This window comes from Ailuropoda melanoleuca, chromosome 4 (genome assembly GCF_002007445.2).
Source record: "Ailuropoda melanoleuca isolate Jingjing chromosome 4, ASM200744v2, whole genome shotgun sequence".
Taxonomy (NCBI): domain Eukaryota; kingdom Metazoa; phylum Chordata; class Mammalia; order Carnivora; family Ursidae; genus Ailuropoda; species Ailuropoda melanoleuca.
The window spans coordinates 12,846,617-12,913,158 of record NC_048221.1 but is presented as its reverse complement, the minus strand read 5'-3'; the positions used below and the strand labels follow the sequence as shown (position 1 = coordinate 12,913,158).

Genomic DNA, 66,542 nt, shown 5'->3' with positions numbered 1-66,542 from the left:
ATTTGCGTTCAGCTACAACGTCGGAGTTGAGTTGTCTGAATGGAGACCACAGGGCCCATAATACTGAAAACATTTGCTCTCTGGCTCTACAGAAAAAGTTTGCCAACCTCTGACCAAGACAAAACTGTCTTTGCTGGGGGGACTTGTCAGTAATCAGTTGATTTTCACCACTATTTCTGGTTCTCCTCCATCCAGGTACCAGAGAGGAGTGTACCTCCTGAATCAGGCAGAGTCATGTGACCTGCTTTGGTCCACGAAATGAGAGACGTGGGATGTCACTTCCTGGTGGTTGAGCCCTCAGGAATCCGTGCCTGATTCATCAGGTTCCTTTCTCGCCTCGCCACCTGATGTTCTAGGTGGTAGGAGTCCTGTAATGCTGGGCTGAGTGAGGGCGTTGAGAAACACAGCAACATCAGAAATCTGAAGGGCAGGGAAAGGTCCACCAAGTATTAAGGGCAAAAGGCCAGGCCCCTCCTCCCACCCAGTTTATTAAAATAAAAATACAAAGTGGAGTTCTTTCTAGGAATGTGAGGATAGATCAGTGTTAGAAAACCTACTAATAGGGGCGCCTGGGTGGCACAGCAGTTAAGCGGCTACCTTAGTCTCAGGACGTGATCCTGGCGTTATGGGATCGAGTCCCACATCAGGCTCCTCCGCTATGAGCCTGCTTCTTCCTCTCCCACTCCCCCTGCTTGTGTTCCCTCTCTCGCTGGCTGTCTCTATCTCTGTCAAATAAATAAAATCTTTAAAAAAAAAAAAAAAAGAAAACCTACTAATAGCATTAAAAAAAAGAGAGAGAGAGATAAACTTATCCTCCAGTGTTTCTTAACTTTATTTTGAGGCTCCTTTATTAGATGCAAAGAAGTTTAGACTCTATCTATTCTTGATGAATTAAAAGCTCTAATTTGAGGGGTGCCTGGGTGGCTCAATCAGTTAAGTGGCTGCTTTCGGCTCTGGTCACCATCTCAGGGTCGTGGGACTGAGCCCCATATGGGGCTCCATGTTCAGTGGGGAGTCTGCTTCTCCCTCTGCCCTTCCCCTCCCCCTTGCTCATGCTCTCTCAAATAAATAAAACCTTAAAAAAAAGCTCTAATTTAATATTCTTTATTTCCAAAAATATACAAATATATAACTTTATTAATGTGAGTATATCAGCTTTCTTTCTTTAGTATTTGTCAGGTTTATTTTTTCTCATCCTTTAAAGTTTTCAACATCTAAGCATAAATATTTAGATATTTCTTGTTGATAGCTCAAAAACTTGAATTAAAAAAAGGTAACAGTCTTTTGTCCTTTAACTTGACCATTTACACTTATTGTAATTGCTGGCAAATTATATGTATTTCCGTGATCTTATTTTGGGCTACTTGAACCTCCTCTGCTATGGAAGAATTATTTTGGATTATTTCTTTTCCATTCCAATTTTTGCCCCCTACTATTTGGGAGTCATAGACTACTTTTATTCTCCTAGTATTTACAGTAACTACTAATATTTTCTACTGCACTCAGCCAAGTAATATGTCCCACTTCCCTCAAACAATAGAGGGATACCTCAGAGATACTGTGGGTTCAGTTCGAGACCATGACCACAATAAAGCAAATATTCCAATAAGGCCAATCCAACGAACTGTGTGGTCTCCTAGTGCCTGTAAAAGTTGTATTTGTAGCATACTGTAGTCCATTAAGTGTGCAATAGCATTATGTCTAGAAAACGCACATACCTTAATTAAAAATCTTTTTTTTTTAAGATTTTATTTATTTATTTGACAGAGATAGAGACAGCCAGCGAGAGAGGGAACACAAGCAGGGGGAGTGGGAGAGGAAGAAGCAGGCTCATAGCAGAAGAGCCTGATGTGGGGCTCGATCCCATAACGCCGGGATCACGCCCTGAGCCGAAGGCAGACGCTCAACCGCTGTGCCACCCAGGCGCCCCTTAATTAAAAATCTTTTATCACTAAAAAATGCTAAACATCATTTGAGCTTTCAGAGTTGTAACCACTGATCACAGATCACCATAACAAATATAGTAAGAGTTTGAAATATTGCTGAGAATTACCAAAATGTGACAAAGAGACACAAAGTGAGCAGATGCTGTTGGAAAAAATGGCACTGACGGACTTGCTCAATGCAGAGCTGGCTTCAGTTTGTAAAAACACAGGAAAATGAGGCATGCCTATATGACAATTTTAAAACCTTACTCCATTCAACTATTTTTTGCCATTGTTGCCTAATTTAATTGAGACTTTAACCCTACACATTGGACATTACGTTCTTGCTTATGAAGGTGATGTTCCTTCAGTTGCATTTCCCACCTTTCTGCTCACTCTCTCCTCCTGCACGTCAGCCCTCTCCTACCTGGTTCGTTTTCTGTGTAAAACAGTCCCCTTAGCGTTTTGTTCAGTGAGGGCTTCATTCCTCTATCCTTCTCAAAAATATTTCTGTTGGGTGAGCATCTCTAGGCTGCTGCTTTCTCTCAGAGCCTAGGAGGTGCCTCCCCCCCCCCAGGTCCTGAGTTCCAGGCTGTGGGACTGAGAAGTTGGATCTCCATCCTCATTCTCACTTTCCTTGCTGACTGTGGTTTCTGAGACTTGAATCAGCTGTTTTTGTATACACCTTCCTTGGGATGTGGTTGGCTTTCTGAGTCCTGGTGAACTGGTGTTTCTCATCAGTTCTGGAAAGTTCTCCGCCTTCATCCTCTTCAGAGTTTGCCTCTGCTCTCTCTCCCTCTCTTAACTTCCCTTCTCTTCCCATGTTTGGGAAATTCACTATACTCCATCTTCTAGCTCACCTGTTTTCTCTTCGGCTAGCTCAGATCCACAGTTAGCCGTGTCCAGTGTCCAAAATCTCCACCATTTACTAATTTATCTTTGTTCTATTTGGCTTTTCTACAAATGCCTTGCTTTGTTCACACTTCAGGATTAAACACACCAATTCTGGGTCTGATGATGCAGACACTGGAGGTCTCTGCTGCCTTTATGTACCCTGGCTCCCACCCACAAGGACAAATCGTGAGCTGTGATACTGGCTCACACACAGTTCCTGGGATGCGACTGGGCGAGTTCTTCAAGGCTGGGGTTGAAGGCTCATCCAGCAAACCTCCAGGGTCATCACCACCCTGGACAGCTTTAAACCATTTTGTCCACTGGAGGCCTCTGGCCACCCAAGTAATGCTGGAGTTGCAGACTCAAGCAAGGTCACCATTCACCAGACAAGATTCAACCCCTTCTTCTTCCCAACAGCCAGGCTAGAGATAACCAAGTTTCCTCTCCATTCCTGGGAAAATCTTGATTTTGACTTCACCCTTTGAGGTCTTAACAGACCCACCATATTGAAGGCCCCTGAAAACAAGACCAAACCCGCCTTGTCTAACACAAAAGCTGCTTCCTTCCTGGGGCTCCTGCCTATGCTGACATTCTGGCCTCTGACTGCTCCTTTTATCCTCTGGTTGCTCCCAGACATAGTCATCAAGATTTAACTCATTTTTACCCGGCAACTTTCATCGTTTTTCTTGGAGAATGAGTTTGAGAATCTAATCTACTATCTGGTCAAAAGCAGAGGTTTATACCATTTTTTTTTTAAGATTTTATTTTTTTTTAAGTCATCTCCACACCCAAAGTGGGGCTCAAACTCACCACCGAGATCAAGAGCCACACACTCTGGGGCACCTGGGTGGCACAGCGGTTAAGTGTCTGCCTTCAGCTCAGGGCGTGATCCCAGCAATCTGGGATCGAGCCCCACATCAGGCTCTTCCGCTATGAGCCTGCTTCTTCCTCTCCCACTCCCCCTGCTTGTGTTCCCTCTCTCACCGGCTGTCTCTCTCTCTGTCGAATAAATAANAAAAATTTTAAAAAAAAAAAAAAAAAAAAAAAAAAAAGAGCCACACACTCTACCGACTGAGCCAGCCAGGCGCCCCTGTAACATTTCTTAGAGCATGTGTTTGGGCCCCCTCCGTGGAGCTTCTAGAACTCGAAGAGGAATGAGCATGTGAAAACAGCTGGGAATTTATGAAGGGAAAAAATAAAATTAAGGAGAAAGAAACTGCCGAGGAGCAATCAGGACACACGGGACTACACCAATGAAGTAGCCAGGAGAGGACCAGAAAAGCCAGTGATGGATTAGAGCAGATGCAGAAGCAGACGCCAACGCGCCAGGGTCTTGTTCAGGGAGGGGGGAGCGTTTCAAATCTGTACTCAGCCTGGAGACGATCGGCTGGCCCTTGGGGCCGGGGCGACCCCTCCATCTCTCTTCAGCCCTAAGTCCTAGATGGATAAAAATAAAAGTTAAAATTATAAGCAGAGAGAAAAAACAACCATGGGAGGATCTGTGCCAGCTGCAAGAAAGGCCTCTCAAAGCACAAAAGACAGACAGCTAAAAACCGTGGTTTGAAAACCGTAAAAATAAGATGTTTACAGAAAATGTGATTATGAAATGGAGAGGTCAATCTGGTAAAAGAGCTTACCACAAAAAGCTTAATGGTTAAGACGGTAAATTTTGTTAAGTTTTTTAGCACAATTAAAAATCTTAAAAAGTAAATTTTTTTTTTTTTTTTAAGATTTTGTTTATTTGGGACGCCTGGGTGGCTCAGCTGTTAAGCGTCTGCCTTCAGCTCAGGTCATGATCCCGGGATCCAGGGATCGAGCCCCACAACGGGCTCCCAGTTCCGCGGGAAGCCTGCTTCTCCCTTTCCCACTCCCCTTGCTTGTGTTTCCTCTCTCACTGTCTCTCTCTGTCAAATAAATAAATAAAATCTTTTAAAAAAAGATTTTATGGGGCGCCTGGGTGGCACAGCGGTTAAGCGTCTGCCTTCGGCTCAGGGCGTGATCCTGGCGTTATGGGATCGAGCCCCACATCAGGCTCCTCCACTAGGAGCCTGCTTCTTCCTCTCCCATTCCCCCTGCTTGTGTTCCCTCTCTCGCTGGCTGTCTGTCTCTGTCAAATAAATAAATAAAATCTTTAAAAAAAATAGATTTTGTCAGAGAGAGGGAGAGAGAGAGCACAAGCAGGGGGAGCAGCAGGCAGGGGGGGAGGGAGAAGCAGGCTCCCCACTGGGAGCCTGATGTGGGGGATTTGATCCTAGGACCCCTGGATCATGACCGGAGCCAAAAACCACCCAGACGTCCCTAAAAAGTGTATTTAAAAAGCAAATTATGATGTATAATGAGAAAAAGATACACATGTACTGAAACAGTCGAAGCAGCCAATTACAGATAAACACATTTTAGAAAACCTCCCTAGTAATTAAAAAAAAAAAAAAATTAAACGAGAATGGGAGGTGGCACCAAATGTCACTTGACATTTGGCCAAACTGAAAATTCGGGCCATGTGGCCTCACATATACACGCTGACCCACCCTGAGACCCGGGGCTGAGAAGCCCACCCTTACCTGGCAACAGGAAAAAGCGGGCAAGGGGCCACAGCCTGCATGCCCAGCAGCAGAAGTGACGGGGCCAGCTGTCCCGTCGCCACACACCCGGCCCAGCATGAGACCAGCACTCCCCTTCCCTGTGAGGGGTGGGAGGCGGATGCAGTGACAACCAAGTGGGCTCAGGGTCGCAGATCCAGGTCTCAGATGCTGAGCTGCTCCCCCTTTCCCGGGGCCAGTGCGCACTGAGCTGGGGCTCTGCATCACCAACAGCGCCCCGGTGGGTCCCGTCTCTGCGGGCTCTGGGTCGGGGTATCCTGATGTCTGTCTGCACTTCCCGACGGCCCGGCTCCGTCAAACCCCAACATCCCACATGAGGACAGCCGGACACCAGTTCGGAGGCTCCCACAGGAAGCAGTCAGTCCCCCACGCCAACCCTTTGTAGCCATTGCCCCACCTGCTGCCACGCTGACAGCTCTGGACTGAATTGTGTGCCCCCTGGGGTGTTTTCTTTTTCTTCTGGTAATACAAGTGTCTGGCTTAAGCTTTGATGGCTCAGGCGTCCGCTTCAAAGGTGGCTATCTGGAATAAACCTATTTGCCAGCCATGTGGCTAGATAAAGGGCCAGGCCGCTCCCACAGTGAGGCTTCCTTGTTTGAGACGTCTTGGTTTTCTTTTTTTTTTTTTTTTAAAGATTTTATTTATTTATTCGACAGAGATAGAGACAGCCGGCGAGAGAGGGAACACAAGCAGGGGGAGTGGGAGAGGAAGAAGCAGGCTCACAGCAGAGGAACCTGATGTGGGACTCGATCCCATAATGCCGGGATCACGCCCTGAGCCGAAGGCAGACGCTTAACCGCCGTGCCACCCAGGCGCCCCTGAGACGTCTTGGTTTTCTTTTTCTTTTTTAAATATTTTATTATTTACTTGACAGAGAGAAGCAGACTCCCTGCTGAGCCGGGAGCTGGACTCGACTCGGGGCTCGATCCCAGGACCCCGGGCTCATGACCTGAGCTGAAAGCAGACACTTCACTGACTGAGCCACCCGGGCTCCCCTTGGTTGGTTTTGAGAACTGGCCTTTGGGGCCACTTGTTTTTTCCCTTCTGGTGCTCTAAATTCCCTCTCCCATGTTTTAGGTTTACCAATGAGCCATGAGCCCTGGGACCCCAGGCTCCCATCCTGTACCCCCATAAAAGCAGAGGCCCAGCCAGTGAACACGAGGCTCCGTCTCCGCTCCCCCTCCCCCTCACTCCGTGGCCTTGGGGGTGCTGTGCAATCTCCAGGTCTTGTAAGTAAGAAACCTTTATTTTTTTCCGTTTCCAGATCGGTGTTGCTGAAGGGTGTCTTACAGTCAGAGCAACCACAAGGGCCAGTCCACCCAGACGCCGGATACGGATAGGCTGAGACCTAACCAGTACAACTCCCCCCCCGCCGCAATTCCTATGTTTAAGCCCGACTCCCCATCGGGATGGTGTCTGAGGACATGGGGGCTCTGGGAGATAATCAGGAAGTGGAAGGGGGGTTTGCAATGGGATTCATGCTCTCCTAAGAAGGGGGTGTGAGAGACCGTGCCGCCATGCCCCCTCCCTCTACATGTGAGTGCTGGGCCAGAAGGCAGCCATGTGCCAGCCAGGAAGCGTCCTCACCAAACTCCGACCGCGCCGGCACCCTGACTTCCAGCCTCCAGAGCTGTGAGACAGGAGTGAGTCCGCGGCAGGAGAGCCTTCACAGCCACACGCGTGGTTCACCACCACGTCCAGGGAAGGGAGCCGGGTGGCAAACAGCTCCTCTGGGGCCAACGTCACAAAGCACCACAAACAACAGCTCAATCTACGCACTTCCGGAGGCAGAACTTGGAAATCAAGGTGCCAGCAGGGTTGGTTCCTTCAGAAGGCTCTAGGTGAGGATCACTCCTCACCATTCCCAGCTTCTGGAGGCTTCTGTGTTCCTTGGCTTGCGGCCCCATTGCTCCAATCCCTGTGTCCATCTCCACGAGGCCTTCCTCTGTCAGTGTCACCTCTTTTGTCTTTTATCAGGACACCTGTCATTGGATTTAGGGCCCATCCAGATAATCCCAAGATCCTTCACCTCATTCCATCTCTCTATTCGGTCACACTCAGACATCAGGTGACAGGACAGATGTGCGCTTTCCAGGTCGCCATCTACGCCAGCGCGTGGTACCTTCTCTAACGTTATGTCTAAGTATCCCTAAGTGTGCAGACAGCAGGGAAGGGGGTCCTTCAGGAATTGATGTTTTGTAACCTCTGGGTTTCCAATTCTTCTTTAAGACCTGTCGCATGAGGGTCTCCTGCCGTGGGCATCAATTATCTCTAGAAATGGAGAGGAACCTGTTTTCCAGCTTTGGAGCCCAGAGCCTGGTGTTCAATCTCACCTGGGCCACGGACTGGTGTGTGTGGTGCGGGTCCAGCAGCCGCCCAGGGTTACCAGCTTCCCCACTGGTAAAATCAGCCCCTCGCAGTCAGCAGCACATGCCAGCCGCTGGTGCTCTGCACCAGACAGGCACGCCCTCCCCTGGGGGCTCCTGGGGATCCCCCCCCCGAAACTGGGGGCCAGCACAGTGACGATGACGGCCCTGGACGCTGCCAAGTCTCCTGTCAGCAGAAGGAACGGAGGCCACAGCCGAGTGGGGTACCTGGTTTATTTCTGATGCAGGGGAATCTCAGGCAGCGGCAGACTCCGGGCTGGGGGCGGGCGGCGGCCCAGAACTAGAACTCCACCTTGCAGGCGGGGAAGGCCTCGTCCTGCATGGACACGGTGCTGTTGCTGCCCAGCACCGTGATGCCCAGCGCCTGGTGTTGCGCGTGCGTCTCCTCGTACCACTCGTGCATGGCCACCGAATCGAAGGTGGGGATCAGGGTCACCTGCGGGTGGGACAGAAGGCCTGAGTGTGGGGGGGGGGGGCCGCCCTCTGCCCTCCTGGCCCAGCCCCCTGCTCCACTCCTGGCATCTCAGGCTCTTCTCCTCTGACCATGGTTGATCTGCTTCCCTTCGCCCTCTCCTGGCTGTCTGTAGCTGGCGGCCAGCCCATCCCTGAAGTCCCTTCTCCTCCCCACAGCACCCAGGGGAAGGGAGCCTCTCACAACACAGGAGACCGGGCCTCCCTCCGGCTCCTTGCTTGCACACGCCAGGCTTGCTCTGCCACCACCCTGCGCCCGGGACCCTCCCTGCCGGCTCTCTACAAGCCAGTTCTCTCTACAGGCCGCGGGAGAGCAGGGGCCGCAGGTGTTCCGCGCGAGGCTGGGTGCCGGCCCGCTCACATGCTGCACGGATGGCCAGGGACCTGGAAGCGCCTGCTTCTACCCAAACTTGCCTCGCACTCCAAGGATCTGCTTTGAGGCTTCCTCTGGGGACGACCCCAGCCCCAGGCTCAATTCTCCACTGCGTCAGCTGCACAGACACCTCACCTCTTCCTCCCGGCCAATCACACCAGTCCCGCCCAGCACCCGCACCCCGGCTGCTACAGACAGACGAAGTGGATGCAAGAGGAACACAGTCCTGAGAGCTGGTGGGACCTCTGTGCTTGCCTTTGTTTCCGTGGCCTTGGGGACACAGCTTAGTCTCTCTGAGCCCCACTCCCTCTGTGGGTGGGTGAGGGTCACACAGACCTCAAAAGACGACGTTCAACAGGAAGCCATCACGAGGTGTGGACCCAACCTCGTGCCAAGACTGTCTGGGGCCCTGGGGTGGTCACGCACCTGGAGGTCACGGTCCCACTGCTGCTTGCCAGCCAGCAGTGCATCCAGGACAGCCCGCATGCCCTCTTCCTTGCGCTGGTCCTGGCCACTGATGACATAGCAGAGTGCACGCACCCGCCGGAAGAACTCCTCGTCCACCAGCCGGGCGCTGCTCCCACTGGGCAGGTAGGCCAGGTCGAGGTAGACAGGGGAGCCGGGAGGGGCTGCTGACCCACCTGGGCGGCTTCCAGCTGACCCTGTGGGCAAGAAGGACGGCGTCAGTCCTGAGCTCCTGGGACCAGGAAGGGGCTAAGACCCAGGGCCTGGGAAGGGGCTCCCAGCTCTGCCTACACCTCTCCAAGTGGTTCCCTCCTCAGGAGAAGGCCTGATCTCACTATCTTATAGTTGACAAGCTCTCCCTGGCACGGAGAGTTACTCAGTGAACTCTGCAGATACCCCTGGTCATATCCTTGGAGGCCTGGACCCTCCCTGGCTAGCCCCTGGATGCAGACATACCCAGGGCCAGAGGTAAGGAGGATAGGAAGGGGCAATCAGGGAGGGCTTCCTGGAAGAGGTTTCAGAGCTTCAGCTCCCAAAGCAACCGGTACCTAGAACAATCTGAGGTTTCTGCAGCATCCGTCTGTTCAACTACTCAAGGGGCATTTATCGAGCCCTCCTGGGCATCAGGCACTGCAGACACAGCAGTAAGCAAGAGACACAAAAATCCTTGCCGCCAAGGGCACTGGGGAGATAGAATGGGCGTGGGAGGGACGGAATTGCAAGAGGGAGACCGAGGATGTGGCACGGCTCTCAGAGCTTCATGCATGGCCTTGAACCCAGAGCCTATGCAAAGGGCGATGAGGCCACCAGTCCCAGCTGTGTCTCATGATCAAATGACTGAGGACATACCAGGATCTTAGGCCCAGGAAACTGGCCAGATACCTGATATCCTATGATCATAAACACTGCCCAGCTCAGGGTGTGGGTCCAGAGGGCTGCCGGGGCATTTGTAGAATGAATGAATCCCCCAGCCTTGGGCAAGTGGCATCCCTCACTCATAGCTGGGAACAGCGGTGGTGAGGATCTTAAGACTCAGGAAGAGAAAGCCACCGTGGCTACGGAAGGTGCGAGGGAGACAGGAACTGAGGAGGTGGAACAGCGAAGGGAAGATGAGGGGAGCGTGGGCAGAAGCCGCAGGGCAGGAGGACAGGGGTAGAGCTGGGACCAGCAGCACGGCCTGCTTTCATAAATGCAGTTTTACCAGAATGCTCATCTGGTTACGTCCCAGGCTGCTGTTCTGCCACAGCGCAGAGTTGAGTCGTTGGGACAGAGGCCACCGGGCCTGCAAAACTGAACACGTTTACCTTTTGGCCCTTTTGAGACATAGTGCGCTGACACCAGCACGGACGGTCAGTGTGTCTGAGGCAGTAGGAGAAGGGGACCCCAAGTGGCCAAATGCCCCGGTAGACAGGGCCTCAGATGACTCCAGGTGCCAGCCCTGCCCCACAGGCCTGGGTAGCCACCTGCCACTGTGCTGGGGACCCCTGACCTGCCAAAGCTCACAGGGGCCCACCAGGTGCCTCCCTTGGGGTGTGCCCAAGAAGGACAAGGAGTGGCAGCTCAGGTGGGCACTGAGGCTAGGAACCAATGACAGGCCACCGGGCGCAAGAAGCCAGAGCCACGGTCAGCTTCCAGAGGGCAGGGGCACCCAGGCGCCTGGAACAGGTGGGCAAGCCCTCAGGGACTTGAGCTCAAGTTATGATCACAGCCAACCATCACTGCGGCTCTCCCACCAGCCCCCTGCACTGCCCTCCGCGGTGTCACCACCCACTGAACGTGGCAGGTACGAGCTGAGACGAGCTGGGGTGCTAAACACATGCCAGGCATCCAGGACTTTTTTTTTTTTTTTTTTAAGATTTATTTATTTATTTGAGAGAGAGAAAGAAAGAGAGCACAAGCACGAGCAGGGGGAACAGCAGCAGAGGGAGAAGCAGACTCCCTCCTGAGCAAAGAGCCTGATGTGGGACTCGATCCCAGGACCCCGGGATCATGACCTGAGCCGCAGGCAGGCCCTTCACCAACTGAGCCACCCAGGCGTCCCCGGGCATCCAGGACTTAGTGTGGCAACGAGAAGCGGAACTAGCAAGTAATTTTTCATATCGATGACACGTTCGCACATTCTGAGAGCGCAGCACGCAGGACAGAGTGAACTCAGCAGGATTCGGGGATGACGGCGCAGCAGGAAGCACTGGGAACCTGCCTTCTGACCCAGACGCCGGGACAGTCCTGCTGGCAGCCCCTCCCTGACTTATGGGAGACTGAGAGAACTGGGAACATGTCCTCTCCTTTTCTCCCTCCTGCCTCCCTTCATTTTTTGCTTTTTCCCCATTTGGGAGCCAGACATGCAAGGACTGGGCCGTTCAAAAACCACCGCACTGAATCACTGTATCATACACGTGAAACTCGTGTAACACTGTATGTTAACTACACGGGAATTAGAATAAAAAACTTCATGGAAAAAAAGAAAAGCCACTGCGTGTATTCAGGAGACTTAGGGTAGTCACCACACACACGGGAGAAAGGCACAGGCTCAGAGAGGACTTGAGAAGACCCTCAGTTTCCCCCTTGGATTGACCCCCAGCACGGAAGCAGCACATGGCAAAACCAGAGAAGCCACACAAACCCGCCCCGGGGAAGGGGGAGATCTGGATCTCCGGCGATAACACATGATCAAATTCCAATGTCCAGTTTTCAACAACAGCAAAAATCACAAGACATACAAGGAAACAGGACAAGTAGAGCCTATTCAAAGGAAAAAAAAGGAAAAATCAACAGAAACCAGAAAGGCCCGACGGTGGGCTTACTGGACAAAAACTTTAAAACGATGGTCTTAAAGATGCTCACAGAAAGAAAGGAAGATGTTCAAGAGAACGCTGCATGAACAAAACGGAAACATCACTAAAAATAGAGAAAACATAGAAATAAACCCAAAAGAAATTCTGTAGCTGGGGCGCCTGGGTGGCTCAGTCAGTTAAGCATGATCTTGGGGTCCTGGGATCAAGTCCCACATCGGGCTCCCTGCTCAGAGGGGAGTCTGCTTCTCCCTCTGCCTGCCGCTCCCCCTGCTTCTGCTCTCTCTCTCTCACTCATCTCAAATAAATAAATAAAATCTTAAACTGAAATGAAAAATTCACCACAGGAATTCAGTTCATGATTTGAACACTGATTTTTGGTGACAGGACAATGGCAATTATCAAGTCTGAGGAACACGGAGAGGTAAGACTGAAGAAAGTGAGCAGCGGCTTAAGGGACTTACAGGGCACCATCAAAAGGGCCAACAAACATGTCAAGTCCCAGGAGAGGAAAGGGAAGAATGACTATTTGAAGAAATAACGGCCCCAAACTTTCTATATTTGATGAAAAGTGTTAATATGAACGTCCAAAGAGCTCAACAAATTCCAAGTAGGATGACCTGAAAGAATCCACTGTGAGACCCACTATAATCCGACTGCTGAAAGACAAAGAATCTTTGACAGAAAGCAGAGATAAAGGGGAAGTTTATACCTATGTTTATATATATATTTTTAAAGATTTTATTTATTTATTTGACGGAGAGACGTGAGAGAGAGGGAACACAAACAGGAAGAGTGGGAGAGGGAGAAGCAGGCTTCCCGCTGAGCAAGGAGCCCGATACAGGACTCGATCCCAGGACCCTGGGACTATGACCCAAGCCGAAGGTGGACACTTAACGACCGAGCCACCCAGGCGCCCCTATAAATGTTTATATTTAAAAAGAACATCTCAAAGTGACAACCTTTCAACCCAAGGAACTAGAAAAAAAACAAAAGGAAATCCAAAGCTAGCAGAGAAAAGGAAATAATAAAGATAAGAGCAGAGATTTTAAAAACTGAGACTAGAAAAATACAAAAGATAATCAACAAAACTGCAAGTTGGTTCTTCAAAGAGATTAACAAACTTGACAGCCCTTTAGCTAGACTAAGAAAAAAGAGGAAAGACTCAAATTACTAAGACCAGAAGTAGGAGTGGGGACAGTACTACCGACTCTACAGACAGAAAAAGCATTACGAGAGCATGGTGAACAGCTGTACAACCACCATACTGGATGACCTAGAAAAAATATACAAATTCCTAGAAACACAAAACCTACCAAGACCAAATCGCAAAGAGACAGAAAAGCTGAACAGATTCATTATGAGTAAGGAGCCTGAATCAGTAATTAAAACCCTCCCAGACTTCACGAAGTTTCCACCAAACATTTAAAGAAGAACTAACATCGATCCTTCTCAAACTTTTCCGAAACCACTGAAGAGCAGGGAACACATCCTAACTCATCCACGAGGCCAGTGATACCAAGGTCAGAGAAAGACATTATGAAGAAAACTACAGACTAATATCCCTTATGAACCTTGATGCAGAAATCTTCCACAAATACTAGGAAGCCAGATTCAGCAGCATATTTAAAAGATAGACACTGTGATCAAGTGGGATTTATCCCTGGGATGTATAGTTCTACATACAAAAAAAAAAAAAAAATCAATATAGGCCCACGTTGGGTGTAGAGATTACTTAAAAATAAAAAAATTTTTTTTAAAAGATTTTATTTATTTGAGAGTGAGCAAGAATGAGAGAGCCCAGCATGGGGTGGGGGGGGAACAGCAGAGGGACAGGGAGAAGCAGGCTCCCCACTGAGCAGGAAGCCTGACGTGGGGCTTGATCCCAGGACTCCAAGATCATGACCTGAGCCAAAGGCAGACACTTAACTGACTGAGCCACCCAGGTGCTCTTTAAAAATAAAATCTTAAAAAAAAGAGAAATCAATACAATACACATTAACAGAACAAAGGATTAAAAAAACCCAATCGTTTCAATTGTTGAAGAAAAGACATTAAACAAAATTCAACACTCTTTCATGATAAAAACCCTCAACAAATTAGGAATAGCAGGAAACTACCTCAACATAACACAAGCCATACACCAGAAACCAAAAAAGCCATAGCTCACATCACACTTGATGGTGAAAGACTATAAGCTTTCTTCCTAAGAGCAGAGATAAGGCAAGAATGTTGGCTTTTGCCACTTCTAGTCAACACAGTACTGGAAGTGCTAGCCAGGGCAATCAGGCAAGAAAAAGAAAAGGTATCAGATTGGAAAAGAAAAAACTAAAATTATCTTTGATCACAGAGGATATACTCTTATGTGCAGGCAACTCAAAATTATGGGTGCACGTGCGTGCACACACACACACCATCTGCTAGAATAAACAAATCCAGCCAAGTAGCTGGATACGAAATGAACATGCACAAATCAGTTATGCTCCTATATGCTAAAAGTGAACAACTTGAAAAGGAACTTAAAAAACAATTCTATTTACAATAGCAACAAAAAAGAATAAAATACTTAGAAATTAACCAAGAAAATAAAATATACGGAAACTACAAAACACTTCTGAAAGAAATGAAAAAAGACACAGAAATTCACAGAAAGACATTCCATATTTGCGGACTGGAGGACTTAACTATTCAGTGAGCTGTCGGCACTACCTGAAGTGACCTACAGATTCAATGCTGTCCCGGTCAAAGTGTCAGGGATGGCTTTTTACAGACACAGAAAAATCTATCCTAAAATTCATATGGAATCTCAAGGGATTCTGGAAGGCAAGACAATATTGAAGAACAAAGTTGGGAGGACTCACACTTCCTGATTCATAAACTCACAACAAAGGGATACTAATCAAGACAATGTGGTATTGACAGAAAGACAGATACATAACAAGCCGAGGGAACAGAAAGCCCAGAAATAAAACTTCACATGTATGGTGAAATGATGTTTGACAAGGATGCCAAGACTGGTGCTAGGAAAACTGACATCCACATGCAAAGGAATGAAGTTGAACCCTTATTTAGCACCACAGGCAAAATTTAACTCAATTCATCAAGGAGCGAAATTTAAGAGCTAAAACCACCAGACTCTTAGAACAAAGCAAAAGCTTCACAACATTGGGTTGGCAATGATTTTTTGGATAGGACACCAAAAGCACAGGGGAAAAAAAAAAAGGCAAACTGGACTTTGTGATAATTACAACTTTTGCGCAAAGAACACCATTAAAAAAATAAAAAGGCCACACACAAGATGGGAGAAAATATTCACAAATCATGTATCTCATAAAGGATTACTATCCAGAATAGATACAGAACTCTCATAACCCAACGACAAAAAGACAACCGGATTCAAAAAGGGGTAGAACACCTGAAGAGATGTTTCTCCAAAAAAGATATATATAAATGGCCAACAGTACATGAAAAGATGCTATCACTAATTCGGGAAATGCAAATCAAAACCACCATGAGATACCGCCTCAGACCCATCACGTGGCCACTATCAAAAAAAATCAGAAAACAGTGCTGGCGAGGATGTGGAGAAATTGGAACATTTTTGCATTGTCGGTGGGAGTATAAAATGGTGCAGCTGCTGGGGAAAATGGTATAGCGGTTCCTCGAAAAAAATCCAAAATAGAATTGCCATATGATCCAGCAATCCTTTTTCTGGGAATATACCCAAAAGAGTTGAAAGCAAGATCTCCAAAAGATATTTGCCCAACCGTGTTCATAGCAACGCAACTCAACGGTCGTCAAAAGGTGGATACAGCTCAAGCGTCCATCAGCAGGTGAACGGATAAACAAAATATGGTGCAGCCACATCACGGAGTATTATTCGAACTTGAAAAAGGAAGGAAATTCTTAAAAAAAAAAAAACACAAAAAAAAAAACGGGGGAAGGAAATCATGACCCGGGCTACAGCATGGACGAGCCAGGGAGATACTCCACTAAGTGAAATAAGATACACACGGTATGATTTTACTTACACGAGGTCCCTAGAGTCGTCAGAGTGATAGGAACAGAAAGTAGAATGGTGGGTGCTGGGGACTGGGAGAGGAGAAATGGGAGTTAGTATTTAATGGGGACAGAGTTTCGGTTTGGCAAGATAAAAGCAGGCCTGGAGAGGGATGGCCGTGAAGGTTGCACAACCACATGAATGCGCTTAACGCCGGACCGTGCACTTAGGAACGACTAAGGTGAGGTCATGTCGTGTACATTTCATCACAACTAAGGAAAACTGGGAGAAAAGTTACCACGATACACCCGAGACTGCCAGCCTCAGGCTGGAGTCTGGGGAACTTAGATCTCAGAAAGGTCCCCGCAGCCTGCGCGACAAGGGTGGCCCGCCGTGCCCACGGGTCCCGCAGCAGGGCGGCTCCTGCTGAATCCCTGCTTCCCCCTCAGAGGAGCCCGGAATTTGGGTGTCTGTCAGGCAGTGGGGGCCAACGTGACCAGCTCCGACTAGAAACCCTGGGCGCTCCGTCTCTCATGAGCTTCCTAGGGAAGCCTCACCTCACACAGGTCACCGCGGCTCGCTGCTCGGGCCCTAAGGCACATGGTGCTACCGCGCTGGGAGGCAGTTCTAGAAGCCTGTGCCTGGTTTCCCCCCAGGGAAGCCCCCTCTCCCACCTCTCGCCCCTGGTGCTTCTGTTCTGTATGCTTTTGCTCTAATACAGCTCAGCCATGAGGAGGACTGTATACCGAGTCCTCTGAGCCCATCATCGAACCTGGTAGGCGTGGGCTTGGGAACCTCCACACAAAGGGGTTAAATATACTATTAAAATTAATTTCACCTGTTTTTTCTTGTGTACTGTGGCCCCAGCAAATTCACGATGACAGATAGGCTCTACGTTTCCACTGACGGCACTGCTTGAATGCCCCGGCATTACGAGTGCCTGAACAGTGAGCCAGAACTTAACATTTTATATGAGACACGGAGGCCCAGACAGAGTAGCAGGTACAGCTGAGGCCACACAGCAAGCAGGGAACAAAGACTTGGGCCGGTAACCCACTGCAGGACTCTGGCTCTTGGGTACTTACCAGATGGGCCCCGAGTGGTCATCTTGGGGACTGAGGGCTTTCTGGACAGAGGTGCCCGACCTCCCTTCTCACTGGGCTCGCTCCGGGTGCTGAGTGGCCGACTGGCCCGGTCTCCACCAGCCAGTCCCTTGGTTTTGGCAGTGGTCGCTGGAGTGGCTTTGGAGGTGGCCGTGCTGGGGTTAGGGCGAGCCAGGGACTTCCGGGTACGGCTGAGGCCCTCTGTCAGCCGGGCCTGCTCAGGAGGCAGCATCTCGGGGTCCACCATGCAGATGCTGGGTGGGGTGGGCAGCGGTGGGGGAAACTTGAGGGGCTCGGGCAGTGGGTCGCGGCGAGGGACCCCAAAGCCCTCCATGTCCTCGTCTGAGTCCGCAGTGCCGGGGGCGGCAGGCAGGGGGTCTGAGTCAGACAGGGTGGGCAGGGACTCGCTGACAGATGTGGGTGGCGTTTCCTCAGCCCCTGGAGCGCCTGCTCGCTCCTGGGACCGAGCGCTGCTCTCGGAGCTGCCAGGGGACGCAGGCGCCGGCGCCATGGGCACAGCCTTTCGGTGCTCAAACTCGCAGGGTGACACCAGGCACAGGTCCACGTCGTGCGGGGAGGCTGATCGCCGGACCCGGGGGCCGCGGAGTGGGAGGCTCAGCCCAGCATCCCCTGCGGTGGCAGGCGGTGGCGGCAGCACCTGCTCGAAGGAGACTGACAGGGACTCGTCTACCTCTGTGGAGTGTGGGGAGCCCACCTCTGCGGGCAGGGAGGGCGTGGTCACTGTGGGTGAGGCATCTGGCCCGGCCTCCCCGCCACGCAGCGGGCTCAGCGACAGTCTCCCACCGCCCTCAGCCGGGCCCTGCTGGGCTCCAGTAGGCGAGGGTGTGCGTGGCCTGGGAGTGCTGGCATCCAAAAGCAGCTCCAGCGTCTTCTCCTCCAAGGCGCCGCTGTCCTCCCCGGCTGGGCTCAGCCCTAGCTCCAGGCTGCTCTCCTGGCTGGGTGTGGCCACCAGCTGGGCGGCTGGGGAAGTACAGGCCTCTGTTGGGGGGCTGGCCTCTCCACATCGGAAGCTGGGGGGGCTGCGGGGCCCATTCTCTGCTGGCGGGACACCTGGGCGGGGGGTATTGGGTGCTCTGCGGGACCTGGGGGCTGCCAGGGCACCCGCCTTCTTCACACTGACTGAAGCGGAGGCCGCCCGGCGTACCTCCCGGGGCTGGGTCCGAGGGATGCTCGGCTTGGGGTCCTTCTTCACCTCCCGGGGGACCCTGACTTCTTTCTCAGCCCTGCGGGGGGCCTCAGCCCGAGGTGGGTCCTTCCGGGCCACCCCGGGGCGCTCCTGGGCAGCTCTGCCGGGTGCTGTTGTCCGGCCTTCTCTTCTTAAACTGTCCCGGGAGCCCACGCTTTCCTTGCTCTCAGCTCGTCGAGGCCCCACCAAGTCCTGGGGGGTCACCACGGGCTCCCGTAAGAAGCCCAAGTGCTGCAGGCGGACCAGGCCGTCCAGGAGGCGGGCGGGTGGGGTGCAGCCAGGGAACAGCACGCGCACCACCTTCTCCGTGGGGCCCGCGGGGTGCCACACCAGCAGGGCACACACGGAGGCTGGCGTGCGCTCGGCGCCAGCCGCGGGCGGGTGCAGCACGTACATGTCCAGCCGGCCCACACCCATCTTCTGGAAGAGCACGGTGGGCTCAGCCGGGAGCGGCCCGCGGTTCAGAGTCAGGGGTGTGATGCCTAGCCGGGCCAAGAGGCTCAGGGCCAGCTCCGCCTCGTCCTCGCCGCTCACCAGACGCGAGGCGGCAACGCGGGCGTTGAGGAACACGACCCCCAGGTTGGGGGAGATAAGCCTGCGCAGCCGGTCATCCCCGGAGCCCCCGCCGGCCGCCGCCTCCTCGCGCTCCGCCAGCTTGCGCCGCAGCAGACTGTTGAGGCCCGGGAGGCTGTCGGCGCCCGCATGGGTCACCAGCACGGCGTCCACCCGGTCCAGGTGCCGCACCAGCTTCCAGAAGCTCGACTTGGGGTTGGAGCCACCGTTGACCAGCACGGTGAAACCATTGACGGCGAAGAAGGCAGCGTCGCCGAGGCCGCCGGGGAAGATGTAGCAGCAGGGCCGGGCGAGCCTGAGAAAGCCCACGGACGCCGGCGGCTCGAGCAGCTCAAAGGGAGACAGCGGCTCCAGCGACTCCGCCACATACTCCAGAAACTCACGCAGGCCCTCAGACGCCGGCAGCTGTGCGGGTGGGTTCCACTGCAGCTGGAGTGCGCCGTGGAGGCTGAGCACTTCGGGTGCCAGCTGGGCCCAGTCGCCGAAGGTTGGGCAGGTGATGGTGAGCTTGGGCAGGTCTGCAGGTGGGGGTGTGGATGCCAGGAGATCCCGGATCTGCAGAAGGGCGTAATGGTTAGATGCCTCCAGAGCGAGGCAACATCCAGCCCCTGGGAAAACTAGGCCGGGACACCCCCCATCCTGCCTCCTGGGCCTGGAAGAATCCCTTGCCCAACCCCTGTCAGCCTTAGGACAAAACCCAGCCATCCCCATGGTCCACAGAGATGTATGGTCCCGCCTCACCGCCTGCTTCCCTCCCCCACCCTTTCTCTTACTCTCCCTGCCCCACGGCCTTTGCACTTGCTGTTCTCTTCTACAGCACAGCTCCTTCCTGGGAGACTTTCCACATCGCCTGCCTCCGCATCTGGTTCTTATCTCACCATCATTACGTGACTCTCATAATGGAAAAGGTGACTTACCAGACAGTTTTGCTCATTCGCCCCACCCAGACTAAGGACTCTAGAAAGGACCCTACTCTGCTGGGACCTAGAACCTGGGGTGCCGCTTGAAGTCTCTGGGAGGTCTGCTGATCTACAGGTCTAGCCTCAATCCACACACTGTGGTGGGTGAGGGAACTGGGCCCCAATAACAGAAGGGACATGTGTCACTGGTACTGTTCCACAGAGGAGGAGATGGGATGCAAGGGGGACAGGTCACACGGGCCACACAGCCCGCTGGGGACGAGCCAGGGGAAGCAGGATGAGGAGGAGGTGGCGGCTTACCTCTTTGTCCCCTAGGACCTGGACGAAGTGGCGGGGCGAGAAGCCCCCCGTCTGCAGCAGCAGCTCCCCTGTCTCTTCCAAGCAGGGCCCAGCCAGCACCAGCAGCTTGTGAGGGGCAGGGTCAAGCAGAAGATTCCGGAGCTGTGGGAGAGGAGACGGTGAAAGGCCCTACTCTGTGCAGTGACGAAGCCTGCATCCCCCCTTGGAATGGCCTCCAGCCACAAAGCTACATATAATTGCCCCACCCCTGCCCCCAACCCCAGTACTCAACAGGAAGCTGGAAGGGTACCTTCTGGGCTTCCTGCTGAGCCCTGGACCCCACCCCAGACAAACTCCTGCTGCTCAACCTAAAAAGCCAGGCTCCAGGGCCTTCTCTTCCTAGAAGCCCACCATACCCTTTCTGGACTCCGTCCAGCCCACCTCTCTCTCTGGCCCAGCCTCGATGCCATGGGAGAGAGGGTATCTGTGTTTGGCTCTATCTCCTTCGGAGCTCCTCGAGGGAACAAAATGGAGCATTTTTGATCAGAGGAATCAATCTGTACAAGGGTCTCTAGGAGGGTGTCCTGGGGCTCTATCTTGTTCCTCTTTCCCGTGGGTAACTGGGAGAAAGGCACAGGTGTCCACAAGCCAGACGTACGAAGAAGTCAATTCAGACAACTCCTGGGGCCCAGCCAGGAGGGAGGCACAAGACGCAAACCCCAGTCAAGCCCCACCTCCCTGCCTCCAGACACTCCCCGCTCCGCTTCTTGCTCCCAAGCTCCAGTCTTTCCTGACTTCACCTGCTCCCACCATCGCCCCTGAGGAGGGAATAAGCTACAGCCGACGCCATCTGGGGAGGCTTCCTGAAGGAGGGGGTAATGCTAGTGGGTGTCAAGAGGATTTCAAATAGCACAAAACCAGGGACGCAGGAAGGCAGGATTTAGGATGGCGCCGGTCCCAGCAGACGCCCAGACTGTTCCCTACCTCGTCACATAAGGACTTGTCTGATGGGTTCAGGAGGACCAGGGTCTCCAGCGTGTCTCCGCGGTGGTGCAGGCTCCGCTGGCCTGTGGGAGAATCGGGCGTAGTGAGTTTGGGGCTGGGCCACATGTGCTGGGCTGGGCCGTCCTGGTGTCGAACCCTGCCTCCCTGTGTGCCTGCAGGCAGCCACAAGCCCCTCCATGACTCTGCTCTCCAGGAACCCCAGCCAGGGGGGTCATCTGAGGATCAACAAGCACATAGTGGAGTTGTAGGTCAGGATGAGGCAAGAACAGGAAACCTGCCTTGGCAGGCCTCGCGTTGGAAACAGCAGTGAGAATAGGCCTCCACTGCTCACAGGCCCCAATTCACAGGAGTCAGCCCTATGGGAGATGCCACTGTCACCCCCATTTAGAGGCAAGAAGCCTGAGCCCAGGGAGGGCCAATGAGGTACACCAGGAAGAGGGCAGACATGGGCAAGGGCTCTGAGGCAGGACTGTCTGAGGATCAGGAAGTGGTAGCTGAGGCCAGAATGAGGGGAGCATGGGGGAACATGGGGGAGCATGGGGGCAGGGAGGCCTCCTGGGCCACAAAGGGGGGAGTGGGGGTGATTCTGGAATCTTGCACCCTGGTCTGCTCCCCAGAGCCCAGATATTTCAAAAATGGAACACCAGGTCTGAGGCTGGGGAGACAAGGACCTTTTGGCACTAGTCAACCTTTTATTAGTTTATCACATGCTTATTATCGTGTACGGATATTGCCCCATTCCGGTGGGGAAACCAAGGCATAGAGAGAGGAAGTAGCTGCCACGGTCACAGAGAGCAGATGGGATTTCCAGCCCCCACCCCCTCAATCCTGTGAGGGGTCAGGAAGCCACCAGGAACGGCTAGGACAATGAGGAGAAGGACATTTCCTTCCCCTCCTGCAGCAGCCTAGGGCTGACTCAACAGGCTGGCTGAGGCAAGAGCGGCTGTAGGCGACACCTGGAACCCGCCCAGCAGCTGCTCCATGCAATGGGTCACCCTGGGCCGTGTGGGGCTAGCAAGGTATCCTGACCCCTTCCTCGATCTTTTTTCTTTCCCAGCTCCCCATCTACTGAGCACCTACAGTGCACCCAGCTCTGTACGAGGGACACAGCCACGAGCCAGACACAGTTCCTGCCAGACGGGGTCCACATTCTACCCTCCAGGTCCACTCAGCAGCCCCTCACTTTCCAAGTATCTTCTCACCTTGCCTGGGCCCTTCCCTCCACTTGACACATATCAGCCCCAGATGCCTCTAATCCAAAGAGCCCAGTCTTGGAGGTCTCCCTGTCTCCCGCCCCTCAGCTGCCTCATCTGCAAAACGGTGACAATAATATAAGTTCCTGCCTTGTGTATAGTTGATGACCAAGGGGGTTCGTGCTGGGTCAGGGCCCACCCCTGCTCTGCACACTACATTATTACTGTTGTTTACAGCCATACCCCATGCCTGGCACATAGCTGGCACTCAGAGAACACTTGCCCAGTGAATGAGTGAAAGGGGAGCAGCTGACACATGCAGGGTCTCCAGTCTCACCTTTCACGATGCTGGAGAAGGTGGCAGAGTGCCGGGACACAAAAACCTTGAGCTGCTCATCTAGGTTGCAAATGCCAGGGTCAATGTCCCAGGACCGGATGCCTGTTGGAGGGTAAGGGGGACAGGAGAAGTGATGTAGGGAATCAGCTGGGCTCCCCAGCTCCAAGAATAGTTCAATAACTAGTATCAGGCAGGTGGGAGCAATCCCAGACCCTCACCTCAACCTGACCCCCAATGCAACAGCCTGGAGACTCAGAACCACCCAAAGTGCCCTTGGATCTCTCTGCATCCATGTCAAGGAACCCAAAGCGTAACTCGGCCTTTCACAGAGAAGACTCATCATCAACAAGAAAGCTCCCACCTCCTAAACAGTCATCTCATCTCCATCATCTCCCCAACCCCCACCACTGGTCTCACAGCTCCTCCACCCTGCCAGACAAACTCCCACCTCTTGGCCTTTGCACCAGCTACTCCCACTCTCAGGAGGCCCTTCCCTCTGCCACTCTACCCTTTAGGTCCTCAGCCCTTTGCACTCTTCTGAGCACTCCTGACAGCAGGTGAGCTTAAAACTTGTTCCATCTCTTCACCCACTTTGGGTCCATCCCCCTACCAGACTGTTGGCCCTGTGAGCACAGAGCTGAACCTGCCTGTGGTCGCCACACCATCCCTGCACATAGCGCGGTGGGGAGGGGAGCAGGAGGACCCGGGCACAGACGACTACATTCCCAAGCATAAGAACAGAAGCGTGCGGCTGCCTTCCCATTTTACAGGCGTCAGACCGCAGGCCCTGCCCATCTGATGGGGGGGGGGTGAATGCCCTCCAAACACAGTGTGGGGTGCACCACGCCCGCCAGTTCCACCGTGCCAAGTGGCTGCAGGTGAACCTTGCAGGTGCACCTATGACTCACCTCCCCAGATGCCAAATCCCCTGGGCAGGCCGCGCCCGCCCACACCCCAATTAGCAAGGTCCTTGTGGAGCAACGGAAAATGGGCCCCGGGGATCCGGGACCAGCCTCCCCACACCTACTCCTTCTTCCAGGACGTCCAGGCTGCCCAAACCGGGCGATTCGAGGCCACCCACCCTCCCCCCGGCGGGCCCGTTGGACGGGAAGCGGAGCCGTCGACCGTGTTGCCCAATCCCGCGGATCCCAAAGCCCGGGCCCCTGTCCTGTCCCTGGGCTGCTCCCGAGTCTGGGAGGGGCAGCCCAACCCAGGCCCGGGCGCCGCCTCCTCCGTGGGCACCCAAGGTCTCAGCCTGCGCGGTGCGCCTAACGATGAAGAGGACCGAGCCTCCCGGTCCCTGGATCCCGCCGCCCCCCCCCCCCCCCCTGCCCGNAATGCGCGGCCGCGCTCGCCTCCCGCACCCCGCGCCCCCAGGCCGGCCCGACCTCGTTCAAGTTCCTCCAGCACATAGGCAAGCAGCCCCGAGCACCCGCACTCGCCGCCCACCACGAGCAGCAGCGAGCTCGGCGCCTGGAGCGCCCCGGGGCCTGCAGCCGCTGCCGCCGCCATCTTCGCGCCGCACTGACGCTCCGAGCGCCCACCCCGCTGGCCCCTCCCCTTAAAGGGGCCGAGCCGGAAGAACTGAAGACCCCGCCCGGAAGCCCCCAGCCTCTTGTCTGCCACTGTCGGTCCCTTCAGATCTTGGGAGCTGGCGACGTGAGCACCCAAGTGGTTGGCAGACTCTTGGATCTCCACTTTGGCCACCCTCTCCCAAATGATCATTCCTTCGTCTGTCCGTCCGTCCATTCATACATTCATTCAACAAGCTTTGACTGCATGCCTACCACGTTCTCTCCGGGAACTCATCACATCACGGTGGACCCAATCAGAACCAGGTCCACATGCTCCTAGCTCCCTGGGTCAGGGCTTGAACAGAGAAAAGAAAGATATCTTATAGCTAGGGCTTTGAGGGTTGTGTAGGAGTTTGCCGGGTATGAGCCCTGGGGCAAGAGCATATATGAAGCAGAAGTGAGAGCATGTGTAATGTTTTAGAGGTAGGAAAGTACGTTTGTGTTTGGGACACATTCCAGAGCCCTCTGGGTCCTGGAGCCAGGTAACACACTTGCACCTATGTGCCAGACATTTTACTCCATTAGTTCACTGAATAAATCTATGAGGTAGGTAATGTTATTATGGTCATTTCAGAGGGGAAGAAACCGAGGCTTGAAGAAATGAAGTCTCCAGCCCCTTAAGTGGTAGAACAGAGTTGAACCCAAGTGAGTCTGATTCTAGATCCAGCCCGTGGCAGACACTGACTGCCTGTCTCACATGGGTACCCTTCCTTCCCCAAACAATCTCATTCAACCTTTTTTTTTTTTAACGATTTTATTTATTTATTTGAGAGAGAGAGAGAGAGCACGCACATGTGAACAAGCAGGGGGAGGGGCAGAGGGAGAAGAAGCCGGACACAGGGCTCCATCCCAGGATGCTGAGATCATGACCTAAGCTGAAGGCAGACACTTAACCACCTGAGCCACCCAGGCGTCCCTAATTCAACCCTTTAAACTATGGTGGCTACTACTTAAAAAATTATGTTGCATCAAATTTTTTGACAGTTACCTGTGCCCAGGAAGGGCTGGGCTGTCTCTCTTGGGAGTGAGGTCTCCAAAATGAAAAGGTCTGGGAAACAAGATTGGCCTCCTGCTGCCCTTCATTATCTGGGGCTGTTCAGCCCAACTTCCTCCCTGGTCAGAATGTAACAGTCGCTGGCCACGTGCTGTCTAACGTTCTAGTACTCCACTTCCTCTCTCTCTTTTCAGCCCTGGCATTCTTCCTCTATCCCAGTCCCTCCTCCTTAGCTACCTCCCCTGTGTCCTGGCTGCCCGTGATATCTTGCATTTTTACTATGAGCAATAATAGGAGTGGGAGTGTCTATCTCTCTTATCAGGCTGGGAGCTCAGTTAGACACCAGGCCACACAGAGGCCCCTCTGGAGCCCCAGCCTTTTGCAAGATGAGGCGGAGCATCCTGGAAATGCATGATAAAGGCTTGTGGAATGGGGGTAAAAAGCCTATTTGTCCACCATTCATTTATTTATTCCTTCCTTCATGTGTATTTATTGGTTAGTTAGAACTTGAACCCAGGACCTTCTGACTGAAATCTATGCTCTTCCTCCTGCCCCAGGCTGTGAGTTATGATAGTTCCTATTAATCCTAGTTTGTCTTAAAGGGCCCTGAAGTGTGAGGATGTTTCTCCACCAGGGTGTCTGATTTGGGAGGAAAGGTCCTCCCCAAGGACACTGGGGGCTGATGTTCTGAGTGTTCTGGAGTCCTGAGGTTTTTCTGTCCTAGAGTGTCATCCAGGTTGATGACCCCCGTGGGGGGAAATGTGAGGAGCATCTCCCCAGAGATGAAGCATCTGGGGGATCATTTCTGAAATCCCAGGCACCAGACTCAGGTCACTGCCCTCCTGCCTTTGTCTACACCCAGCTCCGTGCCTGTTTCAAGGGCATCCAACCCTAGAGGGATCAGATGATAGCATTTGTGGGGAAAATGGAAACCTTAGCCCTCAGGACTGCTGGACACTCTTGTTTTCCTACCCTGACAATTCTTATCTCTTTTTAACATTTTTCTTGAGGTTTAACGTAAGGCATGGTCAAGTTCACAAATGTCTAAAGTAGAGGTTGACAAGGGCGATGGCCCTCTGGTCAGGATCTAGGACATGCCCAGCTCCTGGCAGTTGCTTGGCCAATTGATGCTCCCCTCCCTCAAGGCAACCACTGCCCTGACCTTTGTCATTATAGCTGAGTTTTACCTGGCTCTGAACTTCACATAAATGGGATCACAGAGGGTGTCCACTCTTGGATCTCTCTTCTCTTATGGTAAGGAGCAGGCGTTGCTCCTTTTCGTGGCTTGGTAGTATTCTTGGGTACCATTTTCTATGTTGTGGTAAAATACATATAACATATAACTTCCTTTAACCATTTTAAAGAATGTAATTCAGTGACACGTAGTACATTTAATTCACAATGTCATGCAACCTTCACTGATACTAGCTCTGGAACAGTTGCATTTGCTTAAAAGCAGACCCCACTCCCATTAGCCCTCACTCCCCATTCCCCTTCCCCCAGCCCCTGGCAACCAATATTCTACTTTCTGCCCCTATAGACCTGTCTCTTCTGGACATTTCATACATGATGTGGCCATTTCGGTCTGGCTTCCGTCACTCAGCATATTGTTTTCAAGGTGTATCCATGTTGTATCCGCCTATGACTACTTTATTCCTTACATCTTGTTTATCCATTCATCCACTGGTGGACATTTGGGTGATTTGTACCTTTTTGCTATTGTGACTAGTGCTGCTGTGAACATTCATGTACAAGTTTTTGTTGAATACCAGCTCTCCATTCCCTTGCGTATATGCCTAGGAGTGGAATCGCTGGGTCACGTGGTAATTCTATGTTTAGTTATTTGAAGAGCTGCCAGATGCATTTTCTGTGGCGGCTGCACCATTTCACATTCCTGTCAGCAATGTATGAGGGTTCCAATGCCTCCACGTCCTTGCAAACACTTAGATTTTATCCTCATCGTCGTTATTATTCTTCTTATTAAAACCTCTGGGTACCAGTTTTTCACCATTTGTCCATTTCACCTGTCAGTGGACATTTGGGTTGTTTCCCATTTGGGGCTATAGCGGATAAAACTGTTTTGAGCCTTTTTTTTGTACACGTCTTTTAGTGACTATAACTTATTCTCCCCCCAGGAAATGCCTGGGGGCGGGATGGCTTAGAGATGGGGAAAGAGATGGCCAGACTGTTTTCCTGAATGGTCTGTGAGGGAGGCTGTGACAGCTTCATTCTAAGCAAGACTTTGATTTCAGCCTTTTTAATATTTGCCTTTCTTCCCTCCGTCCTCTACCTCTTTCACCAATGCTGTACATCTGTCAACATCCATTAAGCGTGTGTGTTGAGAACATTCTGGGTGCTGGGGAGGAGAACAAAACTGCTGGTCCTGGGTGCGCATCTCTCCCAGCCTGGGACTCAAGGGAGCCTGACGTCCCCGGGGCTGTATGCTTTATCCGTTAGTTAATATCACCCTTGCAACAGTTTGGGAGAAAGTCTGAGTAAACGCATTTAATAAATTGGCAAGTGAGATTTGGAGAAGGGGCAGATTCAGTGTTCAGCACCCTGGGCGGGATGTGAACCCAGGACATCTGACTCCAGGCCCTGATATATTCATTCATCATTCATTTGTTCATTCACTCACTCAGGAAACACTTCCTGACAACTTTCCTGGGCCCCTAAGAGGTCTCAGTCCTGGTTCCCAAGGAGACTTCGGTATGCAGGAGGAAGAGCTGTCCACGGATGTCCCCCAGCCCTGGGGAGTGAGGGTTGGGCTGGAGGGTGGTTCCGGGAGCTGGAAGAGTTGGGAGTAGAGGAGTGAGGGCTTTGTCTGGGGAGACAGAGAAGATAACCTCGAGATATCCTTGGAGCTAGGGTTTTGAGGAGTGCACAGGAGTTCATCAGGCAGATGATGTATTCAATTCAACAAACACCTCCAGCCAAATCCTCTGTGCCAACTTCACCCTAACCTGTTCCCAAGGAGTCCCCAGGGTGGGAGAGTCAGAACCTGACACAAACTCCCCAAAAGGTCAAGGATGAGGGGAAAAGAGAGGTGGAGCATAGAGATGCCCTGGAGGGGAGGAACATGGGTGCTCTTCAGGGGACCAGCAGGGGTCTCCTGGGAGGAGGGTGTGGCTCTAATTTGCTCTCCCAGAGCAGAAGCAGCGGGTGCCGAATGTTTTTGCCTTGGGATATATTGCTTGGGTTAAATGAGGCCAAGATGACATGATTCTGCCTCAAAGAGATGCTTGGGCCTGGTGCAAAGCACCTCCCAGCAGTGGAGCTTCACTTTGCCCGGGTGCATAATATGGGAGGATAAACAACTCACCCCGCCCTGGTGGTGTGGTGGTGATGGAGGAGGACTAATTTGTTACTTGTGGATGGAGGTCCATGCATTTGAGACATTTGAGACCTGTGAACAGAACAGGGAGGTCCCAACCAGATGTGGAGATATCTAGGAGGACTTCCTGGGGGAAGCAGCACTTGAGTCAAGACCTAAGAGAGGACAAGTCCGGGACAGTGCAAGGAGGAGGAGGAAGAGCACTTCCTGTGGGGAGAACAGCATGTGCAAAGGCCCTGAGGCCAGAATAGACTGGGTGTGCTGGAAGACTACAAGACCACAGAGTGGCTGGATGGGGTGACTAGGAAATGCAAGAGGGTGTGGCCAGGGAGGCTGGTGGGGGTTGGGCCACACAGGGCCTCCGGGTCACAGGAAGATGCGTGGATTTTAGTCTGAGGGCCATGGGGACACATGGAGAGTGTGGGAGCCAAGGGGATATGGAACTCGAAGTGTAGAAAACGACGGTGAGCTGGTTCCAAGCATTTTATAAGATTAACACATGTCACTACCCATTCCATTGTACAAGTAGGGAAACAGGACTTGACAGGGTAAGTGACGTGCCCAGGATCACACAGCACGTGGCAGACCTAGGGTTTGAATGCAGATGCCCTCAGTTTTAGGGGCTGGGCTCTTAAACACTTAGCCAGGAGCAGTCTGGTCCTGGTGCTGGCCCCCTTGCCATCAGTTCCTTCTGCAAAATCGTCAAGATGCGGCGCGGGGAGGTGGAGAGTTGTGAGTGGAGGAGGCTGCATTTTGTTTATTATCCAGTCCTCTGCGAGGACCCTCAGCCCCTCCCGCAACCCCACCCAATTAATGCAAAGATGCCGCCAGAAATGGCGATTTCCTCCGCTCTGCTCCCACCTGCTCGGGATCCGCCCAAACTCCACCCCCAAGAAGGACTGGACGACACAGAGTTACGGACACCCAATGGTAGCTCAGGATACAAGTTCCCTCCTCTTCCTCTCCATCAGGCCACTCCCTAACCCCCAGGGCAGGCGGTAGGTTGAAAGCCAGTGGGAGGGAGGTGGCTGGTTGCACTGGTTTAGGTCCCTGGGGGTTGCAGAGGACCTGGAAGTGGTACTTGGAGCCAAGATGGAGCACATCATCTTCAGAAATGACGTGCGTCCCTTCCCTCCTCCCACACACGTGTGTGGAGTGCACATCGTGCGCCAGACCCTGTCCCAGGCTAGCAGCGGTCCTGCCCTCAGGAGCTTCAAGTATAGTGCTCTCAAGAGGGCCGAGGGCTCCCTAATTTTTAATACCAGATTCATTCATTCATTATTCCGCTTGACATACGTTTCTTGAAAGGGAAGTGACCTGCCTGGGTGTCTTGCAGCCTTGGAAGCTGGTTAGAGGGGACAGAGATGGGTCCCGATCCGGCTTTCCACCCGAGGCAGTGCCATGTCCTTACATCCAGACCGGAACCAAGTCAAAAGGGCACCATTGTACTCGCATCTCCCATCCCACTAATTACTGGACGGGAAACACAAAGCTGAGGACAGCACAGGGGTCAAGGGTGCAGACCCCAAGCCTGGTGGGGTTCAAATCCCAACTATGTCCCTCCCCAGTTGTGTGACTGCCCTTTGCCTCAGTTTCCCCACCGCTTGAACCCTATCATAACATCCTCCACCCAGTAGGGTCTCAGTGGAGATTAAATGATTTAAAACATGAAGCAGGATCCAGCCCAGCACATGCTAAACTCTCACCAGATTAGCTATTCTTGTAATTTATCGTTTTTCTTTGGAAATCGACTGGCCTCAGGTAGCTCTCTTGAGTAGAAAGCTGGCAGTCTGGGGTCTCCCCAGGGAGACCACATCCAACCCCAAACCTGTTTTCTGATGCATCGATTTTAACCCCAATAAAGTTGACATCCTGTTCCTGAACATAATTAAGCATTGATTCATTTGGACTTTGCCGTTCTCCTTTTGCATCGTGAATCAGTGTGTGTATATCTGAGTCTCAACATTTTCATAGGACTCTGGAGTACTTGGGAGCTCCGGGCACACAGAGGGGCTGACACAGACCGGCCCGACAGTGCCTTAATGGTAGTCCTAGAAGCACGAGAGGCTGAAGCCCTGAGTTCAAATCCAGCTCTGCCTAATACTGCCTGTATAGTTTGGGCAAATACCTGGTCATCTCTGATCTGCAGTTTTCCTGCTTGTCAAAAGTGACAGCATCAAGGCCCCTTGGCGAATGTTCCTTGCCACCCGTACCCCCCACCTCGCCATGTCTGGGTACAAGTTCACTGGTCTCCAGTTGATCTGTAGTGGGGAAGCAAGATTCAAAGGGGTGGTGTGAATGAAGGCGCAGCCCTGGGCTGGGACACAGTGAGGGACTTGTTTGGGGGCAGTAGTGGCAGCAGGGGACTGGAGGCTGGAGAGGGCAGAGGCTTTAGGTTCCTACTGATCCCTCCCCTGAGCTGGACCCAGGGTCAACAGTGGACGAGATTCACATACTCTTGGCATTTTCACATTGGACATAGAATCACCTTGGCTCCCAGAGTCATTCTTTTCTTTGTGCTTCATTTTCCATCTGTAAAATGGAAATGATTGTACATACCTGGGGGGATGGCATGTAAGGTACAGGGAAAACCCAATAATAATTGAGAGGGAGTCCTTGTTTTGTTTTAAACTATCATTTTAGGGGATTTGGGAGTATAGGGATTAAGGACCCCAATGGGCTGCCTGGACTTGAATCCCAACTCTGCCATTCACCTGCTGTGTGACCTTGGGCACCTGGCTCACATTTTTGTTCTGTTTCCCTCTCTGTAAAATCGGTAAGAAGATTAAATGAGCCAGCATTTGTAGAGTTCTGCGCAGTGCAAGTCTCCCCTTGATAGGGTTCTTGCCTGCAAGTGGCCAGTCAGGCTTGGGATCGCCCTTTGGCCCAGTGCTGCCACCTGCTGGTTACTCTGGAGACTTTGGACTGAGTCCCGCCCCCACTCCCTCTAGACCTATCTCATCTCTGGATCCAATCATCCTGTTGGGCCTTCTCAAGCCGATCCAATTCCTTACTTCTTGGAGTTAGTCCCTTGCAGCCCTGCAGGTCAGCGCTGGGGACTTGCAAAGGCCAGCAGTGCCCTCGGTCCCATTAGTTCTCTAGGAAATAATCACCTTATTAATCCCTATTTTATAAGTGATAAACCAAGATTGCTCATTGCTTTTTCCTTGTGACCACTGGCTTGAGGGCCCCAGGTAGGCCCAGCAAGAGGTACAGCCTCAGAGCATTTGCTCTCACCATGTTCTCTGACAGGAATGCCCTTCCTCCAATTTCTACTGTCCTTAGTGAGATGTCCTCACTCTCCAGCTTCCATTCTTCCAGGAAGCCTTTCCCAACATCCCAATCAGAGCCTCCTTCCCCCAATCCTTCTCCCTTTCTTTATCCCTGCCCTTAGAGATTGGGTTCTGTTGCCCCACATCCTCTTCCAGACTTCAGATGGGCCCCCAGACTTCGGGCATTACATGCACTTGGGTCTGGATCCACGCTGCGTCCTTTGGATGAATGATTACATGAACATCTATATTTAAGAAATGGCTTATTCTGAGAGTTGGCACAACTTCTCTTCACATCCCTCCAACCTCTCAGGAACTTGGTCTTCCAGTCTGTGAAATGAACATACTATTACGCCCACCTTACGTTGCAAAGGATTGAGGGAAATAGCATTTATCAGGCGTTCGGCACATTGCCAAGCACTCAGTAGGCTTTCTGGAACCACGTGAATACTCTTTTCTGCTCCACTCAGGAGAACCTTGAATGCAGGATCACCTACTTCTATCTATTTCATCTCCTTCAGTACTCCTCCACTCCCACCCCACCCCAGTACCCAAGCCATCGACAGCAGAAACATGAGAAGAGGAGAGTGTATGGCAGTTCCAAGGGCTCTGAATTCCATGTTCCCTGCACTTACCATCGCTTGCTGCCCTGGTAACAGGGACTACAGTTGGGTATGGACAAACATGTAGAAGTTGGACCCCTGGGCTTGAAGTCTTGGTTTTGGTCCTGGGAACCAGGTGGCCCTTCACCCTCTGTCTACACTCTGGACCCAAGTGGCCATACCCCATCTTAAGTTGATTCTATCCCATTTGTATCACCAGCCCAACCTCTCCCCTGAGTTTCAGACTCAAGTATCCAACTGCACTGGGTATTCCCATTGGGTGCCTTGCAGGCATTTCCAGCTCAGCAAGTCCAAAGCACAGATCTGTTTCTCACCCTGAGATCTGCCACTTGTCCTTCAGTATGGCGGATGGCTCCACCGTCACCCAGCCTCCCAGACCCGCAGATCTGGACTCATGCTGGTCACTCACTTCTCTTCCCTTATCCCTGAACGTCCAGCTCATTGGCTGGTCCTTTAGGCTCAGATTCCAGAATGAGCCTGAACCATCCCTTCATTCCCATAGGCACTGTTACCTGCCACCTGGATGCTGCCCTGGCCTCCCACCACTTACACTCCTGCCCCTACTGTCCCTGCTCCCTTGGCAGTCTCAGAAGGATTCTTTTTTTTTTTTAATTTAAATTCAATTAACCAATGTATAGTACCTCATTAGTTTCAGATGTAGAGTTCAGTAATTCATCAGTTGCGTATAATACTCAGTGCTCATCACATCACGTGTCCTCCTTAATGCCTGTCACCCAGTTGCCCCATCCCCCACCCAACTCCCCAGGGATCCTTAAATCATAAGTCAGATCATGTCCTTTCTCTGCTGAAAGCCCTCGCTCATGGCTCTCATTGCCCTTTGAATAAAGCCCACACTCTTCCCTGTGGCCAGGACATCCCACGTGGTCTGCATCCCTGTACCCCTGCCCACCTCCTCCTCCTCTTTCCCTCCCTCCCTTCTTTCCTCCCTCCCTCCCTCCCTCTGACATACTAGCTCATTCACATTTGTGCAGTGCCTACTGTGTGCTGAAACCATTCTTGGCACAGGGCCGTCACCCCCCATCAGTGCAGGTGGGGCATCAGTGAGGAGTCCAGGGGTGGGGGAGACATGGGTGAGAATGAGGCTTCATTGACAATAAGATGCCCATGGAACCTCAGGTCCTGCTGGACCTATGTTCTTCCCCAAAGGGTGGAGGCCCAATCTCTCCCTTCCATTCACAGTCTTTCTCTCTCTCTCTGTCTCTGAATCCTGGACCCTTACCCACACCCACAAGCCCCTACCCATCTCCGTTCTCTCTCACTCTGTTCCAGCCACACCAGCTTCCTTGGTATTTCTCCAATACACCAAGCATGGTCCTACCTCAGGGCCTTTCCACCTGCTCTGCTGTCTTGAATGCCCCTTGCCTATCTCTCCCCAAGCTTGGTCCTTCCTCCTTTGGGTCTCAGCTCATGTATTGCCTCCTCTGCAAGCAGTTATCCCATCCTCCACCATTCCTCTCTATCATGGGACACTGCCCATTTTCCTCATAATTTTCCTTTTTTTCTTCTGCGTGTGCTTATTTGTTTGTTTCCAACTTTTGTGCCAGGAACCACGTCACTCAGTAGAACCTGATGATAAGAGTAATTCCCAGCATCCAGGTGGTGCCAAAAATGCTTGCTGAACACATTGATTGACAACTAATTCATATCTTTCCCCTCTGTGGAGCTTTGTACAGTACCAGAAACATCAGATATACCCAGGAAGGATATTATTTGGAAATTTATTTGAGGACCAAGTATGGTTACCCTGGACTGGGGCTCTAGAAGAAGCTCTGACCAGTCCCCATTAAAAAGCCGAGCTCAGTAGGTGCTGTGGAAGGGGAACTTTCTCATCCAAAGTTCTTGGCATAGGAGATGGGCAAGTCTGGGCCCCTGGGAATTGCCAGGAGCTCAGTGGCTGGGAGATGTGTGATTGTTTGTGTGTGTGTGTGTGTGTGTGTGCTTGTGTTTGGTGTGTGTGGATCTCTTCCCGCGTGTGTGTGTGGAGGGGAGGACTTGTACTTCTCACCAGTCTGTGTGCTATCTCCCATTATTTGTCTTTCAATAACTTCTCTATGGATTTCATAGGGTGATAAAGAGATTGAAACTTCAGAAGCCAAGAGAAGAGAGACGGAAAAACAGGGTGAGTATGAGTTTGCAGAAGACTTGAGTGTAGATGCATAGTAAGAGAAGCCAGGGAAAGAGGGAGCTGCAGAGAAGAGAGTGCAGGAGAAAGATGGAGGAAGCATGGCATAATTAAAGGGAGGGCTTGGATAGCTCAAATAAATAGCTTTGGAATTAGCAGAGCTGGGGGGACAAAATGGGACAGTGGGGCTTAAAAATTAATTGGATCTGAATGATCAGTTTATCAGAGACTTTGGCAGATAGAGGGAGATGACATGTGGGTAAAAGAGACAGAACAGGAAAGACCAGTGCATATCAAACATATTGAGAGAATGTAATTCACATTCACAGATTAAACAAGAAACGTTATATAGGCATCCCAACTGATTCAGGAAACGTAATTGCTAAAATTCACCACCCACGTGTGATAAAAGCAAAAAATGCTAGCATACTGGAAATAGAAGGGGACCTCTTTGAGTTTCCTTTAAAAACCTCCAGCAGGGGGCGCCTGGGTGGCTCAGTAGGTTAAGCATCTGACTCTGGGTTTTCCAGTCGGAGTTGTGGAATCAAGAGCCCCAACTGGGGCTCGGTGCTCAGTGCTGAGTCTGCTCAGATTCTCTCTCCCTCTGCCTCTCACCCACGCTCTCGCTCTCTGTCTCTCAAACAAACAAACAAACAAATAAAATCTTTAAAAAAAAAATCTCCAGCAGATATATTTGTGGTGATTATTGAAATGCTGTCTTTAAGATGTGCAGCCAAGGCAAGGATGTCAGTTTCTATGGTGCCTGAGATTGTGCTGAAGGTACTGGCCTGCACCATAAGGCAGGAAAAATAAATGAAAGGTGCAAGAATTGGTAAGGAGGAAATAAAAGTGTCTTATTTTCTTTACTGCAAAGGAAAAGATAGATTAAGTTGCAGAATTTTAAATTAAATCCATAGACACAGAAAGCAGATTGGTGGTTGCCAGGGGCTGGGGGAGAGGAGATGGGGGAGTGACTGCCAGTGGGGATGGGGTTTCCTTTTGGGGTGATGGGAGTGTTTTATTACTAGATAGAACTAGTGGTTGCACAACACTGTGAATATAAAAAATGCCACTGAAATGTACACTTTAAAATGGTTAAAATGGTAAAATTTTTAATGGGTATTTTACAGCAATAAAAAAAGGAATTTAAAATTAAGAGCTTCCTAGATACTCCTGCTCTAAGAGGTAGAATATAATTTCCTCATCTTGAAGGTGGGCTTGGCTTAGTGATTTGCTTATAAAGAGCAGAGTAGGGAAGGAGAAAAAGAATAACTTGACAATGGATAAACTTGGCAGACAGCATCTTACCCAATGATTAAAGTTAGTATCCCCTGTGATGTCATGTGGGCATCAGGGACCTCCGGTGACAACGAGGGAACCCCATCTCCGTGATCTTCCCCCCAAAGCCCATAACCCCAGTCTAATAATGAAAAAACATCAGATAAACCCAAATCAAGGGACTTTTTGCATAATACCTGGTGAGTACTCTCCAAATGTGTCGAGGTTGTGAATAATAAGGAAAGACTAAGAAACTCACAGATAGGCGGAGACCAAGGAGATAAGATGACTAAACGCGGTGTAGGGTCCTGGATTGTATTATGGACTAGGAAGAGAATATTAGTGGAAAAACTGGTGAAATATAAAGTTTGCAATTTTGTTAATAATAAGTGTCAATGTAAATGTTTTCCTTTTGACGTGTATATCCTGTAACCACATGTTAGATGTTAACATTAGGGCAAGCTGGGCAAAGAGTATATAAAACACTCTGTACCTTTTTACAGCTCAGTGCCTCTATGACTTCCTGTATATCTAAAATTCTTTCAAAATAAAAAGTTTATTTAAAAATTAAGAGACTCTGTTCAGAAACTGATACCATAAATAGAATGAAAACAAGCCACAAAATTAGAGATTTTTTTTTATAACACAAGTTAATCTAACAAAGGATTCATATCTAATATGGTTAAAGAACTACACATCAATAAGAAATGACAAGTTTTATTTATTTTTAAAAAGATTTATTTATTTATTTGAGAGAGAGAGTGTGTGAGCATATGAGGGGGGAGGAGCAGAGGGAGAGAGAATTTCAAGTAGACTCCCTGCTGAGTGCAGAGCCCAACAACGCAGAGCTCGATCTCACCACCCTGAGATCATGACCTGAGGCAAAACCAAGAGTCAGGCTCTTTAACAACTGAGTCACCCAGGTGAGCCTTTTCATCCATTTTTAAAAATGTGACTATTGGGGCATCTGGGTGGCTCAGTCGTTTGGGTGTCCAACTCTTGATTTTGGCTCAGTTCATGTTCTCAAGGTCATGAGACTGAGCCCTACATTGTTGGGCTCCATGCTCACTGGGGAGTCTCCCTGAGATTCTCTCTCTCCTCCCTCTGCCCCTCTACCCCTTGTATGTGCGCGCGCGCTCTCTCTCTCTCTCTCAAATAAATAAAATCTTTTAAAAAATGGATAAAAAACTTGAACAAGCATTTCACCCTAAGAAGAAACCAATAATCACATGAAAATGTTCCCCTCATGAGCAATAAGAAAGTAAACCAAACCAAAATGAGGCACTAGTTCTCCCCCTCCATTCTGGCATGATTCAAAAACTGGGAGTATTCCAAGTGTTGATAGGGGTGTGGAGCAACTGAATGCTTATATGGTGCGGGTGTGATAAAAATAGTTGGAGGCATGTCAAAAAACAATTTGATGTTAACTCGTGAAGCTGAGCATGTGGGTGTCCTACAATCCAGCCGTTTTACCCATGTGCACCAGACTACATTTCTGAGAATGATTATAAAAGTTTGTGGGGTTTTTTTGGAGGATAAACTCAAAGTGGAAGCAATCTTAAGGTCCACCAACTGGAAAATAGATAAATAATCAAAGGTATAGTAAATCAAGGGGATAATGTAGAGCAGTGAAAAATGCATGTATTACAGCACACACAGAAACGTGGATGACAATCAGCAGAATCATGTTGACCAAACAAAACAAGTTAGTAAAATATGTGATCATTTTATTCTAGTTATATGAAGTCCCCAAACACACAAAACTAAACCGTGTATTGTTTGTTGATAAATATGTGGTAAAATTGTAAAGAAAAGTGGGAGAATGAAAAACAAAATTTGGGGTAGTTCTTCTTTCTGAGGGGAGGGACAGTGAGATAGGGGAGAGACCCATGGGGTCTTGGACTGTGGTGATAATGTTCTTTCTTCAAGCTTGTCATTGCCCCTTATTCCTTACCTAGAGCTGATCAGTGTGTAATAAAAATTGAAAAAGCAGTGAGAGTTACAACAGTGGGTAACACACAATACTATTCCAAGTTCTTTCAGCTGTTAGTTTACATAACATCTGCAATTCTGTGAGGCAAGTCCTGTTATTGTTCCCATCCTACAGATGGGGAAAATGAGGCATAGAGTGGTCATATGACTTGCCCAAGGTCATGCTAGGGATTAGAGGCAGAGCTGGATTTTAAGCACAGGCCTCACTTGCAACTAACTCCATATACATTCTGTTTATGAAGCTCCTTCATGTGTGCTGGGGGCAGGGTATTCTCTGGGACTCAGCTTCTAGTGCTGTTCTAGGACCTGGAGATAGACAGTGAAAAGGTTTGCAAGACCCTGACCCACATGGAACTACCCATCTAGATAAGTGGGGAGGCCTGGAGAGCAGAGATGTTTTGGGGTGAGGGCTGAGTCAGGGGAAGAGTTGGGGGCTGGGGAGTTCAGAAGGTAAGGTCAGTGTGGGGGAGTCAGGGAAGGCTTCCTGGAAGAGGGGATGTTCAAACTGGGTAGTGATGGATGAATAGGAGTTTGCCAGTTACACGAGGGAGTGAAGGACGGGATCTAGTCTGAGTGTGTGCAAAGATCCACAGGCTGAGTGGCTTAAAAGTTGAAACATACTCAGAAGGAGACCTAGACATGGAGTGGCAGAGACACAGAGACACTGGACAGAGAGCGGCTCAGAAGGAGACACATGACCAAAAGAGACGGGGAGACAAAAAAGGGAACAAAGAGACACAGGAAGACAAAGAGACAGAGAAACAGTCAATGAGAGACACAGACCTAGAGACAGAGGAATAGAGGGAAGGCAGACGGACAGCAAAGGACTCAAGAGAGAGCCAGAGAACCCACAGAGTGACTCCAGGAGAGATGAAAACACGCAGAACCAGCAGGGAACCTGAGTGGGGCCGCTCTCTGTCCCTCTGGTTGGAGAGCCCTGGGGGCGGGGAACCCCCACCCGGCTCCGGCCCTTTAAAGCTCCCCCAAGCCTGCAGCGCCCCCGCCCCATCAGGCGTCCCTGGGCTCCGCCCGCCAGCCGCACATCAGCACCACGTCAGGAGCTGTCCGCACCCCCGGTGCTGAACCAAGATGGCCGGCGGCGGAGGCCGGGCCCCGGCGTGAGCAGAACGCGGGCTGCAGCCCCGGCCATGCCCTAGCCCAGTGGCCGCTAAGGTCTACCTGACAGAGCCGGCCCGCCGGCGACCCCGGAGACATGTCTCTACTTTGCGTTGGAGGTAGGAGGCGAGGGTGAGGGGCTGGGACCCGGACCGGGCTCGGGGTCCGTGTGGATGCGGCTGGGCTCCTGAGGGGGTGACCCGAGTACACGCGGCTGGACTTTTGAGAGGGGAGCTAGCCCTTGTAGACGGGTCAGGGGGCCTGAGGGGGTGATCCGTGCAAATGTAGCTGCGTTCTCAGGGGGTCCTGGTGGCCGCTGCTGGGGGTCGTACGGACGTGGCTGAACGTGGAGGCCCGTGTGGACGCCAGCAGGGATCTGAGGCTCTATCTGGCTCTCTAATCTAGACTGGGGAGTCTGTGTAGACCAGGTTATTAGCTGTGGAAGGGGCTGGGCTGGGTAGTTCCAATGAATCGTGTAGGGTACTTGGAAGGAGTCCTGTGAGGTGGGCTGGGCTGTGGGTTCTCCGGGACGTGGACTAGGCTTGGAATTCGAAAAGGGGTGAGAGGGAGGGGTCTCCAAACCCTGAGCATGTAAGATTTGGGTAAGGGGGCTTGACCATCAGGCCAACGGCGAGCTCTAGGAATCTCCCAGCCTTGAGTGTGAAGAGTCCTGGGAAGGGGCTGGGGAAGATCCTTCCCTACGACTTGAGAGGGTTGTGACTGGGGTCTGGGGGCGCTTTTCCCGTTAGCTCTTTGGACTCCCGAGTAGGGGCTAGGGGAATCGCCTGAGGGCCTCCCCACACCCCGCCCCCTCCAGCACTCCTAAACGCGTAACCGGCCTTCCCCGTAGGGAGCCGACCCCTCGAGGGAGCAGTGCCGGTCTGCACCCCTCCCGGCATCCTCACCTCACCCACTTTGCGCCGAAGCGAGGGAGGGAGAGGTGGGGTGGAGCTATTTTGGGGCCCGAACGCCATCTGCACCGAGGCCCACGCCCAGGCCCACGCTCCGCGTTGGGGTGGGGGGAGGAGAGACACAGGAGGGGCATGATCGCTGCCCCCCACTTCTGAGGCTGGGTTGGGGGCGAAGCCAACCCATCAGGACTCAGGCGTCCCGGGCATTCCTGCTAAGAACTCAGGCTCTGGGAGACCTTGGGCGTCGGTGGTTGTGGTGGCGAACAGGGGCTCAAGGCTTATAGAGGTCTCAACCTTGGGTTTCAAGGACTGGGGTCCACCCCTCTCACTCACACCTACTCCCTCCAAGAAGGCTGAAGTTGGGGAAGAAGTGTATTGGTCAGGCTTGAGATGTCAGGCTTTGAGAGACCTTAGGCAGCGGGGACTGTGATGTGTGTGTGTGTGTGTGTGTGTGTGTGTGTGTGTGTGTGAGAGAGAGAGAGGGAGAGAGAGAGGGACAGAGACAGAGACAGAGACAAAGACAGAAACAGAGAGCTGAACCCCAGCTTCCGCCTGAACCCCAGTGAACAGGCCCAGATCTGGGAACCCCCCGCCGCCCCTCCCCCTTCCTCCCNGGGAGGCTGGCACTGGAGAAGGAGGTCAATGTGTGTTCCTTGCTGATTCTCTCCTCTGCTCCTCCCACTTCCACCCTACCCTTCCTCACATCCTCCAAGTTGGGTTCCTCTGGAAGGTTTGCCTAGTTGTGTGTGTGTGGTGGGGGGGGGGAATCTCACCATTAACTCTGACGCAAACTGGAGGCTGGACTGCGGGGGTGGTGTGAGGGGGGGGCAGGAAGAAGGGTGAGGCTTCCAGAAACGGAGGCCTGGGGGAAGAATTGTGTTGGATGATTCTGTGGAACTTACAGGAAGGGAATCACCAGCAGAGTGGAGGGGTGTTGCTGGGAAGGGCAAGGCTATGGGTGGGGTGGGAAGTAAAGCCCTGAGATGTATGGGGGGTGGAATAATGCTGGGAGAGGCAGAGGGGGAGACCAGGAGAAATGGAGAGAGGGTGAAATGCTGGGAGGGGTGGGGGTGAGGCCCAGAGTGGGGAGGCCGGGAGGGTAATGGAGTGAATGAGAGGGGAGAGAGGATAAAGGAGCAGTGGAGCTGGGCTGGGAGGGCTTTCCATGGGTCTGAGCTCATCCTTGGAGATGAGGAAATACCTATACCTCCAACCAGAGGCCAACTCATGTTTGCCCATATCTGTACACACATTCACTGAAAGGTTCATACACAGACTCACCCTGTGTGGACAGAAATGCCCAGAAGCCACCAAGTCTCCATGAAGACCACATGCTTGTGAAAGCACACTATGGACACATGTGCACATTCATATGTGTGTGTGAACACACACATGTATATGGGACACAGCCACTCTGCCACATAGACCTGGCCCCCAAAATATGCATGTACACAGACATGGATGTATTCAAACAAGTTTGATGCATGTTCACATTACCCATGTCACAGAAAGATCCACTCATGCCCTGACATACAGACACGTACCTATGTATACCTGTTAGGGCCCCAATCCCAAGAAACACACACGGGTACACATGAGCATATGCCAAAGCCACATGTGTACGTGCATGATGACACTTGTCCAGACATTCAAAGCAACCCCTTTGAGCAGGTGAATGATGTTGTGTACACACAAGTAAACAAATACACATTCCCTACAACTGTGTAACACACATCCATACACACACCACAGCATGTTTCTAATTAACATATCACCTGCAAGCCCTCATATACGTAAACTTACACATACTAGCATGTTCCACATACAGTCACACTGCACTCCTTGACACACGTACGGATCAACATCTGCATTCGGATGGTACACACAAGCGTATGTCCCTCCATGCACACATACACGCACACCCATGTATACCCACCTGCCTGCCCTGGTAACACTAGCAAATACACATGCAAACACACACACACAAACTCTTGCATACATACCCGACACCAACACATAGGAGACCACCTTATACAAGTCTTGCCTCTGCCCCTTCTCATTTCTTTATGTGGAGTCCCATTGCCCCTCCCCTACCCCGTCCACTTGCTAGGGCTTGGCAGAGTCCTGAGGCTGCAAAATGCCAAGTTCCACCTGGTTCCTTCATGAATTCATTCATATACTTACTCAGCAAGCCTTAGTTGAGCACCTACCCTATGCCAGGCACTGTTCCTGGAGACCCAGCGCTATTCCTGGCCTCATGCTGGTGGGGTCAGAGTGGGAGAGACAGGGAAGGGCTGAGGGAGCCAGGGAAGGTGGTATCCAGGGCTTTCTTCCTTTGGGAAGCCTGCCCTTATTCCCCTTCAACACACACAGCATTTACCTGGGTCTAAGAAGATGAGGGGGAGCTAAGCAGAAGGGACATGGTGCTCTAGGTGGAGGGAATGGCACGTGCAAAATCATGGGGTTAGGAATTCAGGTCTAGACCTTCCTATGTACCTTACAGCATTTTGCCAGGCCACTCAATGTTTTTGAAGGCTGCATAAATATTTGATGAATGAATATTGCATACAATTAGTAAATGCATGTGAGGGTGAGTTTGCCTCAAAACTAATAATATCAACAAGAAGCCCCATTTATCTGGCATTCTGTAAGTATGGTGTTGAGGACTCTTATGCCCATTGCCTACTTTAATCCTCATAGAAACCCATTGTAAAGATGAGGAAAACTGAGGCGCAGGGAGGATCAACAACTTGCTTAGTGCCACAGAGCCAGAGGTGTAACTGACTCCACAGCCTACTGGGAGTTGGGGGTGAAGGTTGAGCCTCTTCTTGGAGGAAGAGAAGCCAAGTTCCTTTCATGGGATGAGAATCTGTGCAGGGATCACCTTCTTCCTTCAACCACTCAATAAAGAGATGCGTCATTTCTCCCCATTCGTTGTGGGTTTTCCCCTGCTCCTCTCCCAGGAAGCCCTCACAAATCCCTCTGCCCCTGGCTGCCCTGTTTCTGATCCCATGTAGCCAGAGGAGCTTGTATCTGGGTCTTTGCTCTCACTATACTTATAGGTTGCTCTCCAGGGTTTGCTCTGATTCATCTTCAGGGCTGCAATCTTAGCCCCCTCCCCAACCTGTACCTCATTTCCCTCCCACATACAATGGGCTTCCTCTGTGAGGTGCCAACCTGGACATACCTAGTCCAGCAGGCCTGGGTTTGAATCCCTAAAATCACCACTTCCTGGCAAGTCCTGTATCCTCTTCACTCCTTAGTGTGCCCATCTGTAGAATGGACACACTAATAGTACCTACTGCCTAGGTTTGCTAGAACTCTCCAGTGAGATGAGGCACGAAGAGCCCTTGGCATGATGCCTAGCCTGTGGAAAGGTTCCGTAAGTGTGAGCCGATGACAGGAAAAATCAATGTTGGTGTTTTTATTAATGGGGAATAAAAGCTTTCCGTGGGTGTAGGACATTTCCTGAGAGCTCACTGCGTTCTCAGGCCTGAGGAGGGCTCAGTAGTACACAGGAGGTAAAAAGGCGTGCCAAGTTCATTGGAGGTAAACGGGCAGGGACAGGGGTTCAGCACCGTGGACAGAGCAGGGACAGCTCCTGCGGAACCGTGGACAGCGCCCGCCTGTCCGGAGGGGGCAGATCTTACCCACGGGGCTGCTGGAGGAGGAAATTCTGTCGTTACTTCATTGAACACTATTTAATGAGCACCTACTATATGTCAGGCTTAGTTCCAAGTGGTGGCACCTGGTAAACAACACAGACAGAAATCGCTGTCAAGGTTCTTGGTGTGTTTATGGTTTACACTGAAGTCTTCTGTCGGGCTCTGGCTTATTTCTTTCTTTTTTTTTTTTTTTTTAAAGATTTTATTTATTTATTTATTTATTTGACAGAGATAGAGACAGCCAGCGAGAGGGGGAACACAAGCAGGGGGAGTGGGAGAGGAAGAAGCAGGCTCATAGCGGAGGAGCCTGATGTGGGACTTGATCCCATAACGCCGGGATCACGCCCTGAGCCGAAGGCAGACGCTTAACCGCTGTGCCACCCAGGTGCCCCTGGCTTATTTCTGTCAATGGAGGGTAAGAACCCTCTCTCCCAGATGAAAGCCAGTGGGGCCAGTGTCCTTACCACAAAGCTCATGTAGGCCATCAACATCACATATAAAACCACCAAACATCTTAAATCGATTTCTGAATTCTTTGTTTCCCTTCCCTCCTCCCCCATCTTGTAGTGTCTCCTGACACCCAGTAAGCATGTCCCGAAGGCGAGCTTTCAGGGGCTTCTCTTGATGGTTGGAATCTACTCCTCACCCGCCCCCACCCCAGACCTGGCAAGTCATGGAGGAGGTGCCCAAAGACTGGAATTCACCTCAATTAGAATCCAGCGTCGTCCAGACCAGGGGTATACATAGAACCCAACCAAATAATACAAATAGTAATTGATACTGGTAATGGTAATTGCAAAAATATTGGTCATGACAGTGTAATAATGCCGATTCTAATAATGATGAAAAAGAAAGGGGAGCAGGAGGAGAAGGGAATAAGAGGGAAGGAGGAAGGGGAGAAGACGCTACATTGCTCCATTTCTCAGATGCAGAAACTGAGGCCCAGAGCCTGGCGGAGCCTATGGGAGTCCCCAGCCTGAGCCCTTCCTCCCACCTCCACCGATTCTACCCTGGCCAGCATTTGCCTGTGTAACCACATTAATCAGTCAGCGCTGATGGGGGCCCCCAAGGGCCGCGCAGGCTGCTGACAGTCGTGAGGCGGCGTCTCCCGCTAGCCTCTCAGAGGGGCCGGCAGTGGCACCTCCCCCACCCGCCACTCCCAGCTGTCGCGTCGCCCATGCCCTCTGTGCCCACTTTATAAATAGCCTTGTGCGTGTGACGAGGAGCCTGCGGGGGAGGGGCGGTGCTTCCGTCCCGGTGACCCCGATACTGCAGCTCCGCTCGAGCTCGAGTGGCGCCAGCGAGCATGGAGAAAGTGGCAGGGCAGAGATGTGATGACTATGGTGGTGAAGGCGACAGCGACTCGGACCGTTTACTGACAGGGAAGACAGAAAGTGATAGACTTGGTTCCTTCTCGGAGCCCCACCAGCCCCTGCTTGAGCCCCCTCCTTCTTTTAAGCTCCCTTCTCCTCTGAGCCCCACCCCTGATGACACCCGCTCCTCTGCCTTCCTGAGTCCCCTCCCCCACCAAGACCTTCCTCCAGCTCCGGAACTTCCTTCCCTAGTCCTCTCTCCACCCCTTGCCCCATCCCCGCCCCCAGTCTTCCTCTCCACTCTGAGCCCCTTCCTTGATTCCTCATTTCTCTCTGAGCCCCCTCTCTTACTCTGAGTCTCCCCCTCCTCCCTCTGAGTTCTCAGTGATGAACATACATTGAGGTCCTCATTCTGGACTTGCTGAAGGGGCCTGGGAGCCGGAGCCTGGACTCAGCTGTCAGAGCTAGAGCGCCCCCTCCCCCAACAATCACTCCACTGCTGGTGGCCCCAACTGAGCTCATTACCCTCTGGCCCACTGAGGCTTAAGGAGGAGGGAAGTGGGTAATCTGAGGGAGTGGGAACAAGAAAGACAGAGACAGATGGGGGGGGGGAAGGGGAGGAAGAGAAACAGAACCAGGAGGAGGAAGACAGAGAGAGACACTCCATCCCCCACCAGGAGGAGAGGATAGAGGACAGACCTTGGATGACTGGCCTCCCCTCTGAGCTCTGTCCCTGGTCTGTGAAAAGGAATACTGAGCAGGAGCTGCAGGCCAGGGCCCAGGCCAGGCCTGGCTAGACACCAATCAGCCCCTCATCTCTCCCTCCAACCCTTCTCTTCCAACTCTGCCTCTCCTTTTTGCTGGCCCTCCCTAGTGGACATCTGTGTGTCTCTCTCTTTCTGTGTCTCTGTGTCTCTGTCTCTGACGCTCATGACTTGTTGTCTACCCCCTTTTCCTCCTCCTCCCTGCTTCTCTTTCTTTCCCCATGTTGATCCCTCCATGTGTGCGTGCCTTTCTCAGCCTGTGTCTCTTTCACCATTCTTCCTCCCCGCCCTGCCCCTGCCTCTGCATCACCCCCACTCCCAGCTTCACAGTCACCAGGTGTGTAAGCAGGAGCTCCCCCAGGAGAGAGATCTGTAACTCCTGCTGGGTGCAGACTTAAGTGTCCCTGAGCTTCACTCAGCTCCAGGGGTGAGAGGATGGGTGGTTGAGCTCCCTGTGGGCTAAGTGGGGCTGAGGGTATGAGAGGGGGCCACTGGGACAGGAGATGAGCATGCCTTCAAGAGAGGGTCCTTTGTACGTGCAATTGTGTGCTTTGAATGGGAAGGTGAGGGGGATAGCACATAGTGACTGATTTGGGGATGTGGGAGAAAGGGAGACAGAGACACAAAGATAAAAGACAGAGAGAATGCCAGATCTAGAAAAACAGAAAGAGAGAGACAGAGTGAGAGAGAGATGGAGGCCCAGAGAGGGGGATTCACTTGCCCAGGTTCACACAGCTCTATAAGCTGAACCTGGCTCCACCTGACTCCATGCTGAAACTGTGCTCATCACTCCCAAAGTCCAGCCGAGGGCTTCCCTCTGCATTCTAACCTCCCAAACCCAAACCCAGATGTGATGAGGACAATGTACAACCCATTTGCATTTAAAGTTTGAGTTTTCTTGTGGGGGGTGGTTGGCATTGGCATAGGAAGCTGATCATTCTTCCTCCCGCTCTGCAATTCCGGGGAGCTCACTCAGTGCTTCTGGGCATCAATCCCCCCCGCCCCAGCCACCACCAGACATGTACACCTTCTGTCTGCAACAGGAACAAACAGTATTTAATGACAAGTGTTTAGAACTACTCCACGTCCCCAATTCTCTGTTCACTGGTTTCATTCGGGTGTTCTTGCAAAACAGAAAGTCAAGTGATGAGGACAGAGACATGAACCCTAGATGGGAGGCCATGGCATTTGCCCAGAAGAGGGCTGACCTTGACTCTCAAATGAAGAGAGAGAATAGAAACACAATTTTGTTGCTAGGAATTTATCCTTCAACTTACCTGCACATACTCATCAAGACGCACTGAGGAACAGACAGTTTCTACAGAGGGTGTAGAATGCTGCCGTTCGTGTAGGAAATCAAACAATGCACACATGCACTTGATCGCCGAATCAGGCACTGTCTATCTCTAGCACTACAAGGAACTGGTAATGTTGATTGCACCAGGAGGGATAGTGAGGGCTGGGGTAGAAAAGAGCCTTATTCTCATTGTATGCCAGTCTCTTGGTTGCCTTGGATTTTGTAAAATGTGCATGTATTGCCTACGCAAACAAAAACATTCATGCAAAAGGAGAAAGGGAGAAGAATTGTGGAAAGCAGGAGAAAGGGTTCAGTTTGGGAGCTGGTTTTGGGTGGAGATAGAGAGTGAATGATGGAGAAAGATGTTGGGGGCAGCTGCAGGGTGCAAGAGATGTTGAAAGTAAGTTTAGTATCTTGTGAGAAGAGCCAGTAAAAAGTGGAATTGCTTCAAGTCACTTGCGACTGTGGGGTGCTGTGAAACATGAAGAGACTGGACCACGTGGGACCCTGACAACACTGACATATATTCAGTTTCACCTTTCATAAGCAAGTTGGGCTGGATAAGCTCTAACAACCTCCCAGCCAGGTCTGGGATGTCTCTGGAATGTTCTGTTCCACCTCACCCAGTCCCCTTTGAATATTAGGCCTCAAAACCCCTGGAACATTTGGTAGGCAGACTGAGCTGGATAACTGGGGAAGAAGTCTCACTGGCATGGCAGGCAGAGGAGGTCATTGGAGATTATCTTTCTCCTCTCTCTCTCCCTCTTTCCCTTACCAACTGTTCTCTCTCTGCTGCAATTCGGGAGGGCTTCCTGTGGGAAGCCTCTCCTGTTCCCTGCCCAGCTCCTTCTTTTGAAATCTGTTCAATTGTGGGTAAAGGCACAGCTGGAGGTGGGGGAGCTTTGGGGGAGATTGATGGGGAAGAAGGAGGGGGAAGAAATTATACCCACGGTCCAAATTTCCTTCAACCTCTAAGTCTGCCTGTGCTCATCTGTCTGATGGCTTCTTTCTCTCCCTTTCATCCCTGCCTCCCTCCTCTCCTTTCTGTTTCTCTTCCTTTCCTTGTCTCTTTGTCTCTGTCTTTGATCTCACCTCTTTGTTTTGCTTTTGTTTTTGTTTTCTGTTTGGTCTCTTGATCTGTCTCTTTTGCTCTCTATCTTTGCCTTCCCTTTTTGTCTCTTTCTTTCTGTGTCTCTCTCCTCTCTGTCTCTCTGGTTATATTTCTATTTTGGTGTGTCTCTCTGTCTCTGTCTCTCTCTTCTCCTTACTCTCTCCCCATCTCCCTTCCCTATCTCTGTCTCTCTCCACAGTCAAAAAAGCCAAGTTTGATGGTGCCCAAGGTAAGTGGCCTCTATTCCTGCCCTGTCCTGTGTTGTCTGTCTGTGTCTTGGAGAGATAGGGGAGGGGGTCTGAGCCCGTAATAGGGGACTTGGGTTGCATGTCTGCGAGCAACACAGAGTGTCAGACTTGGCCTGCAATCCCAAAGTCTTCCCAGCCATCTCCTGGAGAATCCAGTGGAGGTGGTGCTCACCCTGAGACAAAGGCCCTTCCCAAGATCCTAAGAGACAGGGTGGGATTCTTAGATCAAGCTACACGTGGGAAAAGCGAGGCTCAGAAAAGTGAAGGGAGTTTCTTACTGTCAATTTTGTTTCACTATCTGGGGCCTCAGTCTTCCCAGTTAAAAACCAGGGCTCTTGTACACAGTCATTTCTAAGCAGCATCCCAGATTAGGCATCCCAAAATTCCACATCTCCCTGAACCAAGGCCCTTCCCTTGTGCTCTGAGGGACTGGCGGGGAGGGACTCTGGGGTTTAGGCACAGAAACAGCTCAGTATATTGGACCTGGTTATTGGACTGTGGCCCCAAGTATGCGGAGACCCTGGGGGATCACAGCAAGGTCACCTAGAGCTTGGGAAGGGACATGGGGGGACCCCAAGCCCCTATGCTGACCCCTGCTTTCACCACCACAGAGAAATTCAACACGTACGTGACCCTGAAGGTGCAAAATGTCAAGAGCACGACCATCGCTGTGCGGGGCAGCCAGCCCAGCTGGGAGCAGGATTTCATGTTGTGAGTCTGCAATGCCTGGGCTAGCATGGCCTGGCTGCTAGTCCTCGCTGGTCCCACAGAGCAGAGCTGGACACCTGCATGTCGTCTGGGACTCCACTCCCTCCTCCCTCGGCCCCATGTCCAGCCATCAGCTTTGCCTCCAAAGCACTTCCTAAATCCAGTTGCTTCCCTTTATCTCCATGGCCACCAGCCAAGTCCCCGCTGCCCGCCAGCCTCCGCCCCTGGCCTCCTGCTGCTGCCCGCCTCCTGCCTCCCAGCAATCTGTTCTCCTCCAGGCAGCCAGGGGGATATTTTTAAAACTGCAAATCACATCCTGTCACTCTGTAAACTTGCCCATGGCTCATGGCTTGTGAACCTCAGAACAAAACCCACACTCCTCTCCACAACACCCTCTTTCCAGGCATGACCCCTGTAACCTGCCAGTATCTCCCTCCATCTCTCCTGGCACACTTGCCCCAGCCGCCTCCACCTCTGGACCATTCCTCCAACGCATCCAGCTGGGTCCTGTCCCAGGGACTTTGCACTTGCTCTTCTCTCCTCCTCCTTCCCCCCAGCAGGGTCCTTCTTGTCCTTTGAATCTCTATTGAGTCACCTCCTCAGGGAAGCCCTCCCTGACCACCATCCCCAAGCAGCAATTGGAGAGTAATTTCAGGCCAAGCCACCAATTATCATTTAAATCATTTGTGTGATTTCTTGACACATTTCTGGGCCCTGGCTCTGGACTGTGAGTCTAGGAGGGTAGGGCCTGTTGGTCTCTGTCTCCACTGTGAGTTCCACGCCCCCATGCCAAGGACAACGTCTGGCACACAGTAGGTGGCTCAATAAATATTTGCCTAATAAATGAATGAATTCGTGAGCTGGACCCTCCCCTCAACCTGGAGCCACTCAAGGTCTCATATTACATCCATCTTCTCTGATGATGGCCAACAACATGTTCCATGCCCTCTTCTAAGGCTTTGATTAAATCAATTTTCCCCACAGGTCTGGGAGGGAGGGTGCTATTCTAATTCTCATTTTACAGAAGAGGAAACAGAGGACCGGAGAGGCAAAGTCACTTGCTCAGTGTCACGCAGCTTATACTTGGCAGAGCTGAGATTTGGACCCAGACAGCCCTCAAATCCCTGAACAGAGCTTGGCTGGGGACTAGCAGTGGTGGAGGCCATGGGGGAACTCTGAGTCAGGATCTTGAAACAGGGGAATTTGGGGAAAGAGGGGAGGATCTAGCCCTACAATTCTAGGGAAGATGTGAAGGGGGAGAGACAGTGTAGCCCCCAACTCCCTGAAAGCCAGTTACTGAATGACAAGGTCACAGCTATATGCAAGGAGAACATTCCTTAAGATAAATCTTTGGTAAATTAGTAAATTCAGTGAACTGGGCATTTACTAAGGATTTCCCTCAAATCTGCATATTTCCAGGGTGGGTCCTGCAAGGAAGGTGCTTACAGATAGTATCATCTGTGTTCTCAGAGGTGTCCCCATATGATTGGATAGAGGAGACCCTGGGAAGAATGGAGGCATCCTGAATGCCCTTATCCTGGGGTAATAGGGAGCCACAGAGGGTGTTTGAGCCTCTTCCTCACTTAGCCAGTACTCTTAGGATCTGAGGGCTCGAGGAAGGGCCAAGGGAGTTGGAGGTGCAAGAGTTGTGTGATATCTTTCCTCACTCCTTCCTTCCCAGCTTGTAATCCTGGTTCTGCTGTGATACCCTAAGCATGTAACTTAACACTTTGGCCTCAGTTTCCCCTCTGTAAAACAAGAACTACTGTGTTACCTTCCTGGTAAGACTCACCCAGGCCTGGGTTTGAATTCCAGTTGGCTGTGTGTCCTAAGGTGGGTGAACTGACTTTTCTGAGACTTCACTCCCTCGCTCCTACCTCTTCATGCCCCTCCCCTCTCTCCACAGTGAGATTAACCGCCTGGATTTGGGGCTGACAGTGGAGGTGTGGAACAAGGGTCTCATCTGGGACACAATGGTGGGCACCGTGTGGATTCCCCTGCGGACCATCCGCCAGTCCAATGAAGTGAGTGGTGGGCTGAGGGTTGGTGAGGAGTGCCTTGGAGGGGCCCAGAGGCCAGTGGCCTACATAAGATGAACATGTATCTCTATCTCCCAACAATTTTTGGGATGGTGGCTCCAAAGCCACCACGGCCTGAACTCCTTCCATCTTGTTGCTCTGCCTTTCTCCCTGTGCAGCCCAGGATGGCTGCGGGAGGATCCCCATTACATCTGCATTGTTGCCAAGGGAAGAAAAGGTGGCAAAGGCGGGGGCTCACCCTCTTGGTTAAGGTCCTAACCTGGAAGCTGCTCCCGGCACTTCACTCACATGCTATTGGCTAGAACTTGGTCATGTGGCCATTTAGCTGCAAGGGAGCCTGGGAAATGTAGTCTTAAGTGGCACAGCCCTGGGCCCAGCTGAAAATGTATTTCTATGGAAGAAAGGAGAAGGGTTATTGTGGGTAATTAGCACTTTGTGCAGGGAGAAAGCTACACCAGCCCTGAAGGTACTAGACAATAACCTTGGCCTCCTCCCTGGCCTCCTGGCCTTACATCTCACCCCTTTCACTCCACCCCTTCATGCTGGGCCCAGTGGGATCTTGCCATCCTAGGACCTTTCCTTGCCATCCCCGCTCATCTCCTTTGGGAGGCTTTCTTGATGGCACTTGCCTATATTGCCAGCCTCATCTCCCCCCCGCCCCAACCTCCACCCCTTATAGGCCCCAGAGATGGCCTCTGAACCTTTGCATGTGCTGTTCCCTGGGCTTCAAGTATCCCTTCCATCACCCTCTAAGCCCAGCTCCCATGCCCTCTCCTCCAGGAAAACTTCCCTAACTTCCCTCTGAGTACTGTAGCCCTTCTCCCTACCTCTGGCTCTGCCTTGACCTCCAGGTTGGAGGTGACTATGTCATGCTCTGTCTTCTGTGACTGCAGGACTGGTTTGTTCACTTGGGGTGGGGAGTTATCCCCTGGATGGGCATCAGGACTTTTATTTGAAACTAGGGCCACATAAGCCCATGACAAATGAGGCATAGTTGTGCAAACTTGGGACAACCCCTGCCTGGCCCTACAGGGCCTTCTCTCTGGATGCCTGCCTCTGGATTCCTTGGACCCACCATGTTGCCCTGGACTGGAACCTTCTCTCTGAGTCTCAGTTTCCTTGTCTGTAAAGTGTGGGCATGACCCTTGCTCTTAGGGTAAGAGCGAGATGAGGGGAAGGGCATTTTCTGCGAGAGTAGGGGGCCTGCCGGTCAGCATGAAGCAGATCCCTGCTCCACCTTGCATCACTTTGGACCCTGTCACCCCACCCCAACCCCCAGGAGGGCCCTGGAGAGTGGCTGACACTGGACTCTCAGGTCATCATGGCGGACAGTGAGATCTGCGGCACCAAGGACCCCACCTTCCACCGCATCCTCCTTGACACCCGCTTTGAGCTGCCTTTAGGTGAGTGTAGGGGCACAGGACCCTCACCAGACCCAGGAGAATGGCCCGGCCTGGGTGGGTTCAGACTGCCCTTCATTCTGAGGATGAAGTTTCCTGTCCCTGGAGGAGAGAGTTTCCCAGTTGCAGCGGTCAGCAGGGCATGCACCTGCCATGTGCAGAGAACACCACAGCCCCCCCTAGGTCACCACTGGGCTTCTTGACCCATGGGGTTTGGGTCTGAACTGCCCCAGGCTGGTCCTTGCTGAGGTCTTAGGCTACAGGGTGAGCTGGAGATAGGAGGAGAGACAAACAGAGACAAAGAGACATGTAGAGGTAAACAGAGGCAGAGACACAGAGAAACCTCTCTTCCTCTCTTAGAAGCAGCTCAGTACCCTCCACAGAATCTTTCCAGGAACCCATGGCTTCCCCACCCTTGGAATGCTAGGAGGCCTCTCCTCTCTCATCCTCTGTTCATTCCCAAGGCAGCTCTGGGGCTGGAGGCGGGGGTGGGGGGGTGATGGGACTCCACCCTGTCCTCCCTTCCTCTTCCTCCACCCCCTTGAGACCAGCTCATAGGCCTGCAGGATGCACTGGATGAAGGTTGAGGGGCAGGGAGGGGTTCCAGACTCACAGCCAGGGCTCCGCTTCCAGACATTCCCGAGGAGGAGGCGCGCTACTGGGCGAAGAAGCTGGAGCAGCTAAATGCCATGCGGGACCAGGATGAGGTGAGTGTTGGAGGGGGACTCTTTTCTTTCTGTCTCCATCCCTCCCTCTGTCTCCCGATGTCCTCTGCTTCCTGTCTCTGTTTCACTCTCCGCTGGTGTCCCTCTGCCTGTGTCTCTAACTGGACAAAATCAGAGCCTCATTTGGTCCCTTCTCAAAACAATGATGGCATCAAAGAACATACAGTCCACCAATGAAGAAAAGACTTTAATCATATTGAGCCCTACTCTTGCCAGATACCCTCAAGGAGACACAGGGGCCCCCACAGTAGCCCTTACACCCACTCTCTGCCCCACACCCCTCAACTCCTCGGGTCACACTTTCACTTTTCAAAGTTCTCCCCTGCCAGCCCTGGCTTCTGTACCCCTGTTCTTCCATGACATCTCCCTTCTTCTTGGCTCTGTATCATCACAGTGCAAAGACCTAGTGGGGCCCAGAAGGCAGCCTTCTGAAGGCGAAGGCCAGGAAGAAAGAACAGGCAAGACCAGAGCTCTCTACACTGGGAGGCAGGGTACAAAAGGACAATACTCACATGACAATAGCTTTTGTCCAACCTCATCGCTGATCTTCTTTCTCCTGTTCCTTTCCTCAGTTTGCCCCATTGCTCTCTCTTTCTCCCACTTCTATTTGTTTCTTTCCCTCAACTGTGTTTCTTTCTTTTTCTGTCTCTGTTTCTCACTGTCTCCATCTCTCTCTCTCTCTGTGTTTGTTTGTGTGTGTGTGTGTGTGTGTCTTTCTCTATGGACATCTGCATCCTTCTCCTGCAGACAAAGTGGATTTGGGAGACAGGGGTCGTCAGGATGGAACAGAGCAGAGGACTGTCTTGGTCCCCTGGCTTCTGGCCCCTCCTGAGAAGAACCCTCTCTCCTTTCCTCCCTCTCAGTATTCATTTCAAGATGAACAAGACAAGCCTCTCCCTGTCCCCAGCAACCAGTGTTGTAAGTACCTCTCGATTCCTCCCTGGGCATCAACTGAAACCTCATCCCTCCCCTCCCCATGACTGTCCTGTGTAACAGGCCACTCCCCTCCAGAGGAACAGGTCCTAAGAGCGCACAGTCTTTGCTCACGGTGTGGTGGAAAGAAAAGATCTGGGACTTGGATGTGAATCCTGCTCGCTCTGTGGTCACAGGCATGCCAGTGTCCCCCTCTGATTCATGGAGTCCTTCTCTTTGAAATTGGGCATCTGACAGTGCCCTCACTCTGAGGGCTGTTGGAAGGGCCCAGGGGAGTCCTAGAGATTTGAAAAACACTTTGCAGACTCTTTAATTCCATTCATCAGATCCTGGATGAGGACCTGTAACTCATTTGACAAGCTTTCATGGGGCCCATACAGGGCCCCCCACCCACCCCAAGCAGCCCCCAGACGGTGCAGACACACAATCCTGCTAACGCAGGTACAATAGGCCCACGTCCAATGGATGAAGGCTGTTTCATCTGCCCGTTTTCTTAGATAGAGAAACTGAGGCCTAAGAGAAGAAGTGACTTGCCTAAGGTCACACACCCAGCAGGCAGTAGAGCTGGGATTTGAACTCCAGGTCTGAGGGACTCCAACTTTGCTTCTCTTTCCACTGCTCTGCGTCTACGGACAATGACGGTCATGTTCCTCTGACCACTTCCCCTCCACCAAGGCTGAAGTTTTCCGGAGTGTTTATCCTCCTAGGCCTTGTGGATACTCAGAGGCACCCAGACCCATTCTACATGGACCAAGGAGATGTCTGTCCCCTAAAAGTGCCTTCTGAGTTCCCCGGAGTCAGGAGGAAGTGACAAGTCCTATAGTCTCAGGGCAGAGCCCCACCCGACATTTTGACCCCACCCCACCTTTCGACCTCTTTCTCCTTTTCCATCTGCTTCCCCTACAACCCTCTCATCCCCTCTCACAGTCTCCCCTGTATCCGTTGTTGACCTCCCATATGCCCAGGATGATAATGATGGAGCCTGGTGGGTGGATGGGCTGGGGGACTGCAGTTGGGGGACACAATTTCTACACTAATTTGGGGGTGCTATTGAGAAAGTGCTCTGACTTCCCTACCCGGGGAGGGATCATCACTGCCCTGAGAAATGACTAACCCCTCCCTGGTGAATGGGGTCACTGAAGGATTGGGGTGGGGACAGTGTCAGGCAAGTGAGGCAGAAGCAGATGACAAACACCTGGACAGGTGGACTGATGTGAGGGGTGGGTTCAGTTTTGGAATGGAGACCTACCCCCGTCATTGACCTCTGAGTTCTCGCGAGAATGATTCGTCACCGCCATTTCTTGGAGGAGGCAGCCAAGTGTCAGAGGAGATAAGATTCTGGTCCAAGGCATTTTTCCAAGATGCCAGGTGCTGAGGATGAGGAGATGAGGGAGGATGTGGTTCTCTCCCTGGTCCTTAGAGGCTGTGTGACTTCAGGCTGCTCACTCTACCTCTCTGAGCCCTGTTTCTTCACTTGTAAAATGAGCAGAATGCTTCACACCCACCCCTCAGTGGTGTTCCAACTTTAGATTTCCAGTTCAGTGTTTCTTTCCTTGTATTCCAGAAGGGGGAGGGAGAGAGTGGGGAGGGCTGACTCCAGAGCTCAGAGCTGGAAAACACTGGGCCTAAATGCCCTCTTTATTATAAAACTTCCTGGCTGAACTTGTGGCCTCTGAGAAAAATGGGGATATCCCCCTGCCTCCCAAGGTGATGACCGAAGGTGACACAAATGTCAGTGGTTAAAGTGACATTCTGAGATGATACTCAGGGCAGGAGGGGATCGGGGTCCTGGGGTGGGAGGAGGAGATGGGGAAAATGAGGAGGATGGGGGAGTCCCCCTCCCCATGCCCCCCCTCTGCCTGCTCCCTTTTATTATCTCTGCCCCTTCTCTTTGTAGGCAACTGGAATTATTTTGGCTGGGGTGAGCAGCAGAGTAAGTACTCAGCTTGATGTTCCGGGAGGCCATGGGGAGGTGGGGGCCTTAGCAACCCTGAGGCCCCCGCCCCACCGCCAGGGAAGCAGGGAGCCTATGGCGGGCACACTGGGGCCTAAGGACCGGCAAGACCCCTCCTGTGCCCTCCTGTCCCCTGACCATTAACATCTGTGTTGAGGGTCCTGCTCGGTTTGGTGGGGAGTGGGCACCATTATGGGGGTGGAGGGATTCAGCTGGGAGGAGTGGGCATTTAGACCAAAGACCTGCCTGTCTCCAGCTGGGCACTGTGACCCCTTCCCTCTCCCCCTCCCTGTTCCCCATGTATAATGTCATCTCCTCTCCTGTGATTCCTTCCTCTTTTTGTCTCCCCATCTTCCTTCTCCACCTGGAAATGGGCCCCAGTGTCACTTGGTAGTGGTAGATATGGGGTGAGAGGGTCTCAGAAGGAGCATCTGGGCAGGGACCCCCAGGCACATATCACTCCGGAGACCTCAGCTTCCAAAGTTCCTCTCCATCTTCCTCCAATTTAACCCCAGGAGAAGGAAACAATTCACCCCCCCTTTCTACAACGAGATGCTCATTTACCTCCCTGAGGAACAGCTCCCTTTTCTCCATGTCCTGCCCCGCCCAGAGAAATCCAGTCTTCTAGCCTGAGCATGAATCTACCTCCTTCCCCCTACCCCACCCACTGGGAGCTCCTCCATCCAGTGCCCACATCCTGATGGACAACCTCCCCTATGCCCTCCCTCCAGGACCCGGGAAAATGTTTACAAATACTTGGATCCAAAACAATTTGTCAAAACCCAATTCAGCCAAAACAGGGTATGTGGCAACCAAGGAGGCTTGGTAACAAACAGTTTGCCACGAACAAACAACACAGTCAAAAACAAAGACATTTTTGGCTGAAACCAATCTGGCCAAAGCTGATAATTGGGTCAAAAAGAACAAAGACAATTGGGTCATTTCATCAAGGCCAGAGTGGCTGAAAATGCCTATTGGGAAACAGGCAATTTGGTCAAGAACCAATCTGGGAAAAAGCAGAGTCTGGATGAAAGCAGAAAGAATCCAATAGGAAGCAATTTACCCCTAAAACAAGACCGTTTGAAGAAAAAAATTAATAATTTGGTGATCATGCCCAGAGCCTCATGCAGTTTGGTTGGAAACACCTTGGCCCAGTCAAGGACAGTTTGGTAGAAAGAATGCCCATTTGGCTAAAGGCTATATATATACCCAGGTAACTGGGTAGAACACGAGTTGGTCAAAGGAGGAATTTGGTGACACTGACAAATGCCCAGCGTTCCATGGGGGACTGTCTGGGTTTCAGACCCCCCCACTTCAGGCTTTTATAGCCTCACAGTTATACCCTAACACCTGCAGATCTGAGCCGTGGAAAAGCACATCTGCTTCTGCCTAAAAGGCCAGCGCTGCGGGCACACAGCACATCAATCGGGTGGTGGCCGCGAGTGACAGGGACAAGATAAAAAGCTTGTAGGTCACAGTGGCCCAAGTCAGTTGAGAAACCAGGAAGCCAGAATTACCTTGGTAAGGCCGGCTTTGCTAGCTGAAAATGAAATGAAGGTTTCTCAAAAGGCAAAATAGGTTTGGGAATGAACCCAACTAGCTCTCTAGGTGAAGTGTGAAAATAATTTTTAAAACAGTTTACCACATTAAAAAAAAATGGACCTATTCGTTAAATATATAGAAACAGACACAATAAGCCAGAAAAAAATTTAGAAGGTTTAAAAAATAAGGCAAGAAAAGCACACAAACATCTGGGAAATGAGCAAAAAACTTATAAATGGGGGCATAAAAAGAGGCAAGCCACCTCTTTGGCATTTAATGTCACCAGTAAGTTGATGCCATGGTTGAGAGTACCATCGGCCACCCAGTCAGGGGCTTAATTTAATTAAAAAAAATTTTTTTTGCAGCCCATTTGTTTTCAAGTGCTGCTTTCTATTTTTTAATTTAATTTAATTTAATTTTTTAAGAGAGAGGGAGAAAGAGCACGCGCAGGTGTGCCTGCGTGCAGGAGGGCGGGGAGGGGCAGAGGGAAAGAATCTCAAAGCAGACTCCCTACTGAGCGCAGATCAAGCAGACTGGGTTTGATCTCACAACCCCAAGAACCTGACCTGATCGGAAATCAAGAGTGGGACACTTAATTACTGAGCCACCCAGGCGCCCCTCAAGTGTTGCTTTCTAAATGAATGGAGTCTCTCCCGTCCCACCACAATCTAACATCCTTCCACACTGTTCTCTTTTTGTCAAGGAAAACAAACCAAACTAAAACATCCCTTAATTCTTATAAAACACTTGAAGTTCAGCAGATCCCCCTGTTCCATTTTAGCAATAGATTCTGAGTGTGTGGTGATCTTGCCAACCTAAGCACCTAATCCTCTTTGAGTGCTACGGTATCTGTCACAGCCCCTTCTTTATTCCTACACATGTGAGTTCACATCTTGGATCTGCATCCTCGGACATCATGAAATCTCTGAGGGTTAAAGGAAATTTGTACTCCACCTTGTCCTCCTGATTTCCCTCTAAATGTCCCTCTGAGTGTTTGTGTGACTCACCGCCTGATGGAAAAACTCATCTTGTTTCCAGAAAGCCTGGACTTAAGCAAAGTCCATTCTCACATTTGAGCTGAAGGACACCCTCTAATTTGTCCTTGTCCTCCTCACATTGTAGGACCTACCTTGGACCCCAGACTATGAGTTCAGTCTGACCAGCAAAGCAGGGTTTTCTCCTCCCTTATCTAAAGCCTCTACTTTTATTAATATGGCCCAAGATCCTTCCTTCACTCTGGCAAAGATTCCTCTTCTTGGGTTAGCAGCCAGTGAAGACTCCCTGGTCTGAGAAGTCCGAGAGACTGCGTTGGCCTCCATGGTGTGCTCTCTCTCTCCCCCTCCTTCTCACTCTCTCCCCTCCTCTCCTCTCTCTTCTAGATGATGACCCGGACAGCGCAGTGGATGATCGTGACAGTGACTATCGCAGCGAGACAAGCAACAGCATCCCGCCACCCTATTACACTACATCCCAGCCCAATGCCTCAGTCCACCAGTATTCTGTCCGTCCACCACCCCTGGGTTCCCGGGAATCGTACAGTGACTCCATGCACAGTTATGAGGAGTTCTCCGAGCCACGGGCCCTCAGGTAGCCACCATGGAGAAAGGGATCTGTGCGTGTGCGTGTATGCGGTCCTGTGTCCTGGGTGGAGAGAGGAGTAGGGGACTTGGGCGAGCTGGAGGTGAGGTAAGTGGGTCTAGGAAAGCAGCATCCATACTTTCTTGGAGGTAATAGAGCCCTTCCTTTACCCTTGATCTCGTAAAAAAAGTCTCCCAAGCTTGGTAAAGGGGCATCTACTTCGGCTGAAGAAAGAGGGAAAAATCAGGAGGCCCCTGAGAGGTGTCCCTGAAATACGGCGGTGCCTTGGCACTCCCTTTAAGGGCACTGGTTTCTGTGTTCTCTCTAACTGGGCAGGGAAGGAGCAGGTGGAGGAAAAGACGAGCATTCATGGAGGGTGGTGAGGCATAGTGATATTGGAAGGACTCCCAGCAAGCAGCCAGCGAGTGGTCCTGGCACGGTGCTGCCCGGCGCTCCCTAATGGCCCAACTCTGTGTTTCTGACTGCCAGCCATGGGCACGGTGACTCGGGAGCTGTCCTTGCTCGGTCTGGCCACCATCCCTAGTCCCTTGAAATTGGCTGTCCCTAGATCTGTCCCATAGGTGGGTCCCCTGGCCCTCACGGGCCACGGCACTGCCCCGTGCAGGCTGCTGGTCCTCAAGCCCAGGAGGCTGACATTCATGCCTGCCATCCTTCCTCGCCGACCTGATCACCCCGGGCCTGGTTTCCAAACGGAACAATGACAAACATGATATTAAGCAGATTGGATATTTGTAAAGTGCTTAGAGTGGTGGGAGCCCAGAATGTGCTGGGCTGGACTTCAGGGGTGTTCATCACCACAGGGATCTTGGGGTCCTTTCCAGCCAAGTAATACCCCACCTGTCTCCTGCCATCTACACGGATGGGCACCAAAAAGCAATCAACTAAACTCAAAAACTAGCAAACAACGGCTAGGGATGGAACCCCCATTTTGATTGCTACAGCACCCCTGGAGCTGGCTAGGGAAAGGGGTCCCAGTCACTGAGAGTGGAGGAAGTATTTAAGACAAGGAATGATGTTTGTTGAATGACTGAGTGAATGATTAGAAGAGGAACGAGGATTCGACATGCTGCCTACCCGCAGGCAGAGATAGACACTTCTTCCTACTCATGTCCGGCACGATCCAGGGTGCATATTAGGAGCATATAAAGACCTGACTTGGCCAGAGGGTGGGGGAAACTCACTCAAAGAAGTGACATTTCAGCGGGCACCAAAGGATTTTGCCAGATAAAGCAGGTGAGGAGGGGTGTTCCTGGCAGAGGGCACAGCAAGGGCAAAGGCCCAGAGGTGGGCAAGAGTGTAGGGTTTTGGAGGAACAGTGAGAAAGCTGATGTGGCTGGAGCAGGGGGAGAGAAGGGAGCTTGGAGGGAGATGAGCTGGGGAGGCTGGAGGCTTTGGGCCACACTGGGTGTAGGGCATGGCACCGAATTTATTCCAAGGGCTCTAAGGAGCTATGGTAGCATTTGGAACAAGGAGGTATGCGATTGCACTTATGACTTGAGGAAGTCCCTCTGTGACTTCCAAGGGAAGCAAGCACTGTTGGGGCTAGGAGTGGACGTTGGGGCTGCCTCTGGAGGAGATGGCAGAGCCTGGTCCAGGGTGGGGCCTGGAAGTGGATGCATTTTGCATATGTTTTCGAGGTGGAGCTGGGGAGACCCACTGCAGGGTCAGCTGTGGATGGAGGTTGAGGCAAGGAGTGGAGGCAGGGAGGCATGGGTCCCTGGTGAATGAGGAGGCTTGGCGGGAGGAGGACCAGGTTGAGGTTCGGGGACATCAAGACCCAGGCGTGGCCATGTGCAAGTTTCAGGAGCACTAAGTCTCCAAAGGCTGGAGGTGAGCACACTGAGTGGGGGCCCCAGCGCAGGAGGGAGCATCTGTAGCCTCCACGGTGCATAGACAGGACTGACGCACAGTAGGTCATCAGTGATCACTCATGTCATCGATGGAGTTTATTGCCTCTACCTCCAGACTGGCAACGCCAGGATAGCGGAGATTTTTGTTTCTTTCGTTCACGGCTGTGTTTCCCAGGTCCCTAGGGCAGAATGTAGGTGCCTAACCGATGCGGAGTGAATGACTGGGGGATGGAAACTGCGTGACCGGGGCTGGGTCAGGCAGTGGCTCTGTGCGTCCGCTGCTGAGCCCTGGCTGGTCCCCACAGCCCCACTGGCAGTAGCCGCTATGCCTCCTCGGGGGAACTGAGCCAGGGCAGCTCGCAGCTGAGCGAGGACTTCGACCCCGACGAGCAGAGTCTGCAGGGCTCCGAGATGGAGGACGAGCGGGACCGGGACTCCTACCACTCCTGCCACAGCTCGGTCAGTTACCACAAGGACTCGCCGCGCTGGGACCAGGATGAGGAGGAGCTGGACGAAGAACTGGACGAGGAGCTGGATGAGGACCTGGAGGACTTCCTGGAGGAGGAGGAGGAGCTGGAGGAGGAAGAGGAGGTGCCTGATGACATCCGTAGCTACACGCAGCGTGAAGAGGTGGCCGTGGCTGAACCCAAAGACTTTAAGCGAGTCAGCCTCCCATCGGCCGCATCTGAGAAGGAGGAGAAGGCTCTGGCTGTAGCTGCCGAGGCCCACGACGTGGCCAAGGGAGCCCCGGAGCCAGGTGCACCCGAGGAGGTGCCCACAGCTGACCGGGCCCCAGAGACGGAAGCTCCCAAGTCTGAGGAGAGGTAATGGGAGGGGCCCAAGGGGCTGTCACGGGGTCAGCGGTCCTGTGATGGGGTCCGTACGGACCTGGCGAAAGGAGGGGAGTTTGTCACAGGGTCGTGGGTGGGAAAGTGGAAGGGGCACGGAAGCCCGTCAGAGGGGGTCCAGATGGGTCATTGCGTCTCTGAAGGGCCAGAGAGGCCACGGAGGGCCTGACGTCACTCCAAGGGCAGAGGGTCAAGGGAGGGCCGGCCCTGGAGCCTCATGACGCCCCTTGTCTCAGTTTCAGGCGACGAGAGGATGAGGAAGGCCAGGAGGGTCAGGACTCCATGTCCCGGGCCAAAGCCAACTGGCTTCGAGCCTTCAACAAAGTACGGCTGCAGCTGCAGGAGGTGAGTGAAAGCAGCGGCCAGCCGGGTCAAGTCCATGCCCCGCCCACACCCGTGCAGCCACCGGTCTGCCCACTTCCCCCCCCCCCCGCCAGTCGGGTACCCCACCCACCCTGGCCCTTTTCCAGGCGCTGCCCGCACTAGCCTCTACTGGCCCTTGGAGAGCCTGGCCACGCCCACTTCCGTGCCCCATTCCCTACATCCGGGTCTTTCCATGGCTCAGCCCACACCAACCTGGCCCCACCCCCACCTGTCATTGTCCTGGCCCCACCATTCCTGGCCCAGACCCTATCCAATCCAACCCCTTTCTGGCCCTGGCTGCACCTTGGCTTCATCTGTCTCCGGAAGGGCCCTTCCCTGTTCTCACCCATGCCTGCCTGTCCTCTTCCCCAACCAGCTGGCCCCACCGAGGCCCAGGCCAGTCTCCCCCATGCCAGGCTGGAATTTTGAGTGGGGAAGAAGGAGTGGTGAGCTGGAACATGGAGCTAGGCCATGGTTACAGCTACGTCAGAGGTCAAGTTCATGGATAGGGGTAGAGGTTAGGCATAGGGATAGGGATAGAGGTCAGAGTTAGGGCAGCAGTCAGGGATCAGAGGTTTGGGTTAAAATTGGTGTTGGGGAGGAATCAGTGCCTGGGATCACATTGGGTACGAGTGTCGGGCTGGGAAAAGATCTGAGGTCTGGTCAGGGAAGAAATTAAGTGAAAGATTAGCATTAGGGTCAGGGTGACTGTTCAGATGGACAGCAGAATTGAGGCCATTCATTTACCTCTTCAATTGCTCAAGCCACCCTAGGCTGGGGACAGAGCAGTGCCCTTACGCAAGGGGCCCTTCCAAACTGGGGTGAGAGTGGCAGTGAGAGATCCTAAACAAACTCCCAGAGTCCTAGACCATCAAACATCAGAGCCATAGAAATTGCAAATCAAATTTCTTATGTTTTAAAACAGAATTTTATTTTATTTTATTTTATTTATTTTTTAAAGATTTTATTTGTTTATTTGACAGAGAGAGAGACAGCCAGCGCGAGAGGGAACACAGGCAGGGGGAGTGGGAGAGGAAGAAGCAGGCTCCCAGCGGAGGAGCCTGATGTGGGGCTCGATCCCAGGACTCCGGGATCACGCCCTGAGCGGAAGGCAGAGGCCCAACGACTGAGCCACCCAGGAGCCCCAGAATTGTATTTTTTTTAACTAAGTAATCCATTCACATGGTTCTAAATGCAAAGGATAGAAAAGAATATGCAGCATAAAATCTATTGAATAACTTTCACTAAGTCAGCAAATGGAAAAACAGCTAACTGAACATAATAAAAAATAAATGAAAAAACAGTAGCTACTCTTGTAATGGAACCAGTAATAGGACAAAAAATATATAAATAAACATGGGCAGGCTCTCTGGGTTTCATAGAAGGATCATAAAACTAATCCAAGACAATCAGGAAAACTCCCTGGAGGAGGTGACACTTAAGGAGAAGTGATATCCAAAATACTTCAATAATACTTCGGAAGAGAGGGCTGGACTCTCCCCCCTCCTCACCCACCATACCACCCTTTAGTTCATAGGAGGTGGGGGTGTTAACCCTGGGTCTGCACTGAGATCTGAATGATAAATGGAGGTCGGTCGTGTGCAGTAGGTGGGAGGGCATACAAAAAGCTAGCACAGCTCAGGCAAGGGCCCTGGGGTACAAGATCGGGTGAGCAGGTGAGACTGGGAGAATGACAGAATCTTACAAGTGTTTGAACCAGCCCCTGAGCATCCCAGGACTATAGAACATGAGCTCTTGTTGGAGATGATATTAACACAACCCCAGTTTGACAGACCAGGAGACCAAGTTCTACCGAGATTGGTGGTGGAGAGGAGCTCTTCTCTCCCCATTTTACAGTTGGGCAAACTGAGGCCCACAGAAAACTTAAGGACACACAGTGAGGACTAGGCCCCAGGCCTCCTGACTTCCAGCCCAAAGGGGAGACAAAGGTGGGTGGGGAGCCTACCCTGCCCTGGGGAGAGGCTGCCACCCTGACCATATCTGTCTGTCTGTCTGTCTGTGCTACAGGCCCGAGGAGAAGGAGAGATGTCTAAATCCCTATGGTTCAAAGGCGGGTGAGTAACGGAGCTGTGGGGGTAGGAGGGTGTTTTGAACACAGAGTTTGAGGCTGCTTTACACCATAGCCTCAGCCCCGTGGGAGCAACCAGGAATTTTTAAATTTTATTTATTTATTTATTTATTATTTTATTTATTTGTCAGCGAGAGGGAGAGCACAAGCAGGGGGAGCGGCAGGCGCAGGGAAAAGCGGGCTCCTCACTGAGCAGGGAGCCCAATGCGGGATTCAATCTCAGGACCCTGGGATCATAACGTGAGCCGAAGGCAGATGCTTCACCGACTGAGCCACCTGGGCACCCCCAGAATAGATTTTAAGTATATATATATCCATTTTCCAATTTTGAGCATAAGGAAAGCTTTCTTGAATATCTTACTATATTATTTAGATTTGCCTTAATGCAATTTTTCATTAAACGGGGGCAACTGCATCATCTCCCCATTTCCCAGATGAGGAAGCTGACATCCAGTGTCTTCATTTCCGAGGGCTGTTGTGACAAATTACCACAAAAGGGTAGTTTAAAGCAACAGAAATAGATTCTTTAAGTTTTGGAGGCCCAAATTCCAAAATCAAGTTGTTGGCTGGCCCACACTCTCTCCAATACGTGTAGGGAGAACCCGTCCTTGCCTTGCTAGCTCCTGGTAGTTGCTGGCAATCCTCAGGATTCCTTGGTTTGTAAATGTGTCCCTCTAATCTCTGTCTCTTGTCACATTGTTGCCTCTACTGGATTAGGGGCCCACCTGCTCTAGTGTGACCTCATCTGAACTAATTATATCTGCCATCACCCTCTTTCCAAATAAGGCCACATTCTGAGGTTTGAGGGGCTAGGACTTAAATGTATCTTTTGGGGGAACACAATTCGACCTTTAATACCCAGGGAGATCAAGTGATCTGGGCCTCAAGTGATGTCTGTTGGAGGAAGGGGGAAGGGGGAAGCCTGGGCCCTTGACATCCCTGTGTGTGTCTTGCAGCCCTGGAGGTGGCCTCATCATCATTGACAGCATGCCAGACATCCGCAAAAGGAAGCCCATTCCACTCGTGAGCGACCTGGTGAGCACCTGTGCCCTCTCCTCCCCCAGCAGATCAGGCCTGCCATAAGCAGTGCTCAACCTATACAACTGCCCATGGCAGACCTGGGACTGGGAGCTGGCAAGGTGTTCTCTGGAACTAATGTAATCTGATTTCTACCCCACCTGCTGCATGGACACTCAGGCCATGGTGAGTGATGGTGACCTGGGCCTTCAGTCTCCATCTCTTCCCCAGAACACCCCCCCACCCATAGGATCTTTCAACTGGCCCCAACCCATGGGTCCTGGGTGGGGGGAACCCTGCCATGTCCTACAGTTTATGGGTAGGGGAGAGAACAGGTGACTCCTGAGCTTGGTTCATGGAGTGGCTGGTAGTTTTGTTCTGTGGCTGGTGATCATGCCAAGTACAGCTCCTGAGTCTGGTGGGGGATGGGTGAGTCAGGGGTGTGAGGCTGCACACCTTCCAGGGTCCCTTCTAACCCAGAGCCTCTGTCACTTTCCAATTCTTTGCTGGCCCTGCTCCCACTGCTGTGACCTGTTTCCTAATCGTGGCTGTGGCTTCAATCCGTGGCTGGTGGCCCCAAACCATGGCTGTGGATTCTGCTTGTGATGACAACCCCATGGGCGTGAATCGACCCCTGTGACTTCCTGGGCGATCTCCCTGCCCCAGTCCCTGGTCCAGTCCAGAAAAGCCGGCATCACCTCGGCCTTGGCCTCCAGCACTTTGAACAACGAGGAGCTGGTGCGTGGGGTGCCTCCCCTTCCACTGGTTGAGGGGTGGGCTGGGTTGGGGGCTCCTGGAGGAGGAGGAGAAGAGAGTGGGAGAGATAGGCATTCCTCGCTCTCCACAATCTGGTTTCCAGAATTGGGTCGCGCAACATCCTGCCAACATGATCTGTGCACGGGAACCGTGGTCCCACAGTGTGGGGGCAGGGGGAGGGCCTGGGACTTTACTATACTCAGCAAGGGGGTGAGGGCGGGGCAGGACAGCGCCCCATGCCGCCCCCCTCCCTCCCCTCAGAAAAACCACGTTTACAAGAAGACCCTGCAAGCCTTAATCTATCCCATCTCCTGCACGACGCCGCACAACTTCGAGGTGTGGACGGCCACCACGCCCACCTACTGCTACGAGTGCGAGGGGCTGCTGTGGGGCATCGCGCGGCAGGGCATGCGCTGCACCGAGTGCGGCGTCAAGTGCCACGAGAAGTGCCAGGACCTGCTCAACGCGGATTGCCTGCAGCGTGAGCGCGGGGCTGGAGGGGCGGGGCTCCGCGCAGGGGGCGGGGCGGGGCAAAGACAGGGGTGGGACTCCTGGGCGGG

The 66,542-nt window shown here is 52.0% G+C and overlaps 2 protein-coding genes across 6 annotated transcripts in view; one reads left to right on the top strand and one right to left on the bottom strand.

Annotated features, from left to right (window-relative positions):
• Nucleotides 1-6,644: 6,644 nt before the first annotated feature.
• On the bottom strand, nt 6,645-24,060 carry MAP1S (microtubule associated protein 1S). The gene is made up of 7 exons (XM_002912795.4): nt 23,913-24,060; nt 22,525-22,626; nt 20,974-21,056; nt 20,011-20,151; nt 16,993-19,345; nt 9,077-9,312; nt 6,645-8,242 (listed from the first exon to the last, which is right to left on the bottom strand). The coding sequence occupies exons 1-7, from the start codon at nt 24,034-24,036 to the stop codon at nt 8,087-8,089; spliced, it is 3,195 nt and encodes a 1,064-aa protein (XP_002912841.2). The 5' UTR covers nt 24,037-24,060; the 3' UTR covers nt 6,645-8,086.
• Nucleotides 24,061-38,792: 14,732 nt separating this feature from the next.
• UNC13A (unc-13 homolog A) overlaps nt 38,793-66,542 on the top strand; it is a 59,677-nt gene continuing 31,927 nt past the window's right edge. For 2 of the 5 annotated variants that reach the window (XM_034658039.1, XM_034658042.1), the window contains exons 1-16: nt 38,793-38,969; nt 48,111-48,140; nt 48,771-48,870; nt 50,774-50,891; nt 52,186-52,309; nt 52,940-53,013; nt 53,895-53,949; nt 55,862-55,897; nt 58,840-59,047; nt 61,215-61,733; nt 61,994-62,102; nt 64,149-64,195; nt 65,166-65,244; nt 65,407-65,412; nt 65,893-65,964; nt 66,244-66,463. In XM_034658039.1, the coding sequence (XP_034513930.1) occupies nt 38,948-38,969; nt 48,111-48,140; nt 48,771-48,870; nt 50,774-50,891; nt 52,186-52,309; nt 52,940-53,013; nt 53,895-53,949; nt 55,862-55,897; nt 58,840-59,047; nt 61,215-61,733; nt 61,994-62,102; nt 64,149-64,195; nt 65,166-65,244; nt 65,407-65,412; nt 65,893-65,964; nt 66,244-66,463 (1,819 nt within the window). In that variant the 5' untranslated portion in view covers nt 38,793-38,947. The remainder of the gene's footprint in view (nt 38,970-48,110; nt 48,141-48,770; nt 48,871-50,773; nt 50,892-52,185; nt 52,310-52,939; nt 53,014-53,894; nt 53,950-55,861; nt 55,898-58,839; nt 59,048-61,214; nt 61,734-61,993; nt 62,103-64,148; nt 64,196-65,165; nt 65,245-65,406; nt 65,413-65,892; nt 65,965-66,243; nt 66,464-66,542) is intronic. The other 3 variants (XM_034658038.1, XM_034658040.1, XM_034658041.1) reach the window with 3 other exon arrangements.

Bases quoted from the DNA above. Each gene is read 5' to 3' on its own strand.
- MAP1S (XM_002912795.4), bottom strand. From the start codon at position 24,036: ATGGCGGCGGCAGCGGCTGCAGGCCCCGGGGCGCTCCAGGCGCCGAGC. The intron at 22,627-23,912 runs GTCGGGCCGGCC...ACCCTCCAACAG, and splicing joins GCTGGAGGAACTTGAACGAG to GCATCCGGTCCTGGGACATT. The intron at 20,152-20,973 runs GTAGGGAACAGT...CCTCTCCCACAG, and splicing joins ACAAGTCCTTATGTGACGAG to CTCCGGAATCTTCTGCTTGA.